General features: G+C 35.1%; 1 protein-coding gene and 2 long non-coding RNA genes across 3 annotated transcripts; 2 read left to right on the top strand and 1 right to left on the bottom strand.

The window, feature by feature from the left end:
* The first annotated feature begins 24,879 nt into the window (after window positions 1–24,879).
* On the top strand, window positions 24,880–27,650 carry LOC128194923 (uncharacterized). The gene is made up of 2 exons (XR_008246387.1): window positions 24,880–25,332; window positions 27,426–27,650. It is a non-coding gene; the product is annotated as an uncharacterized LOC128194923 (long non-coding RNA).
* A 2,479-nt stretch (window positions 27,651–30,129) lies between these two features.
* Window positions 30,130–32,441, top strand: LOC108319399 (uncharacterized). The gene is made up of 2 exons (XR_001831295.2): window positions 30,130–30,598; window positions 32,170–32,441. It is a non-coding gene; the product is annotated as an uncharacterized LOC108319399 (long non-coding RNA).
* A 13,627-nt stretch (window positions 32,442–46,068) lies between these two features.
* On the bottom strand, window positions 46,069–46,894 carry LOC108319388 (uncharacterized). Its single transcript, XM_017550502.2, has one exon. It carries the CDS (start codon window positions 46,800–46,802, stop codon window positions 46,215–46,217), a length of 588 nt encoding a protein of 195 aa, XP_017405991.1. The 5' UTR covers window positions 46,803–46,894; the 3' UTR covers window positions 46,069–46,214.
* Window positions 46,895–72,089: the final 25,195 nt, after the last annotated feature.

Raw genomic sequence — 72,089 nt, 5'->3', positions numbered from 1 at the left:
TGTTGTATTAAATTCGTGCCTTCTTTGTCTTGCTTGAACACACGCACACACACACTCACAGTGGCTGGAATGCAGAATCTGGGTTTACCCCAAGACTGCATGTCGCGCCCAGCGCCTACTAACTGAGGCAGCGCCCGACACGACTTTCCCTGCCCAGTTTTGATGTTTGTTTTGGTGTGTCCTGCAGCTTTTGTGTTTTGTTTCAATGTTATTTGTTGTGAATTTTTGACTGAACTGTGATTAAATCTGAGTTTGAGGTATTTAAAGTTTGAAAACATGTGTTGATTCATGACAATTTGTGCTTGTACCTTGACTTGTAATGATTGGTTTATTAAAGGCTGAATGTTTCAAGTGCTTAAGCTTATTTCAATGTCTGGAAACTGAGCTAGCAGCTAAGAGGCCATAATCACAATCTGCATAACCTGCTGTCACGCCCGGCGCCTACTGACTGAGGCGGCGCCCGGCGTGACTAACCCTGGCAGATTCATTATTTCTTGCTGTTTTTCTGGTTTGGCTTCAAATTTGCACTAATTAGGGCCCTTCTTTGCTCAATTTTGAATGTATAATTAGTGTGGATATCATTGCATGTAATGGGTGCATAAAGATGAAAGTTATTGCGGAGTTCATTCATGAATCTAATAACATGTCACTTCTTTGATCCTACCTTATTTTGCAGATATGGCTTCTTCATCTGGGTCCAAGAGGATTAAGACCACTGCTGGTCTAAGGGAAAACAGAAGGAAAGAGAAGATATACTCTGATATCTTCTTAACCAAGGACCATAAGAAGCACTTCTCCAATGTCCAGAACAGAAAACTTTTGATGGAGAGGAAAGTCACCCTTCTACCTCAAGATGTGCCAGACTTCTCCAATGAGATTATGGAGAGGCAATGGAGCCATTTAACCACATACCCAGAACCAGCCAACATAGCCATTGTCCAGGAATTTTATGCAAATGCCAAATCCTTCTCCCCGGACACAGAACCCTTCTGGAGTTATGTGCGTGGTCAGCGGATTCCATTCAATGCTGACACTATAAATGAGTTCCTCAACACAGAGTGGGAAGATGATGACGAGCTATGTGGCTACGCCGAGCTGATGGCGACTGAGCTTGACTATGAGGAGATTGAGCAGGCCTTATGCATTACAGGAGGCACATTTCAAAGAAATAGGCAGCAACAACCTCTTCACATAAAGAGGGTACATCTCAGTTCTCTCAGCCGTCTATGGATGCCTCTTGTGCATTCCAACATTTCACCGTGCACACATGTCTCTGATGTCACGGTTAACAGAGCTGTCATCTTATATGCCATTCTAACTGGACGCTCTGTAAACCTGGGGAAACTAATCGCTAATGAGATACGCAACTGTGCGAATTCAACAAAAGCTCCCCTTGGACATCCATCTCTGATCACACATCTCTGCAAGCAAGAAGGAGTGGACACTACTATTCCACCGTTCGAGCATCCCAGGAAACCGATTAATATGGGGTATTATACCCAATTTTGTTTAGATGCAGATGATGGAGTTGCCAGTCCACCACCCAGATCGCCGAGGATACATGCTAGACAACGCCCTATCCCCAGACGTCCTCAGACACCACCACCAGCGCCTCCGTCCGATCCCTACCAGATGATGGACATGAGACTTGCACTGATTGAATCAAAGTTGGAGGCGGGGAACAGGATCGGCCAGGCCCATGCAGAGATGATGAGGCATGTTTATGCAGCATCCCATCCAGGTTTTATGACATCGGACCAGTACAGCACCTTCGTTGCTTGGCCTGGGGACCAGTCCTTTCCTTCTGGGGGGGGTAGACCTCAGGATGGCACTGCTGCTATGAATGAGGATGATGATGACGACGAGGAGGAGGACGATGATGAGACAGATGAGGAGGAGGACTCAGACTGATTGATGACCATCACAGCAGTAGTCGACTTTCTTTATTTTTCCTTTCATTTTCAGTCTTTATTTTACGTTTTGGACCTTTGAATTTTTTAAGTTTTTATGTTTGCAACCTTTTCATAAACATCTTCTTTGCATTTGGTTTGACAGTATGAGTTAATGATGTGTGAAAATCTGGTTGTTATGCTTTCTTTATGTGATTGAATGTGTGGAAATAGTTGAGTTAATTGAGCATTGATAGTGGATGTTTTCACTGAGTTATGCTAATGCTTAGGGAATCAATTGCAGCCAATATTCATGACATTGTGTTTAGCAAAGTATGGAATCTTGATTAACAGGGTGAGAACTTGTGCCCCAGATTTGTTTTTGTGCGAATGCTATCATGCTAGATCACAATTGACTTTGCCTGAGTTTCTATGATTTGAACTATCTACTTGCTTGTTGAATTTGATCAAGGCATTCTTTTCTCACCTTACATACACATTAGCCATTCAACCATAAATGTAAAAAGATCTTTCCTCTTTGTACCTTAAGCTTATTGAAAATTCCCTGAACCTTGTACCTTGAGCTGAGTAGAACATGCATCTGCATTACAGGAAAATAGTCCAAGTTTGGGGGGAAACTATGGTGTACTGAGAAAAAGAGAAAAAGAAAAGTACTGAATGAAAAACAGTTGGGTGTAAGTTTGAAATTGGTAATGATACATGAGGAGCAAAGGAGAAGCTTATATGCATGAAGTGAATTAGGTGATCTCTCAGCTCAAGAACCTTTGATTTCCAGAAAAACCATGATTCTTTCTTAGCCCAACCACAATACAAGCCAATCAAAGTCCTTGTGACATCAACTTGCTTGTAAATTGTTTTGAATTGATTGAAACGAAAGGCAAAGTTAAATTGTGTGATAATATGATTGCAGAGTGAGCTTTTTACATCCCTATACACCAGTGCTTTAGAGTGAAACATTTTCCAGGTGAGGATTGATTCCATACATCATGTGAAACACTTTGTCATGTTTGTTGATTTCTTTTACACCCTTTGCATTGTGTTCATAATTGTTGATAGGTGAACAACATTGTTGTGCTTGATTGATGAAAGCTGTATATATCCATTATATTCTTTCCATTAGATGCAAACACATGATTTTTACTTCATGAGCTTAAAGGTTATCTCAAATTTGAAACCAATGCATGTGAATGATTGTTTTTAGGATAGTTTACCTTTTGCTTGAGGACAAGCAATGTTCTAAGTTTGGGAGAGTTGATAATGACCAATTTTACTTCATTATCCAACATCAAATTGATGGAATTTGTCAACTCTTCCTTTACTTTTAGTCTTGTTTAACTCAATTTCTTGTATTTGTAAGTGATTACATTATAAGTTGTAATTAGCCCATTTGTTGGCTAATCCCCATTCAAAGAAGCTGGGAGAAGATACTCACCAAAGAACATGGCCAAAATCCAAGAAAAGAGAGAAGAGGAGCTGAAAAGATGAAGAACCCAGGCTGCTGCAGAGAGTCACGTCGGGCGCCTACTGACCTAGGCGGCGCCGGGCGTGACAATGCTGACCGAAAACGCGCCAGGCGCCTGTCTGTCGGGTCGCCGGGCGCGACTTTTGCTGATGTGGCAGAAACGGCTTATTTAGTTCTGGAACGCGAAGGGGTTGGCATCTTTGGCATCCCAGACACGATTTCTCTCAATTGGAGCGTCCAGAGGCGATCTAGGAGCTTTGGGAACAGCCCTTCTTCATCCTTGGGTCCTCCTCCTTCTTCCATTTCCACCTTTGTTGTAAGCTCAAGCTCTCCATTCATGGAGAGCTAGTTTCATTCTTGTTGGGGATTGATGTAACCACGGATCTCTTATGTAATTACAGTTGTTTTGAATGATTATATGCCTCTTTCATTGATTGTTAGTGTTTAATTCCTCTACTTAAAGCTTGTATGAGTAATTCAACCATATCATGATTTTAGGGTTTGCTTGATATTGGGAAATATTGGGTGAATCTAGAACTGGATTAATCACCTAAAGGAAAATGTATCTAGGGATAGAACATGGACCTTTGGTTGTCTTGAATCTCAATTCTTAAAGCGGATGAACTTGTTAGATTTTCCAAGGGATTGGAGTTTAAGAAGTAAGTCTAGGCTCTTTCTACCAAGGGATTGGGTTTGAGTAAATTAGAAGATTGACATTGGCTAATTAATGAAGAGGAAGTGTTTTTCTATGCATAAGAGTGAAGTAGGTGAATTCATATCCCCAACAATATCATTCATATCATTTCTAATCTTTCCATTTCCAAGTGTTTGCATAATCAAAGATCACTTTTACCATTTAGGTGTTATCTTTAATTTAATTGCATAAAAATCCCAAAAACATGGAATCATTCTTTAGTCTAAATTAGTTAGATATTATACGATTGTCTAGGACACGAGTCTCTTGGGAAACGATATCCGGTCTTACCGGTTTTATTACTTGAACGATTTGGTACACTTGCCAAAGTTGCAACATCCATCTTGCACTTTTGGTGTAGTTCTAAGATCCTTCTAAGCTTACAACTATTATTGCAATCTTGAAACATCTTGTTCAAGTTACAAGCATCGTTTATATAAAACCTACTTTCTTCTTTCAAAGCTTTCTTATAAAATTACATTGTCTCTAGCCTCCTTTTTAATTCTCGGTTGTAAAACACCTTTTGCAGTTTCTAACTTTGAATGACAAGCTCACTTCACATATGTGATTCTTGCACCCGTATCAAGATACCACGCTGAGTTATTTGAGTTGTCTAGATGTCCCACCAAGCTATGCAAAGCTATCCAGATGCTTCATTGATCTATGCGAATTGTGTAGATGCCCAATTGAGCTAAGAGCTATCTAGATGCTTCATTGAGCAATCTGAGTTGCTTAGATGTCTTACTGAGTTATTTAGTTACATGTTCTCGATGCCCGAGATACGAATCAAGTTGAGGTCAACACCCAAGTTTTGTGTCATCATGAACAAGCTCTCTTCAACACCTTTTATGAAAAGATTGATTGTCTTTTCTCTCCTATTTTCATATCAACAATATTTTGCAATGACTGACTTGACCGCAACTATAACAACTATTTGAGTTACAATTCTTTGCATAGTTACTATATACTTGTCACATTTGAAACACTCAATATTTGAGTTGCTCGATCAACTTTCTCTCCACCAACCTCGTCCTTGTCCACACAAATTTTGTTTGCCTGATTGTTTTTTCTCTTCTTCTTATCCTCAATCTCTACTTCAATGATCACTTTTCTACCTCCTCAACCTCATCCTTTGCTTCCTAGAGTATTCTGAGCATAAAATGCCTTCTCTTGTTTGATTGTCGCTTTTGTTTAGAGTGCTTGATCAATTGACTTCACCTTCTTCTTCTTTTTCTTTCATTACTCATGCGTTATAAAAGACTCGTCAAACTCTTCAACCAACAATGTTGACAAGTCTTTTGACTTTTCAATCACACACACCATATTCTTAAAGTCATCGGTCAACAACTTCAAGATTTTATCCATAAGTCAGCTATAGGATACAACATCTCTCCATTTCTTGTAGTATTGGTTCACATCGTTTCAACACGAGTTATGTACTCCAAACCTCCTTCTATCTCCTTCATTTTCATGCTCTCCAACTCACCTATGAGTTTAACCTGCTTTACGCATTCATCGCTATACTTCTTCTTTGGGTTTTTTAAAGTTTTGCACTTACTATCTTTTCAAAGTTGGACCCATTAACATGCACAAGACTATTTTGTCCTTTCAAAGTTGGACTCATCAATATGCATAAGACTATTTTATCCTTCGTATGCGCTACTTTCAACGTATTAATCTAGGCATGGGTATTACTAAAGAGAATGGGCCAGACTTGTAAAGAGCGGGCCCAATGGCTTCAACCCAAAACGCACCCACTAATACCAAAACGCAAAACTCACTTGCGTTAGAAGATCCCTCGCAATCAGATGGTAGGTGGCTGGCAACGTGGGACGCATCTCGTGAATGGAAAGGAAGGTTCTAGGGCTTCCATGGAAACCGGTCGTCGGAGCAAGCAGTTGTCTTCACCGGAGACGATGGGAGAGAAGACCGAAAAGAAGAAGAGGAAAGGCACGGTTTAAAGGTTAGTGAAAGAGATCTCTGTTAGCTCTTTAGAAGAAAAGAATGTCTGATATTATTGCTTGAGTATTGTATGTTCTTACAGAGGTGAATGTTAAGGGGAAAACTCTATTTATAGAGTTATGAAGGGGAAGGGAAAATAACAGAAAACAGAAAGCTAACCTAACACGTAACCTAACTTGATTACTGTATTTGAAAACAGTAATCTATTTAACCAATAGTACTCAATAGCCTCCCCTCAAGCTGGATGGTGTATAGTTGCCAGTCCAAGCTTGGGAACAATAGATTTGAACCGAACACGGTGAGGAAACTTGGTAAATATGTCTGCTAGTTGTTCATCTGAGCGAATGGGGAGAAGATGTAAAAGATTAGCTTGCACCTTTTCACGAACAACATGGCAGTCAAGCTCTATATGCTTGGTTCTTTCGTGAAAACTCTGATTATGGGCTATATGTCGGGCAGATTTGTTGTCACAGTATAGGGCTGGGATCCCAGCTTCCTTGATCTGTAAGTCCTCTAAGAGATAGTGTATCCATTGTAGCTCACAAGTAGTGGCTGCCAAAGCACGATATTCAGCCTCAGTGGAGGATCTGGAAACAGTGCTCTGTTTTTTTGATTTCCAAGAGATGAGTGATGATCCGAGGAAGACGCAAAAACCTGTAGTGGACCTCCTACTGGTGGGGCAGGTTGCCCAATCTGAATCACTGAAGGCCTTTAGCTGTATGGGAGAATCAGCTGGGAATAATAGTCCTTCTGAGGGTTTAGACTTAATGTACCTAAGAACATGTTGAATAGCCCGATAATGGTAGTCAGTTGGAGATTGCATAAATTGACTCAATAAATTAATAGAGAAACACAAATCAGGTCTAGTGTTAGTGAGATAGAGCAACTTCCCTATTAATCTTCGGTATGAGGTTGGATCTTTCAAATAGCTATCAGTTTTGTATAGGGTGCTCGTGTCACTCAAAAAAGGGGTTGAACAGGGCTTGCAACTCTGCATTCCTGTCTCCTCAAGTATGTCTAAGGCATATTTTCTTTGAGACAAATGAATTCCTTTCTGGGACCTTGCCACCTCCAATCCTAGGAAATATTTGAGTTCTCCTAGATCTTTTACTTGGAACCGGTTATGCAAAAGGCTCTTTATGTGATTAATTTCTGTCATAGAATTCCCTGCTAGTATGATGTCATCAACATAAACAAGTAGGGCTGTGAAACCAGTAGGTGTCCCTTTGATGAAGAGAGAATGATCACTCTTTGACTGTATATAGCTAACAGAGGTAAGAAAAGTGGACAACTTTTCAAACCATTGTCTACTAGCTTGCTTTAGGCCATATAATGACTTAGTGAGTTTGCAGACTTGGCCTTCCTTTTGAATATTAAGACCAGGAGGTGGCTCCATGTAGACTTCCTCATTTAAGTCTCCATGAAGGAAGGCATTATTCACATCCAGTTGATGTAAAAACCAGTTTTTAGAAGCTGCCAGCGCAATTAGTAGTCTAACGGTAGTTAGCTTGGCAACGGGAGAGAAGGTGGCTAAATAATCTATCCCTTCTTGCTGGGTGTAGCCCTTAGCAACTAGACGGGCCTTGTACCTTTCTATGGTGCCATCAGCCCTGTATTTAATCTTGTATACCCATCTACACCCAATGGCAGTTTTCCCTTGAGGAAGCTGTGTGAGAAACCACGTGTTGTTATCCTGCAAGGCTTTTATTTCCTGGTGCATTGCCTCTGCCCATTCACTTACATCTTTGGCCTCATTGTAAGAGTGGGGCTCACTGTTAGCAGTGATAGCCATGGTATATCTTGAATGCTTTTCTGTCAGGGAATCACAACATAATAGATTAGAAATGGGGTAAGGGGTTGTAAACTTATTTTCCATAGACAAGGATTGATTAACCTGGTGGATGTAGTCATCTAGATATCTTGGAGGTTTTCTGATCCTGTCAGATCTCCTGTATCCGTGATCCCCTTCATCGTTATCAATCTCATTATCAATGCTATTCTCTTCGACAATGTCATGCTGTATTTCTTCTTCTGCAAACCTTTCATCATTATTAGAGGTAGAATTGCCTAAGGAATCATTAAGAAAGGCAATTCTGTCAACTTCTTCACCATCCACTCTTATGTTGTTCTGCTGATCCTTCCAAGGAAAAACATCTTCATAAAAAATAACGTTCCTACTTATAAACAGCTCTCTAGTATTGATGTCAAGGACAATATAACCCTTGACTCCACTTTTGTATCCAAGGAAAATTCCTTTCCTTGCTCTTGGGTCAAGTTTGCTCCGGCCAGCTGCAAGGGTGGAAGCAAAACAGAGGCATCCAAAAGTTCTTAAATCTAAATAAGTGGGGGGAACATCGTAGATGCGATCATGAGGGGTTTTGTTGTTAAGAATGGGAGTAGGCAATCTGTTTATTAGGTATACAACATGGCTAACAGCATAAGACCAATAGGCATTAGGTATACTGGATTGGAACATAAGGCTACGGGTGACATTTAAAATGTGTTGGTGCTTACGTTCAACAACTAAATTCTGCTCAGGGGTCTCAACACAACTAGTTTGATGACTAATACCATGTAAGTTATAGAAGTTGACACAGTTGAATTCAGGTCCGTTATCAGTTCTAACGGTCTTAATAATTTTACCAAACTGATTCTTAATCTTGATAATAAAATTCTGTAATAAGTCTCTAGTTTGGCCCTTATTGTTCATCAAAAAAATCCATGTATGTCGGCTATAATCATCAACAATAGTAAGAAAGTATTTATGTCCATGAACAGAAGAAATAGAATAAGGACCCCAGATATCACAGTGAATCATCTCAAAACATTCAGTAGATAGAGAATTACTTATAGGGAAAGACAATTTATGTTGTTTAGCATAGTGGCAAACATCACAAACTGTATCAGCATTCATTTTGACATAGGGAAAATGTTCACAAATCTGTTTGACAGCCTTGTGTCCAGGATGGCCTAGTCTATAGTGCCATAGATTTACATCAACGTGTTTAAAAGAAAAAACAGTTTTTGGAACAAGGTCCTGATCAGAATCTGGAAAAGTTTGTAAGTAGTAGAGACCCTTGTAAGAGTTAGCACACCCAATCATCTTCAATGTAGAATTCTCCCTTATCTGGCAAACCTCAGAAGAAAAAATTAGGCTACAATTCAAGTCTTTTATAAGACTTTGAACAGAGATTAAGTTGAAAGAAAAATCAGGGATATAAAGCACATTAAAAATCACAAAATCTCTAGAAAATTGAACAGTTCCTGCATGTTTGGCAGTGATGACAGAATTATTAGGCAATTTAACAGTAATGGGTTTAATCTTATAGAAGGTAACAAAATTCCTTTTCTCATGGGTCACATGATCAGTGGCCCCAGTGTCAATAATCCAAGAGAAAGTACCTGGTTTGTCCTCCTTGTCATTCCTCTGCATCTGATTGATCTTATGTGTAGGTTCATCAGCTTTCTCAATCATTTTTAGGAGTTTTTCAATCTGGTCTGGGGTGAGTTTGTCGAAAGTAGTGCTGGTATCTCCCTGATGAGTATTATCTGGTCCAGAACTGCTTTGGCAGACATTGGTAGAATTCCAGCCACTTCTCTTCTCTGGATTGTTGTCATTCTTTTTGTACCAAGGTGGAAAACCATGCTTGGAGTAGCACTCATCCACAGTGTGATTCATCTTGTTGCAGTAAGAGCACTGTTTCCCGTAATTGGGATTCTTTCCTCTGCCTCTTCCCAGACCGTGTGACCCAACACCACGACCTTGATTTTTCCAGGTCTGGTCTGGTTTCCAACTGCTGTTCTTGTTAGCAACATTGGCTATGACTCTACTGGTTTCAGTGGAGTGATTATGGCTTGCAATGCTAGATTCAGACCTTTCTTGTCTCTCTTGTTGCATAATGAGAGAGAAAACACGATTGATGTTTGGCAGAGGTTCCATCAACAAAATCTGGGTCCGGACAGTATTATAAGTGTCATTTAACCCCTTTAAAAAACATATAATGTGCTCTACTTCTCTGTATTTTAGAGAAGTTTTTGAGAGTTCACAGCTGCAAGGTATTTCACAAGTACAGTTTGGTATGGGTCTAAGATATTCCAATTCTTCCCAGAGAATTTTTAAGTCAGTAAAGAATTGATTAACAGTTCGTTCCCCTTGTTTGATTGAATGAATGTCTTGGAGAAGATCAGAGATTTTAAAATAATCACCTTTAGAGAATCTCTCCTTTAGCTCTTCCCACAATTCTTTGGCTTCTTCAACGTATATTACACTTTCTGCAATTTCTGGAGAAAGTGTTTTTATAATCCACGAGAGTACCATCATGTTGCATCTTTCCCATGTATCAAACAAAGCTTCATGTTTCTTGGGTTTCTTGATAGACCCATCTATAAATTTGATCTTGTTTTTGGATAGGAGTGCTCTTCTCATGCTTCTGCTCCAAGAGGAGTAATTATTCTCACCCAGGACTTGAGATATGAGGGTTAATCCTGAATTCTCCCCTGGGTGCAAGTAGAAAGGACTGGCAGATTGGTCTGTGGTATCCATGGTAGAAGGAAACAAGAAACTATGCAAGAAACTATGCAAGAATCATCAAAGAACAAAAACTGGGCAGCGGAAATGAGGTGGGTATGGTTTCTGCTCTTGATACCATAAAGAGAATGGGCCAGACTTGTAAAGAGCGGGCCCAATGGCTTCAACCCAAAACGCACCCACTAATACCAAAACGCAAAACTCACTTGCGTTAGAAGATCCCTCGCAATCAGATGGTAGGTGGCTGGCAACGTGGGACGCATCTCGTGAATGGAAAGGAAGGTTCTAGGGCTTCCATGGAAACCGGTCGTCGGAGCAAGCAGCTGTCTTCACCGGAGACGATGGGAGAGAAGACCGAAAAGAAGAAGAGGAAAGGCACGGTTTAAAGGTTAGTGAAAGAGATCTCTGTTAGCTCTTTAGAAGAAAAGAATGTCTGATATTATTGCTTGAGTATTGTATGTTCTTACAGAGGTGAATGTTAAGGGGAAAACTCTATTTATAGAGTTATGAAGGGGAAGGGAAAATAACAGAAAACAGAAAGCTAACCTAACACGTAACCTAACTTGATTACTGTATTTGAAAACAGTAATCTATTTAACCAATAGTACTCAATAATTACAAAAACATGACACAATAATAACGATTATTAACGAAAAAAATAACAAAATAAATTCCTGACTTTTGAACTCTAAAACTTACCAGAGTGCTAAAACATTAATTACCTTTTAAAATTGTCCATTTAAGTTTACCCAACATTACAAAAATACATGACCTTTCTAAACCAGAAAAACATACAACAGATATAACATAAGCAGTTCACTTACTCAAATATGCTGTTCTTTACATTTCACCGTATAGGACACAAAAAGTTAGGTTTATCGAGCAATTAAAGTAAGAATAAGAAAGTTCTTCCATTTTGTTTAACAGTCACAAGCATCATTTAAATTTAACTAGCCCAGCTACTTATTCAATGTTATGTTCTCGATCTTGTTCAAACTACATATTCAACCATCTACGAATTCTAATAACAACGAAACAGGAAAGTGATTGTTGCATTAAAATATCTTCTGTAAGGAATTCGATGTAGCTTTTGTTTTCAATTGATCTTATCTGTGGTATAATATGATAAATTTGGAATACGAATAATATTTATCCTTTGCGAAGCCAAGAGATATCTTTGATAATATTCATTTTGAAATTATTGTCGTTGCTTTACCCAGGAGAACATTAGCTGAGGACCAAAGAATATATAAATCAGAAAATAGTGCACTCCAATCTCAATGGAATACTTGTCTGTTTCTAAATATGCTTGAGCCTAACCTAACCCTACGAAAGGTAGTTACACGAGAGTCTGAAATCCCCGTCTATAAAACGAGGGTTGGGTTTGTAGCAAACATGAAAGCAAGTAGAGACATACACTTGTGTGATAAACTAATATCCTTAATTCCCTCGACCAAACATCAACCATGTCGGGTTTCTTGGGCAACCTCTTTGGCTTGGGTGGAAACAATGGCACTGAGAATGCCTTCAAAAACTCGGGATCAGGTGGACAAGATTTCAAGAAAGGAGAGTTCAACACAGGTGTAGAAGTTGCTAGGGGTAGATACGCACCTTGCAATCGTAACAATGGCACCAAAGATGCCTTTAACAACTCTGGTTCAGGAAAGCAGAATTTCGGAAGTGCCAAGTTCAACACTGGTGCTAGGTACCATTAAGAACCTCTTACTGTGAGGTGCTTCCCAAAAATACTTAGCGCTATATATAATAATATGGAAATAAAAAAATAAGTGCTAACTATGTGGGCCTTTCTGTAATATGTGATCATATTTGCTAATAATTGTGATGATGGAGCTTAAGCTCTTTGTCTGTAATGCTGAACTCATCCAGTTATATAATATGCTTTTATTATCTTCTTATATGAGTACTAGTTTTACAACTTCATTATAATACTAGGTCTGGTTTTAAACCTTCGCTTGCCATGGCCAGATCGTTAAAAATCACTTTGGATGACAAGAAACTAGATAAAGTAGCGTCAGCTATGGATGCAGTAACATTTATAAAATCAGTGTACATACTGTAATAAAACACATATTTAGTCTCAGTGAAAAGTGAATTCCAAAAGGTATAAATAGACTCTAATTAGTCAATGACATATCGTATCATATTGTGTCTCACATATAATACATTTCAAAATTATTAATATTAATTCATTAAGATAAACTTTTGAAAAATAACTATCAGTAATGTCCATTAATATGACACTAGATCATAAATAATTTTTAAATTAAATTTTAACTAAAGCAGTTTAATGTTAATGAAACTTATAGTAATGTGCTTTATTTTAAATTTTAGATTAAACTCTTTGTTCTGATTTATGTGAATTTTTTCCAGTTCAATGACTGTTTTATTGAATACTTCTAAAAATATAAATTTGAGTCAATTAAGTTCCTGCTGTTAAATTGGATTAACGAGATTAAATTTTTGATGACCTCTTTTAATACGTGAAATTCATAGAAGTTTATATGTAGAATTTCATATTTTAAAATTAGGGACAACATAAAATTAGGGACAACATTTTAAAATCCACATAAATAAGAACAATTTAAGGGATTTAAACTTCTTTTCCTTCGTTCTTAGAACCTTAAGATAGAGTTTTGTGTACTGTAGTTTCTTTGAAACTATATTTATGCATTTCATATCACTATGGTAATACCTTGGAAAAAATGTAATAACTATTCTATAGGTTGTTGATTTTTTGTTTCGAATATTATTATAAATTTTTTTATTTTATTAATTTATGCTACTAAAATAGAATCTTATATTATACATCTTATTTATTATTACTATATAGATATATTTAAAATTTTTAAAATATATGCACAAAAGTCTAAAGGAAATATTAAAAACATTAAAACCTTTTATTTTAATTTGTGAATAAATTATTTAAAAATTATCTCAAATAAAAGAATTGTTTAAAAAAAATTAGAATATTTAAATTTTTTAATCATAGTTTTCAAACAAATTTAAGATATAGAAGATAAACAAAATTTTAAATTATTAAAATAAATATCTTAAAATTAAGAAATATATATTATATAATTTTCTGTCTTCCAACAATTATATTTTCAAAAAATTAAAATTTTAGTAAAAATTAAATTATATTGGAGTCCCTAAAAGAAAGGGATAATGATCAGTTCAAAATCATTTACTGTAAATTCGTAAGAAGAGAGCAATCAGTTAAAAGTATAAAATCCCATTAAGTCGCTACTAACTAGCATGATTTTTGTTATGCATAATTTTTAACTCAAATAATCATATGATGATTTCTTTTGATTAATTAGCACTAAGCAAATTTGGTTTTAAATAAATTTAGTTAGTCAAGTAGAATCACATTCTATTCTACAACTTTATCACCATGATGAAACCCGTCCATATTTATAACAATTTCTTCTCGTCATTGTGCAGCACAAGTCCTTTAGTAATTTTTTTTAAAGCATATCCAAATTACGAATCCCCTTTGGTAAAGAAACATCTGGAGTTCCTGACAATAATAACTTTTTAATAATAGTAATGTCACATGTCCAACATAATAATTTAAAAACTATATATTAAATAATACATAATAGTATTTTAATTGTACAGGCGAGTATTATGAAGAGTCAATGTTTAGGCGGATGCTAACGTAGTAATGCTAATTCGAGTTTCTTTAATCTGTCTTATTTGTTAAGAACTCGTCTTCGATGCCCCTAATTTCCCCAGCATGTTATACATACGTGAAAACCAACATTCAATTAATTCTTGCAATTACAAGTGGACTGAACCATTTCTTTCACATTCTTCTATAATTTAGTGATTTAGAGGAACCATATTCCATATTAAGTTATTCACTGAATAATTCAACCCAGAAATTCAAAAGGAAAATTATTTCAGCCACCATTTTCTTCTGTACAGAATACGATAAAGCATTTGCTTTCCTTTGATCTTATCTACGGCAAAAGTTGAACGCGAATAACATTATCCCTTGGCCAGTAGTGATCGAACAAATATCTTTCATCAATTCATTTACATTTCCTTTATCCTACAGAATATTAGATGAACAGAAAAGATATATATACATAAATCAAAAAATAGTTTACTGCAATAGCAACGTAACAACGGAATAAATTTAAATATCGGTTTCCAAATAGGTCTGTTTCTGACGTGACCCTATTGATCAAAGATGGGTAGTTAAATGAGATATTCTCCTTTCAGTATCTATAAAAGGAGGGTTGGGTTCATAGCAAAGTTGAAGGGAAGAAGAGAGAGAAAGGTGAGAGAGAAAGTAATTAACAAGATCCTTAATTTCCTCGACCATGTCTGGTTTCTTTAGCACACTGTTCGGTTGGGATGCAAACAATGGCACTGAGGACGCCTTCAAGAACTCGGGGGGAGGACAAGATTTCAAGAAAGGGGAGTTCAACACTGGTGTGCAAGTTGCCAGAGGGAGAAACGCACCTTCAAGGGGTAACAATGGCACCAAAAGTGCTTTCAACAACTCAGGTTCAGGAAAACAGGACTTTGGAAGGGCCAAGTTTAACACTGGTGCTAGGTACGAGTGATTCTTTCAGCTATCACTTTCAAGAACTATAATATACTTAATTATATATGTAATATATAATATTGTGGGAATAAGAAACACAAACTGCTCATTTTGTGGGCCTCTGTGTAAGGTGTCTATGATCATATATATGCTAATAATATTATGATAGTGGTGCTGAGCCATAAGTAGTTTGTACTGTAATATATTCCTCAAGTTATCTAATATGTGCTCCACTCTGTCATCTTATAATTCATCACTACATTTACATGTTTCTAATACTCACATACGAAAGATGACGCTAATATATATAACTTTTTGGCTTTGCGTTTGAAGCTAAATAATTGCTTCTCTTATTTTTTGGGGTTTTAATTAAATTGGGTGTGTTTTCTTTTGGATATTACTAAAGTAGGCAGATTGGTACTCAGATGACACCATTTTTGTTGTTAAGAAGTCGTATTTATACACACAGTTTTAACTTTAACTTTCATCTTTATAACTGATGTTGTAATTGATAACGACGACTTTAGTATTGGTAGCAAAGTATAGTAAAGTAGTACAACCATGGCTTTAATTAATATAATCTTTCATTTAAATTTGATTGAAAGTCATTTATTCAATTCAAGGTACCAAAAATCTAACTCTATGTATAAAAAAAGTTAACTAAAACTTACACTTAAAAACCAATGTTTCGACAAAGTCTTTTCATCCAAGAATCAATGTTACTAATATTCATTTTCAAACTTATGTGCTGATATGAACATGAATTCTGCTAAAATCATTCTTAATTGATATAGTGTTTTTTTAGTGCAAATACTGGTAGGACCATGGTTGAAATCATAGCATTTTTCTATAAAATAGGTGGTCAAAGGAGTAAGATTTATAACTTGGATGGAATTATTATTGTCCGTACAACAAATAAATAGTGAGAAAGAAACTCAATTAATCCTAAAGTCATTTTAAAATAATTGAGTTGTCATTCATATTTATTAAAACAATATATAATATTACGTGTAAAATCAAATTGTAGACATGTTAATTGATTATCCAGGAATCATTAGGAGAAAATATAATTTTGCTTTCAAATATTAGAGTGGGTTAAATTGTGATACTTTTGGTATTGATTTAGCCTATTCTAATATAATTCTAATACGATATAAATTATTATATGAAATGGAAGCAAAATGGAGGATATGGAGTTGAGGATATGGAAGGGAAAGGAAGAAATGAGAATGGAGGAGTGGAGAAGTGGTAGTAGCGGTAAAGCAACAATGTGGTGGTGTTTGATAACGAAAAAAGTGCAGTATAATGGCAAATCGACAATCTTAGAGATTTAAAGCAGTGAAAGAAGATAGAATAGTGACGCCTTTGTAAAAATTTAGTTAAAAATAACTTTAGAAAATACTTTATGCTTCGGTTATAATAAAAATCGAAGCTAAATCCTCTTGTTTAAATAAAATAATTAAAAAAATGAAAATTTTGAATATATTTGAAAATTTTAAAATGCAACTAAAAATTAATTTTTAAAACAATTTTATTTCACAAAATTAATATTTTCAATTGCTAGAATTCTATTTCAATCAATATTTTAAGCACAAATATACAATTTAAAATTTAAAATCAAGGTTAGAAAAAAGACATAAATATACACTTATCATAGTGTTAATGGTTTATTGAGTATATGGAGTAAAAGCAAATTTATTTTGTTTTAAAACCAAAATTAGGATAAGAAGGTTTTGTTGTCTTCTAATGAGTAATGAGGGGATAAAAAACAACCAGTGAGTGGTAAATGTATATTTCTCATGTGAGTATAATGAAAAGAAAGTTATGTGGGAAGAAATAACTAGGTGTAGGAAGGATCACCATAATAGGGTGTGGTGTATGGTAGGAGATTTTAATATTATTAAAAATCCAAAAGAAGGGAGAGGATTGTCCCAGTTAGGTTGTAGTAAAAGAAAGATGACTTCAATATTTTCTTAGAAAATGTAGATCTTATAATGTACCTAGACAAAAATACACATGCACGAAGGAATGCATGAAGGAGTGGAGGATTGGTAAAAGCGACGAAGCGACAACATAGTGACGTTTGATGACAAAACAATAGAGGATGATGGCAAAACAATGTTCATAGAGAACTAGAATAGTGGAGGAAAATAGGAAATAGTGATGCCTTAATAGAAATTTCGTTAAAAATAACCTTAGACAACACTAAAGAGAAATCTTCTCACTCGGATAAAATAATTAAAAAAACATGAATTTTGAAAGAAATTGAAAATTTTTGCACATTGGTTGTTAGGGAACCTAAGCAAAAAAAGATGTATCTTAATCGAAGTAAAATTTCTTTCTTTATATTAAATAATTAAAATAATGGAAAAGATTTTGAAATATTTTACACACCTTTTAACCTCGGTTCTTTAAAAACTGAAACAAAACCTATGTATAGTTTTGGTTGTTCAATAACCAAAGCCAAATCCTCTCGTTCAAATGAAACAAGTAAAAAAATAACATAAATGTCAAAAAATTTTGAAAATTTCGTGCACCTTCCAACCTTAGTTGTTGGGGAACTAGAGTAATAAAGTATGTATCGCTTTAGTTTCTTTGTTATCGGAGCTTATAAGTTTATGAAATTTTCAAAATTATTATAACATCTTTATTTATTTAATTTTCTTGAAAATTGAATCATATAACAAGATTTAAAGAGACAAAATTGCATTATAACATGGTGTTCAATCAATTTACATTCTAAGGTTTCACTAATACTTAGAAAATTATCACAAAACACGTTTTTCTTTTATGTACAAGTGTTTACCTAGTGTAAGTTCTTGCTAGATGTGGAGGAGTGTTCAATGAACTAAGGATACGCAAAGACAATACTTGATGTTACATTTCATAATATCTTTTGAATTCTACTATCTTTTGGATTCTTTGAACATATTATGTTTGTTTGAGGAGTTGAATGTTGTCAACATTTGAAGTTTTTTTTTTTATTGACAATGTAGGAGGAGGTACCCATGAGGAAGTTGATTTTTGGATCTTTTCTTTTTCCTTTTCTTTTATAAGGATTGTGGCATCCTAATTGTCTCTCTTTTAATTATATTTGTTATTGGTATTCAAAAATAAAAAATAAATAAACACCATTACAACTATAGTAATAACATGTGAATGTAGAATGTAACTACTGAAACATCCCAACTAATAAAGACATGGGATAACTCTAAGAGATAGAGAAGTATTAACCCTATGATCAGTTTATTGTTCGGCAAAGCCTTATCCCAAACAATTATTAAGAAAGTTGATTAACTTTTACAGCATATAGCATGGAAAAGAAGTTCCTTTTACAGTAACAGTAACATAATTTGAATGTTTTTAACTGAAGTCACTTTCCACTTTTGGCTAAAACATATATACTTTTAATTTTTTTATCACAAATTAATACACACACTACAATTCATTGATTATTCCTTCATTAATTATAATATTTAAACTTTTTTTGTCTCTAAGGAAAATTTTCACAAATAATATGAGATAAATGAGAAGAATTTGTTATCTTTGGAGAAGTCGCTAATTTGCAGCGGATGATTAAAGAGGTTGACATATTAATTATTTAATTCTTTGACTATATGTTAATAAAGTGTAACCGAATCGTATCAAGTAATAAAACTGGTAAGACCAAGTATCGTTCTTTCAAAGGACTCACAGCCTAGACAGTTATGTGATTTGTTGATTATCTAAGACTTGGAAAACCAATTCTTTGAGATATTAAATGCAAATACTAAAAATTAAATATGAATGCATGTATTGATCAATGGAAAAGAAGAAGCAAAACACGTGATTTGAAATATATGAATGATTATGTTGTTGGGGTTTATCAATTCATCCTATGCACTCTCATGTATTCAAGAATTCATCTTTCTTCATTAATGTTAATGTCACTTTCTAATTTATCTTAAACCAGATGTCTCGGTGAAGAAAGCCTACTCATAATCACTAGTTTACAATGTCTTGTCTCCCTAACAATTATTCATGCATTATAAAGCACAGAAGTTTAAAGGCAACCAACCATCATACTCCTATGTCTAGGTTTATACTACTATTGGGAGAGATTCCCCAGATCTAGATTTCCCTGTATGTGTTCATATCGACAAAATCAATAATCATGACATCGAATGAGTTAAACAATGCATGCTTATAGCAAAGAGGAAAAAACCTAACAATTAATGAAAGAAAGCATATATCTTAAAGAACAAATTCAATACATGAGAGTTTCAAAGGATTACATTGATTCCCCAACAACAATAAAGGTTAGTTCACCATATTCATGGTGAAACTAGATGAAAAACAATGGAAGAATGAAAGATAAAACCCTAGGATTTGAAGAGTGGAGCCTGAGCATCCAAAATCCTCTTCTAAGAGGTGAAAAAGTGTATTTTGCTTCATTCCAGCCAAAGATGTCTAACCTAGGTCGACTAAAACCTTATATAGTATTCTAAAAATTACTGAAAAGTAAGTCCAAGCCCATAAAAATAACGCTCAACGGTAAATACTGCTCAGCGATAAATACCGCTCAGCGGTAAGCGCCGCACTTCAGATTTGACGCTCAGCTGTATTTTCCCCTCAGCATTGGCTACGGGTCCTCAAAACACCGCTCAGCGCTAATTTCCGCTGAGCGGCACTTGCGTCTTCTCTCTTTGTGCACTTTTCACTTCCTCTTCTGATTCTAACTTCTTCCTACTTTACTTCTTTCATCCAATTCATCTTAAAATCTGCAAAAATAAGGAAAACCAAGCATAAAACTCATCCAACTCTCTTATTTTCAAAGCATAAACAAAAACATGATTATAAGCTAGTTTCTAAGTCATAAAGATTATTTATATTTAAAATAGGGTTTGATATCTTATGTAACTTCTTAAAATGTACCAAATTTTAATTGATCAAAAAATCCTTATTTATAAAAAAAGACATACTTTAAACACAAGGATATTTTAATAATTTTTATTTTTAATTTAAAATAAAAAAATAAAAAAAATCAAAATTATTCAAATAGTCTTAACCTTAAAACTTAGAATGCATAATATATAAAGGTATTTTTGTCAACTAAAATTTAATACACTTTAAAAGGTTATCTAAGTTAACAAAAACCCATTTAAAATATATATATTTGCTTTAGACGTTTAGTTAATATTTTTAGATATTTGTGGTACCGTTAAATTAACCATTGTTAAATAAGATAAATATTAAAAATAAGTAAATTTTTAGTATTGACTTAGTAAAATTACCTTTTCAATTGCACTTATTTATTTTTAATATTTTATTTTTAAAATTTCCTTTTTCTAAACGGTTTAGGATTTACAGGATATTAGCTAAAAGAAAAAGAAATAAAATAAAATAAGGTTAAAATTGAATTATGAAATTCTAACCTCATTTATTTGTAATATTTATATATATTTATAAGTTATTGTGAACTTAGCTTATACTAAATTATATATTTTGAATTCGGATGCATTCTTCGTATTTAAATTATATATTTCTTAATATAAATGTCTATATTTAAATATGAAAAATTTCTTCACTCATAATTTACTTATCTCACTTTTTATATAAATCTTCTCACACTCATCATTTTCATTCACATTCACCAATCTTCTCACACTCATAATTTTCATTTATCTCTATTTCTTTTACCTACATTTTATTCATACTCATCCTTTTTATCTACATTCATCTTCTTCCTTTATAATCATCTTCTTAATCCATTATAATTATTTATTTATTTATATTATTTAAACATAGAGGTACTATAGGAATATTTTTTTCTTTTGAAGTTAGTGTAATTAGCATTGGCAAAGCTGATTTTTTATCTACATTCATCTTCTTCCTTTATAATCATCTTCTTAATCCATTATAATTATTTATTTATTTATATTATTTAAACATAGAGGTACTATAGGAATATTTTTTTCTTTTGAAGTTAGTGTAATTAGCATTGGCAAAGCTGATGCAAAAAGACAAAATTGACACATAACCATTGATAAATGTCAAAAAATTTGGGGAGATAATAATATAGAATGAGTGCATAATGGTGTTGATAATGGTGTGACATGCTATCAGTCACGCTATTAAATTACCACTAAGACAACTTTTATATTGTCAAGTTAATAGTTAACACATTAGAAAGGGGGTTAACCCTGAGTCGTATTTCAAGAAATATAGAATTTATTTTCAACAATTGATTCTTATAAAATCCTACATGAAAGGTTAATAAAACACGATGCAAATAATAAAAGATAAAAGTAAACATCTAACCTATTGGAATTAATAAATAAGATTGATATGAAAATAATATAAATGTGAATTTGATAACAACAAATTAAATAACAAATTAATAAAAGACTATAAAACAATTTTAGCAAACAGGCTAATTTTATTGTTTTTCCAAAATAGATTTATCATCGATTATCTACAAATTATTGTTTTTAGATTTTAAATTAATTAAAGTAAAATTTTAATCAATTTGTTGGTGATCACATTATTAACCAAACTAGATTCTTAATTAAAAGGAAGAATTTTTTAGATTATTCATAATAAATTCAACTAAACATTGGAACAAGAAAGAATTTTGGCACCTGCTATTTTAGACATTGAGTTTCGGTTATGTAATTAGAGCATATCCAAGTGAGGTAAAAACGGTGACATTTTGGTTGTTAGGGAACCTAAACAGAAAAAGAGTTAAAATTTCACCCGGATAAAATAGTTAAAAAAACGTGAATTTTGAAAAAAATTTAAAATTTTCCCACATCTTTCGGTCTTGGTTGTTAGGGAACCTAAACAGAAAAAGATGTATGATAATGGAAACCAAATCTCTTTTTTATATTAAAAAATTTAAATAATGGAGAGGATTTTGAAAAATTTTACACACCTTTTGACCTCGGTTCTTTAAAAACTGAAACAAAACATATGTATGGTTTTGGTTGTTCAATAACCGAAACCAAATCCTCTCGTTCAAATAAAACAAGTAAAAGAATAACATGAATTTCAAAAAATTTTGAAAATTTCGTGCACCTTTCGACCTTGGTTGTTGGGAAACTAGAGTAAAAAAATATGTATGACTTTAGTTTCTTTGCAATCGGGGCTTATAAGTTTATGAAATTTTCAAAATTATCATAACGTCTTTATTTGTTTCGTTTTCTTGAAAATTGAATCATATAACAAGATTTAAAACGACAAAACGGCATTAGTGAACATAATATAGTGTTGAATCAATTTACATTCTAAGGTTTCACTAATACTTAAAGGATTATCACAAAACAATACATTTTTCTTTTTCTTTTCTTCTCTTTTTTATAAGGGTTGTGGCATCCTAATTGTCTCACTTTAATTATATTTGTTATTGGTATTCAAAAATAAAAAATAAATAAACACCATTACAAAATAACATGTAAATGTAGAATCACTAGTGCAGAAAGAGCTTTAGACGTTTGTTATTTTGGGCTTTTAACGTCTAATCTTTGTCCGACGTCTATATGGGTGACGTTAATGAGACGTCGAACCCGATAGGTCAGACGTCTATATAGACATCCGATAGGTCAGATGTCTAATAGACATCCGATAGGTCAGACGTCTATATAGATGTCTGACACTATAGATCAGACGTTTAAAACGTCGCCATATTTGATTGGATTTTTTTTCACTTGAGGCCTCTCGGGTTGCTCTTAGCTCATGGTGATTCGAGTTTACAACTTTATATTTTAGGTTAAGAGAATGTATTGTACGTTTTTGTTGTATTGGATGGTTTTAAAAACGCAGTAGAGAGAATTGGAGGAGTGCAAAACACAAGAATTCACCGCCCAAGGACACGAGCAAAACTACACCAAAACCCAACGAAAACGCATTTTAATCGGTTCAAATGAAAGATAATGCATCAAAGAGTGATGTAATCAAAGTAAAATTAATTTAAAGCGGTGCAAAAGTGAGAAAACGAACCTGAAAAGTGTAACCCGTAGAGAGAAAACGTGAGGAAGATGATGAACATTAAGTGTGTGTAACTGCTGCCTCGCGCTCGCAATGTTTTAATGTAGTCATATAGAAGTCGGTTCCCCCTACATCAAACGTCTATATGGCTGTAGAAGTCGGATTGGCGGGATCTAACGTCTAAATGGAGTTAAAAAGTGACTTTTTAGATTTCAAAAATGAGTATATAGAAGTCGGTTCCCCCCACATCAGACATCTATATGGCTGTAGAAGTCGGATTGGCGAGTTCTAACGTCTAAATGAAGTTAAAAAGTGACTTTTTAGATTTCAAAAATGAGTATATAGAAGTCAGTTCCCCCCACATCAGACGTCTATATGGTTGTAGAAGTCGGATTGGCGAGATCTGACGTCTAAATGGAGTTAAAAAGTGGCTTTTTAGATTTAAAAAATGAGTATATAGAAGTCGGTTCCCCCCACATCAGACGTCTATTTGGCTGTAGAAGTTGATTTGGCCGGAATTGACGTTGAAATGGAGTTAAAAAGTGACTTTTTAGATTTTAAAAATGAGTATATAGAAGTCTTTTTCCCCCACATCAGACGTCTATATGGCTTTAGAAGTCGGATTGACCGGATCTAACATCTAAACGGAGTCAAAAAGTGACTTTTTAGATTTAAAAAATGAGTACATAGAAGTTTGTTCCCCCATCAGACGTCTATATGGCTTTAGAAGTAGGATTGGCAGGATTTGACGTCTAAATGGAGTTAAAAAGTGACTTTTTAGATTTCGAAAATGAGTACATAGAAGTCTGTTCCCCCACATCAGACGTCTATATGGCTTTAGACGTCTGTTCCCTCTAGAAAAGACGTCTATATGATTGTTTTATTTACAGAAAATGCCACCAATCATTTTTTACGTTGGATATTTGAGAGTCGAGTCTAAAAGTTAACGTTAAAGGCCTTTTCTGCACTAGTGAATGTAACTACGGAAACATCACAACTAATAAAGACATGGGATAACTCTAAGAGATAGAGAAGTATTAACCCTATGATCAGTTTATTGTTCGGCAAAGCCTTATCCCTCCCAAACTATTATTAAGAAAGTTGATTAACTTTTACAGCATATAGCATGGAAAAGAAGTTCCTTTTATAGTAACAGTATAATTTGAATGTTTTTAACTGAAGTCACTTTCCACTTTTGGCTAAAACATATATTTTTAATTTTTTTTATCACAAATTAACACACACTACAATTCATTGATTATTCCTTCATTAATTATATTATTTAAACTTTTTTGTCTCGAAGGAAAATTTCACAAATAATGAGATAAATGAGAAGAATTTGTTATCTTTGGAGAAGTCGCTAATTAGCAGCAAAGGATGATTAAAGAGGTTGACATATTAATAATTTAATTCATTGAGTATACTAAACACACCATTTATATATCTATGATGTATTTTCATGGGTGAAACCCTCTGTCATTGTTTCTATGACATTTTTTTTTCATTTTTATGAAAAATTAACTTTTACAGATCAATTTATGTTTAAACAAATCCTAATTTATGAAAGATTGCTCATTCTATTTGTTTTTAAATCTTTACAAGTTGTTACCCTTTTTGTTAACCTCGTCAAAGTCGTCTTATGATAACAATTTTAAATAATAAAGAACCCAAGCGGGGAATCATTCAAAACGCAAGAGGAAAGGAAATTATAACCTATATCCAATTACAAAAGTTGACTAGGCGTAAATTATTTTTGTTTAACCTTTTAGTCTTCTTAATTATCTTGTGTATCAGTGAGGGAAAGTGAGATTGCAAAGATCATCAACGCTGTAATCCCATAGCCATGGAAGAAACTAGAAACCCTAAGGCCAAGGGGAAAGGTCCCACTTCAAGTGCCACTCCTTCGAGAGAACCTTCCTTCAAGAACTACGGATCAGGGCAACAAAATTTCCAAGATTCACAGATTAAAAGCGACTCATGTTCATGTGTTCTAAGCAGAAATGGGTCTGGTGAAGTGGTTTACCACGTTGGAGCTGGCCAAAAGTTCGAGAATTCAAAGATAAACGGTGTTAAAGTGGAATCGGAGACCACATCATATTCTGGATCAAACACCACAAGCAGTGAGATCTATTGCACTACTTGTGGATCCTTCATCAACCATGGAACTGGATCCCAGAATTTCGAAGGTTCCGTGATTAATATCGGTTGAAAGTAACCTATGACCACAGTGAGGTAAGAAGCACTTCCTTAGTGTTTTACGACTCAATGTGTACATGATAATGAATCTTTTAACTTTTGTATTAAGTTTTCTGGGATTCATGTCTGATTTTCAATGACAAGAGAAATTATAAAAAAAAATAAAATAAAAATCCTCAAGCTTTTACTCTTTGTCTAGCCTACAAAGGATCATTGGTTCCCTTATTTTCCGTGCTTATTTGACCAACCTTTGAGATGGGGAGGAAGACTAGGTCAGCGTGAATTAGGTCTTATTAGCATTATCAATATCTGTTAAGATAGCATGAAAGACAAAAACCTAATGTTATGAAAATGAAGACAAAACAAAAAATGAGAAATATTTAAAGGAAATGTTAATATGAAATACTACGAACACATGTTATACTAAATATGAAGTTTTAGCTAAGAAAGGAAATTTTTTAATTAGGCACTATTGTAGTGTTGTCTTTTAATTGAATATTTTCATTCAAACGGGCGTCAGACATTCTTTGATAGAAAACAGTGGTTCGTTGAAAAATAAGGTCGCAATCTACTTTTACTTCATATGCTATTTTATGATTTTCAGGTATTTGTATTAAAAGAGTAAAATTAAAATAATTAGTAAAATATAATTGTTTTAAAGTGAAAGTGAGAAGACAAAAATGTGAGTGAAGTCTTCATAGTTATGTATATGTTTCTGTTATAGAGGTATTTTGTTGTGTTTATATGTAGGTGCATGCTCCGTTAAATAAGTTTCTTGCAATAGAGTTTGTGAAGGGCATCTAGCGGCATCTTTGTTGGTTTCAGTAATTTTTTAATTTACCTTTTTGTAAGTTGGATTATATTGGTACGATTAACCTATCACAAAATTCGAGGTTGATATTAAACAAACCATGCAGCACAACTTTCAGCTCTTGTAAGGAGACATTGATGTAAAAATATCTGTGTGTAAGAAAAGTATAGGTTAAATAAGTTATTTTTTTCCTTTTTAAATGAGTAGACTTTAGTTTTAGCTTTTATAAAGGTTTTTTACTTTTGTGTTTTAAAATATAAAATTAATTATTGTTTTAGCTTTATATCACATCAATTATATAATAACGAGACTGGAATTTGTTATCCGCAAATTAATGTTAGGCTTAAATATACTCTTTACTTTTTTTATTTTTTTCAATTTCTCAAATTTCCACTGACAATTTCTTTATAAACTAATTCTATATGCTGTTTAAAATTTGAAAATAAAAAGTCAACTGTTGTTTCATGTTAAATTGACAATAAAAGGGATGAAATGGCACACTGACATGAATATTTTATTTTGATCATATATGACAAAATGATTTAACGTTATTGTTTCTTAAATAATGTGTCTGTACGGGGAAAGGAGTGTTCTCAATCAAATATCACGGACTCTTTTGTAGTAAGTACCACGAGTTTTGGTATATGCTGTAAAATCCATGAGGCTCATGATTATGATATTCTTTTTTTATTAGATTATATATATGTAAAAATGTATGTATGTATGTAAATACAAATGTATTGTAATTTTAGCTTCTCATTTGTGTCACTCACAGATTCTAGTCCTACAAAAGAACTTCATGTGCTATCTATTTCCACAAAAGCTAGTTACATTAGATTTTAATACTTCTTTATCACCAGTTGATCACAGTTCTTCTAATAATAACAATTAATGACAACCTATTTCGAAACAGTAGGAGACCCCAGAGCTGTATATTGGTATGAGAGTTATCGGTGCTTTTCTCACTGACTTTCATGGATCGCTTTGCTAACACTTTACATGTGTAAGTGATGCAAACTTGAATTCCCTGGGCAGCTAGATTTTGTAGCTTCTCACAACTTTTGATGCTATGAGACCTTGTTCTATTTTTTATGATTGTTTTTAGGCACAATATTCATTGATATCTGAACTCTATATGTACGACTTAGTTTGACTCCTTACATAATTTTACTATTGTATGAGAGTTGTCTTGAAAATTGTTTTGCAACCATTCTTTGCACGTAAATGTCACCTGTTTATATCTTTCTTGTCTCTGGCTTATATTACAACAAATCTGACTCTTCCTCGTCTGTGTTTTCTGGTTTTGTTTGGTTTTAAGCTGTGTCGGGAGAGCAGGTTGGCAAGAGGGCGAATGATGTTCTGATGTCTGTGTTTTCGTACTTTGTGTTTGGTGTTTGTTTGTGTTAAATTTTTCTAATGACCTAGAGACCCAAACTTTTATGCCTTTCCTTTTTATCAACAACTCATATCTTGTAAAACTTTTATGCTCTAAATAACATATATGATGTACTTGGATTTCCTTTTATCTGATTTGTCTTTTAAATATATTGTTGTTTGTGATTAAGGTATTTCAAGCGAATGATTAAGTGAACTTTTTAGCTATACATGTTTTTAAAATGTGATGGCTTACCCACCCAAATTCGCGAATATCAAAGTAATATTTATTATTATCAAAGTAATTTGAATTGGGAGTGATCAGCTTGGTCAAATACAGTGAGCTAATGAATCTAGTCAAACTGCACGCTAAGTACAGAGTATATGTGGACATTACACAGACTATATTCGGCAGCTTCTTTCTGCATTTCCATATATTTTTCCCTGCACCTCCATGTTAACTATAATTTTTTCCTTTTCAGATTATAGAATCCCAAGGTAAAAAAATATATTTTTAAGATTATATAATCCGGAAGCAATTATTTTTTCAGCAAAATACTTCCGGATTGAAGCTATTCTTAGCTATTTTTAGTTTTTAAATTACATAATTTGAAAGCTATCTTTTATTTTTCAATAAATTGGAAATTATTTTTCATTTTTGAATTGCACAATTCAAAAAATCATTTCATTGGGAAAAAAAAGACGATCTTTAAAATATCTAAAATTTATAAATGACCTTTAAATCGTATAATTTTAAGTTTTCAAATTATATATTCTGCAGTGACTTTCTATTCTTGGATTATCCAATTAAAGAAGAATATATGGAAAGTTTCTTTAATTTGAAGGTACTGCGGGGAGATACATATGAGGAAGAAACTGCCTGCTTATTCTCTTCTCTACCTTGGGCGCTTCTTTCTGCATTTAACAAGAATATAATTAATTTTCCTATAAATTATTTTTAAAAACAAAAAAACTAAAGGGTAAAATGGGACATTAAATAAAGTTGGAGGGTGCAGGAAGAAAATAGTGAGAAGCGCCTCTATCTTGCTACTTAGTAAGCCCAAATAACCACCATTGGATCGATCCTACCTTTGCAGCCCAAACTTATAAAATGTTCTGTCATTCACATTGCTTATAGATTAAGAAAAGACACACAGAAGAAAGAGAGGGAAAAAACTTATTTCGGAAGAATTAGCTTAATATTAAGAGCTGAAATTTTCATGTTAAATAAAATTGAGAAAATTTAATACTATTTAAGGAAAACATCATATAAGTTCTTTATCTTAAAATTTTAAGTTGGAAAAGATGACTGTTATTTATACCAAATTTGTAATTATAATGAGACATGAGATAACACTAAGAGATAAAAAAGTATTAACTCTATGACCAATTTACTGTTCTACAAAGCCTTATCGCAAAAAATAATTAAGAAAGTTGATTTTAAGAGTTTATATATAGAAACCATTATATAACGTGGAAAAGAAGTTCCATTTATAGTTGCAGTCAAATAATTTAGATTTTTTTAACTATAAGTCACTTTAACGCTTTTGGCTAAAATATATATACTTAAAAAAAAATTTCTCACAAATTAATACACACTGAAATGTATGGATTATTCATACTAGATTAAAACTTTTTTGTTTTTGTTAAAAAATCTTCACAAATAAAATGAGATAAAGGAGAATAGTTTTCTTTCTTTTTTTATCTTTGCATAACTCGTTAATTTTGAGCAAAAGATGATTAAAGAGGTTGACATATTAATAACTTATATACTAAACCCATATATACTAAACCTATATATATATATATATATATATATATATATATATATATATATATATATATATATATATATAATTTCATTCTATGTAGACATACTTTGAGTTTTCATTTGTGAGTTTACCCAATTATGCACCTCAACTAATTTTCTTATCTTGCTTTACAAACTAAAAGAAAATTATATTATGTTCAAAATTTCGTTGGTAATATCATTTTCGATAAATATATCAATGTTGATCTGTTAATAATTATTGACAAAAATATTGGTAAAACATTATCGATATATTTTTACTTTAATAATTATGGACAGAAAAATTCATCGATAAATATTGCGGTATGATATTTTTTTTTCGTTCTTTTTTTTCTTATTTTTTTTAATTTTTTCTTATTTAAAAAGAGACGACAGACTAGCTGAATGGAGACAGCAGCGTGACTGAATAGAGACCACGACCAAACTGAACGGAGATGACGATCCGACTGAACAAAGATGAAGAGCTGCTATGGTGGAGTTGAGAGGAAGAAGAGAGAAGATGAAACCGCCTCAAGCACTGAATATGTACACATGTGAAGGAGTGAAAAATATATAATGTTTTTGTCTGGCAAACAGAGGAGAAAAATGGAAGGACAAATTTTCGTATATTCATGTTAGTTTTGGAAGGGGTGAAACCCTCTCTCATTGTTCCTATGACACATATTTTTACACTTTAAAGAAAAAAAGTAACTTTTACATATTAATTTAGGTTTAAACATATATTGCTGATTTTATTTGTTTTTAACTCTTTCCAAGTTGTTGTCTTTTTTCTTAAGCACGTCAAAGTCGTCTTATATTAAGATTTTCAAATTCAAATAATAATAAAGACCCCAAGCAAGGGAATCTTTCAAGATGCTGACTAGTCGTAAAGTATTTTTTTTTAATCTTTGAGTCTTTGAGTCTTTGAGTCTTTGAGCCATGGGAAACCCTAACCCCCTGCCCCAGAGGAACGCTTCCTCTTCCGGTGTGTCTCCTTCGAGAGAACTTTCCTTCAAAAACTACAACAAAGAAGGGAATCAAAATTTCAAAGATTCACAGATTAAAAGCGATTCATGTTCATGTGTTCTAAGAAGAAATAAGTCTGGTAAAGTGGTTTTCAACGGTGGAGCTGGCCAAATATTCGAAAATTCAATTATAAACGGCGTAAAAGTGAAATCGGAGACCACATCATCTTCTGAATCAAAGACCACAGGCGGTGAGATCTATTGCACAACTTGTAGATCCTTCATGAACCTTGGAACTGGATCCCAGAATTTCCAAGGTTTCGTGTTGAATAACGGTTCAAACTAAGGTAACCTAACAGTGAGGTAAGAAGCACTCCCCTTAGTGTTTTACGACTCAATATATGATAATGAATTTTTTAACTTTTCTATTATGTTTTCTGGGATTCATGTCTGATTTTCAATGACAAAAGAAAATATTAAAAAATAAAATAAAAATCCTCAAGCTTTTACTCTTGGTCTAGCCTACAAATGATGATTGGTTCCCTTATTTTCCGTGCCTATTTGACCCACCTTTGAGATGTGGAAGATTGGGTCAGCGCGAATCAGGTCTGATTAAGCATTATCAATATCTGTTAAGATAGCACGAAAGACAAAAATTTAATATTATGAAAATGAAAAACAAAATGAGAAAAATTTAAAGGAAATGTTGTACTAAATATGAAGTTTTACTAAGAAAGGAAAATTTAATTAGGCATTATTGTAGTGTTGTCCTTTAATTGAATATTTTCATTCATACGGCCGTCAGATATTCTTTGATAGAAAACGGTGGTTCGTTAAAAAAAAAAGTCGTAATCTACTTTTGCTTCATATTTTATGATTTTCAGGTATTTGTATTAAAAGGGTAAAATTAAAATAATTAGCAAATATAACTGTTTTAAAGTGAAAGTGAGAAGACAAAAATGTGAGAGAAGTTGCATAGTTATATATATCTGTTACTGTTATAGAGGTGTTTTGCTATGTTTTTATCTAAGTGCATGATCCGAGTAATAGATCTTAAATACGTTTCATGCAAGGGCACTTAGCCGCATCTTTGTTGGTTTCTGTAATCTTTTAATTTACTTTTATCAAACTTGGATTATGTTAGTATTGACGCTGATTTTAAACTAACCATCACAACTTCCACCTCTTGTAAAGGAGACATCGATGTAAGACATTAAATATGTTTTTTATTCCTTTTAAAACAGTTTTAATGAAGGTTGTTTACTTTTTGTGTGTGTAAAATATAAAATTAATTTTTGTTATAGATATATATCACATCAATTAATTATTTATATGTCTAAAGTCACTTGATCATCTTTGGTGTTTTTATAATATTATGACATTATGATTTAACTTTTTTAAAATAATGTGTCTGACAATTTTGTACTACACAAAACTAGGAGTGTTCTCAATCAGATATCGCGAACTGTCAACTATAAAAGGAAAGGAGTTCCATTAGTTTTGGTATATGCTGTATAATCCATGAGGATCATGACTATGATATATATATATATATATATATATATATATATATATATATATATATATATATATATATGTATGAATTATGAACAATAGATATTTATTGTGTCTCAACCCTTTTAGATAATAGTCAACATTACAACATGTGTAAAACAATGTATCGTTTTGCTAAGAGACCTTGTTATATTTTTTATGATTGTCTTTAGGCACAATATTCATTGATCTGTAGACTCCATATGTATGACTAACTTTGATTGAGTGCACTTAGAAAATAGTAGTGTTGTATGAGAGTGTTGTCTTTAAAGTTGTTAAATTTGTAACCATTCTTTGCATGAAAAGGTTACATCTTTATTTATTTCTTGCCTTTGGCTTACATTAGAACAAATCTGACTCTTCCTTGTCTGCGTTTTCAGGTTTTGTTTGGTTTAAACAGTGGTGGGGGAGCAGGTCGCAAGAGGGCCAGATTGGTACTGGCAAGCCAATAAGATGTGCTGTCTGTGTTTTGTGTTTGGTGTTTGTTTGTGTTAAGTTTTACAGTGGAGTTTAACGACCTAGGCCTCCCTCATGGATATTTGTGTGTCTTGTTATGCCTTTCCTTTTTATCAACAACTCATATCTCCTACAACTTTTATGCTCTAAATAACACCATGAGTGTTGGAATGTGATCTACTTCGATTTCCTTTTATCTGCTTTGTCTTTTAAATATAGTTCTGTTTGTGATTATGGTATTTCCAATGATTGAGTGAACTTTTTAGTTGTGCATGTTTTTAGTCTGTCTTTTAAATAACATGTTCTCCCATCGAGTCCTATACTCTTCCATTCTTGTTTCTTATATTTTCATACGTTTTACACTCGTCCCGTTTATATTATATAGCGTTCTTTGTGATGAAGGTATTTCGAGCCAATGATTAAGTTAGCTGTGCATGAGTGTAAAATATATGTAATGGTTTACTCACCCAAATTCGCAAATCAAAGTAATACTTTTTATTGTATTAGTTACAAACTTGTTATTCATTAATTATTTTTTGTATACGTTAAGTATATGTATCTAACATCGAGTTTAATGTTTTGTAAATATAATCAAAAAGTGAATCATAATGAACTAATTATTTTCTACGCATAAAGATGAAAATGCTAAAGAAGGATTAGAAACGAACCAATAATCTTCTGATTGTAACTAATAACTTCCAACTCAAATCTATTTTTTAAATGATTTTTTATCGTACAAAAATTATATTTAATGAAGCAAATAGGGTGTTTTCGCCCAAATTTTCTATATACGTTTTAATCACAAACATAGAATACGACATCATATGTAAGTTAATGCCCCTGCAACTCAACAACAGACATTTTGTATTGTCAAATGAACTCCATCTGAAAATCGCAGTGAGTTTGTAAATAGCACTTACAAACTATGCCATTCTTTGTCTTTCCTCTAACGCTTAAGTTTTATCTACAGCCTTCGTATTCACGAGTAAGATATGTGCTTCTTAAACTGCAGAATTACCTCAACTTTGTTCGTATCTTCCTATGATACTAAAAATAAAGTTGCTAAATAAAGGGTGATTTTGTTAAAGTTTAAAAATAAAGTGTTTTATCAAACGATTGGTAATAATTAATTTTTATAAACATAGAAATTGCCTATGTTTTATTATAGTTATAAAAAAGTTAATTTCTTTGTTAAATGTCTTTCGTATTGTTAAAAATATAAGAGCTAATTTTAGTAAGTTATTCCAGTTGTTTATTAAAATAAGTTCAAGTTATTTTTTGCTTCGGCTTTTAAAAAGATAAAAATAAGTTTATTTTCTTTTACATTTAGTTTATGCTTTATAATTGGTTCCATAGAAAAGTCTGATACAATTAGTCAAGAGTTGACTCCCCCGGCCGTTTCTGTTCGGAAAGGAATCATTCTTTTGTATAGGGATTAATGTCATTCATTTTGTTTGGTTGTGTTGATGTTTATGGATGTTATAACATTCATTTTAAGTTCAGATTTTTGAATTATGTGGTATTTGTGGAAATTAAAGAAAGAAAAACAGTTAACAGGTTGAAGAACTCACAAGTAGATGCTAATAAGTGGTTGGGGTAGATTTTTGCAAGGAAATTTCTCTATATGAGCCATTTGCAGCATACAAAGTCTTGTGAATGGGTAGAATAATATTGCGATGAACTATGATGGGATGTTATATTCATTGATTCAATGTATGTATCTTCCACATTTACATCTTGTGGTTGTTAAATTATTTTGGTTGACGTTGTCGGGGAGAAAATCAAAGGGTCTTCGCTACACAACCGTGTGGGTCAGTGTAATTATTACAATGAAAATAAGTGGTCCTGTCCTTTTAAGAAACTATTCTTCGTCTGCTTTTATCTGATAAAGATGATCGTGGTCATGAACAGTATCATATGTGATGTGATTACACTTTGGCTGTTGTTCATTTTGTTTGGTTTTTTATTGATGTGTGCAGATGGAGATGAATTTAGTTTGTTTCTAGTAACATGTGAACAAGAGATTATTCTGCGTATTATTTCCAATTCTTTAGAACTTTTTCTCATCTCTTTGAACCATCCCTTTCAAGTTTTGGCGTGAACTATGTTTTAACTTTGTCGTCGTCGTTTTCCTGTCACCCACCTTTAAAATAGTAATGATAAAATAAACACGAGGCTGAAATGACTATCAGCAATTATAGATTCAAAACAATTAACCAACAACAAGGTAAAACTTAAATGCCAATAACCCTTCGGAATGAAACAATTAGGCATAGACTTAAATTTAAGGCTATTAGATACATTATTATGAGTGACCATTTTATAGTATTGGGAGAAGAAGAGTCACGAAGATACATTATTATGATTTTTTAATTTATGGTCATTATAATGTTTGATTTGTAATAACGGGAAATATTATGATTTGTAGATGAAAGATATAATGTTAATAGTATAACTTGTAAAGCTTATGTGAAATGAAAATCATATTCAAAATATTAAAGTGAGTTCAACTGTCACTTTTTAACAAATTAGTATAAGAGTTGACATAGTCAAAGTGTTTAAATGAGAAAAAGACAGTGAGAAAGAGATAGCTAACCTAGAAAATAGTATGTTCCTACCTAAGTGACAAAGAAAGTCAACTTTTTCAACTAAAGTGTGCAGATGAGAGTCTTTCTTAGATCCCAAGACGTGTGGGATTGTTACGAATGACTACTAAGAGTCAATGAAAGATGAAGAGTAGACAATGGCTTAAGTTGAGACATTAAAAAAATCACATGCGAAGGATCAATTAGCTTTGTACATGTTGTACCAAGCTTTTGACTAATCTAGCTTTGAGAAGATAATGAATGCAAAATCTTCAAACAAAGAGTGCAAACTTTTGGGAAACTTTACAAAGGTGATAATTGTGCTTGCAAGTTAAACTTAAACTTTTAGAGACGAGTTTGAAAGTCTGAAAATGGAGGGAAGAGAACGAGTGGTCGAGTATATATCTCGGGTAGAGGCAGTATTGAATCAACTGAAAAAAATGGAGAAGAGTTTCCTACCAACTAGACTGTGGAGAAGATCTTTAGGTTATTGACTAAAGACTTCGAGAATATTTTGTATGCCATTGAGGAGTCCAAGGACTTCACCATTCTCTTGGTTGAAGAGCTTGCTAGGTCTTGGAAAGCACATGAGCAACAAAGAAGGACGATGTTTGAGCCACTCGATGAAGTACTTTAGGCCAAGCTTGACCTAAAGAGAGGTGCTTAAACACTCGAGGTCGAGGTGGTCCTAGAGGAAGAGGCCGTGTGGATGAAGAGGTTATGGCCAAGGAGATGTTGAAGACGACGAAGAGAAAACTAGTCTGCAAAACAGGCATGGTCGTGGAAAACGAAAAGACCGAGGAGGTCGATTAAATAATTTTAACATTGATTGTTATAAGTGTGGCAAGCACAACCACTATGCGAATGACTACAGATAAATCAAATGTTACTATTATGGTAAGGCTAGTCATATTGCAAAATATTGACGAGATAAGAGAAAGGAGAAGACATATCTTCTTACTGAAGAAGTAGTTGAAGAATAAAAATTTTGATGATGGAAAGAAGCCCAAACATTGAGCTTCCAAGTGTGAGCCCAACTTTCGGGTTTCTAAGCTGAAAGAGCTTGGATGCAGTGTTACAGAGCTACAAGGCCTGATCGTCGAGCTGCAAGACCGGGTTGTCGAGCTCAATTCTAGTTGTTTCAAGGATGTGCCGAGTTGTTTTCGCGTTAGTGTTGAGCTAGTTGATGTTGAGTTGATTGATGTCGAGTTGAATCTAAGCAAGAGGCCAAAAGACAGGAACAAGGAGAACTCAGCAAGCTCGTTGAATAGTAAGGAGAGAACAACAATAGAGCCGAGTAGTGTGGGGAACCCAACATTGTGGATCGAGAGCTTGGCATTGTTCGTTGGGAGATCGAGTGATAGCTTCGTCCAGGTGTAGAAACTAGCAAAACCTTCATGAAATCTGGATCAGCGAAAGTAGTTGAAAACTGGTAGCGGATAAGGTGTTGTTTGCTGGCTGTTTGGAGTGGGTGAAGTGCTTAAGTGAAGTGGCTATAGCTCAAACGACCATCCATCAAGGAAGGAAGCTATAGGGGTGAATGGGGAAGCAAGGGAATGATTCTTGGCTGCAGAGAACATGGCTGGAAATTGCATCAGCAGAGATTCTCAAATCATGCAAAAAGCACTTGACCTTCTGGAGGGGAATCTTCAAGGTCTTGTTGGAGTTTTTTTTACCATGCCTCGAGTGATGGGAGCTTGGTGTGTCATGATGCTTGGTCCCCGCGTATCATTGGGCGATGAGTAGTTGGAGAGCCTATCGAGCTAGGAAAGCATTAAGGAAGCTCAGACGAGCAATTGGAGAGCTTGACTTCATTGGTTTAACGACTACATAACTCAGAGAAGTGTAAGGCAAGTTTGGCCAGCGCATTGAGATGCCTAGAGAGTGTAGAAAGCATGATAGAGAGGTTGAATAGCTCAGATAGTCCAAAAAAGGACGTGCAAAGCTCGATTATGGACAATAATAGCTTGGTCAATAATGAGGTCACTTTGGAGGAGCTTGGCAATGTTGGCAAAGGAAGTGTAGAGCTTGGTAAAGTTGGTGGAGAATGTTAGTAACTCCGCAGAGTGCAAGGACAACACGATCATTATTGGCCTCTAGGTTTTCATCCATTACCCACCCAATAAAAAAAAGCCTTAAAGGTTCTTGAATTTTATCATGTTGACTTAATGTATAATCACCAATTGAAAGCTCAATTTCATAAATTAAGTATTTTTTTATGTTTCTATAGGTAGGCTAATAGACATGGAAATCAAATAGTATATCCTAATTTTTCTGTACAAAATCTTTTGATGTTATGACAAATATAATGATGTGGAAATTATGGGGTATGCAAAACTGTTGATAGGACTAGTCATTCAATAGTGAGAAACTATTGACGACTAGATTCCACCTTACTACACATGGGCTCTTAAAGAGCCAATCCTAATGTGTTTGTCTTAGTTGAAGAGAAGAAAAACTAGACAAATTTGTGTCAAATGTGAAAACATAGATGAATAGACTTGCAGGCCTTTAGACAAACATAAAACCTCCTGAAAATATGTTTACCCTCATTCTCTTCAACTTTCACCTTCACTATGGATCTAGGATTATGGGTTAGGAGCTCATTCACATAATCATAGATCCTTAAATATTGCTCTTTGAAAGACCCATCAACATGGTCTGAAGCAATGGCTTTTGTCCTATAAGCCATGGATCTAGATACACCTACATTCCACTTTCTATTTATGCAAACAATAATCGACTAGTTTTTCAAATATTTTATGAAAACCAGCTCTGGTGCCAATTGTTAAAAAAGAATGGCTCAATTTCTCACACCAATAGGGGGGTGAATTGGTGAAGTATAAAATTTAAAACTTTCAAAATCTTTTTCACCAAAAGTAATGCCTTTATAACTTTCTTGAAATGCAAGGAAAAAGACTTGTTTATGCAACGAAAATTAAATCGATAGAGTACAGTCAGAAGTCGACTGAATAAAAGAGTGTAGGGATAGAAAGATCAAACACTGAGTTTTTATACTGGTTCGACCAACCCTACATCTAGTGTACTTCTAACCATAGGAAGCCAATGCACTATAATGATCAAAGTTTTTACAACAAGGCTTTTATAACAACCTCACGTCAAAAATATAAAACACCTCTCTAACCCTCTAATCAAAATATAGGCAGTATACAAACACACTAGCAGCAAGAATCCCCTCTCCTGAAGTCCAAACCCTTTGAGTCACCCTCAAAGTCAAGAACGCAACACGCTCTTCTTCCTGTAATCACAACAGGGAACCTCAGTCCAATCTTCACAAGATTGTAGCCTCTGATCTCTCAGTTACACCCAATATGCAGATATGATCAGCCTTTGTACGTGTAGTTAACTTGTTCTTCAAGAATTCACAAGTAGATGATCACCACGGTCACTTCTTGTTTCTGGGAGCTCTTTCTCTCTTTCTTTAAGAATTCACTTTCTGCAAAAGATATCACAAATTGTTAGATTCACAAAAGTTCTTACAGAAATCAAATTCGCGTCAATTTATAGATAAACACAACTCTAACGCATTTTAATCGACTAAGGTACTAATGTAGTCGAATATAGCAATTCTGTTATTGCAATTAGCAGCAATCAATGTAGTTAATTGAATGTACAATTAATACAGTCGAATTTCATTTAATGTTTGGTCAACATATTTAAAAAAATAGTCGTTGTGACAGTTATATCAAGCATTAACAGTTATTCAAAACATAACAAACTCAGTCGAATACAACACGCATGTAATCGACTTTATAACAGAGTAAAACATTTTTGAAAACTTTTCTCTTTGAAAAACTCTCACAACACACTTGAAAAATTTTGTGCAAAGACACGAGTTTTAATCGACTCATCCCATAATGAAATTGACTTAAAATTGTTGTTTTGTCACACAATTTAAGTTCAACAAAAGTGCTTGTGGTTTTTCTTTTCCAAAAACATGGGTCATGCATTCATGTATAAAATCACATATATAACACAGTGAAATGCAATGAACAACATAAACAACACAATCATGTTCTCAAAAACGCATATAACATGTCAGCATAGAACACGTAACACCAAATACATGTGTTTTATTAATTATGTGTTGTCATCATCAAAAACTCAAATGTCACTGAGATTGTGGGTCTAGCTAAACCAGTGTTCCCCTATCAACAATCTCAACAGTCATGACACTTACAATATTATGGGAATAAAAGCTAAAATCTTAAGAAATCAAATCAGATTTTTTATTTTTTATCCTAATAAAATAAAAACTAAAAATGCAAATCAACATATTCTCTACCACTCTTCAATTTAAAATAAAAACAAAGAAAAATTACATAAACACCCTTTTCTTATTTTAAGTTTATTCCAACAATTTTATCTACCAAATAAAGAGTCTCATGCAGTCATGAAAGAACTAACTGAATATCACCCATAAAACTTTTAGAAAGATCTACCGTATTGTTCTTGTATTGATAATTTAACACAACCAAAGTTACACCACTCTTTTCTTGCCTCTTCTTTTTCATAACTAATTAAATATTTAAACAGAAAAAAGCATTTATCCAAATTAGAGAATTTAACTTTTAAGTTTTTATTGGTAAAGTCCATATACCGTTTTAATTATAAGGTCCATGGTATTTTTTCTAATTTACAAATTGTCTTGCACAAAATAATACGTATCGTATCATTACATGGTTTTGATTTTAATAAAATGATACACCACTGCAAAAACGACCTTTAACTTCTGTTATTTTGGACATTCAACGTCCAATAGAGCACCAATGTCTTATTGGTAGACATCAATTTGACGTTGAACGGTTTTGACACTAACCGACGTCTTATTTGATTTTTTTTAAAAAAATAAATTTATTTTTACAATAAAATCACACCTGAAATACATATAATGTTCCTAGCACATCAAAAAATTATGCGTTTCAAGTCATTATAATACTAAACAATCTAAAAAACAATCCAAAATACTAATCTTCTTGAAGGGTTGAAAATGGAAATCACCGAAAGAGAATGGGCACAAACAATGTAGAATGAACATAAGTAATGAAAAGGGAAAGTGTCGTCGTCGATATCCGAGAACTCAGGCACAATAACTGTACTAAAAGCCAATGAAAATGAATTTTAATCGATGTAAATGAAAGATAGTGGTTCCAAACGTAATATAATCCATGAAAAATGATTTTAAATGATGCAAAGTGGAAGAAAACTAGCCACCTTAATGGCGAACGAGAGAAAGTAGAGGAAGAAGATGAACACAGCGAGAGAGAAAACGCGTAACAAGTGCTTGCGTTCTGGAGTAGGTGTAAATGTAAGGTATTTGACGTCATCCCCCCTCTCAACTGACATCAAATTGCTCTAAGATGTTAGGTCCTCTTCCCAACCGACGTCTAAGTGGTAAAAGAAATTAATATTGACGCCCAAAATGAGGTAATTGTGCACCTTTTTTATGTCTAGGGAGGGGGCCGATGCATAAGTGGTAAAAAAATTAATATTAACATCTAAATGAGGTAATTTTGCACCTTTTTTACATCTTTGGGAAGGGGAAGTTGACGTTTATTTCAAATTAGACATCGAGGGACCTATAGCCTACATCCAAAGTCAATAAAACAGTGATTTTTCAGTTCTGGGTGCAAACCATTTAACGTCTTACTTTGAGAAAGTCAATGCCTTATCCATATTTGATGTCAATGATCTCTCCTAATCAACGTCTATAATGATATTTTATTTACAAAGTTGTTACCGATCATTTTTATGTTATATTTTCTTACATTAGATGTTAAACATGTGACGTTAAATGTTATTTCCGCATTAGTGATAATCAATTATTAAGTGTGTAACACCCTCCATTGTGTGTAAGAAAAAATAGTAGTATATTAACAACAAAATTTAATATTATTTAATTTAAAAGTTGAATGATGAAATAGATATAATAAAATTTTTATAGGACTAAAAATTGCATTTGTAAAGTTACAAAGACGAAAAGTAAATTCAAATTTTCATTATGAAAGTTGCGTTATCTATGCCGAAACTTTCTCCAAACCTTGGATAAATATCCTATAAAAGCAAAGGTATGTTTCAAGGAAATTTGCAAGTACAGGTCACAAAGCATCAACGACAAAACTCTGATGTCTGGTCAGTCATTCCTGACACGTTTCTCTTGAGGTCAAATATAAACGGTGCTTGGTGCATATAGTAGATCCAATAGTTATTTATAATTTTCGTAATGCACATTATCCAAGGTTCAATATCCATATTTAAAAATAAATGAAGATTATGTAAGTAAATGACGATCTTAACCTTCTTTTGGGATGTCAAAATGACTTATAGGTATCTAAAAACTTGAGAATCAAATATATAAACTATATAAAAGTAAAAAATATTTTATATATTAATTTATATTATGAAAATTGAGGAGCCAAGATTAAGAAAGCTCCGCCATGATGAACGTCAAGAGCCAAATAATTTATTAAAGCTTTAGTGGCCGACAGTGGGTACAATCATTTTGAATTTTAGCAATCCATATAATCACGTATTTCTCCCACTTTCTTTGTTTTCACATGGATCATTTTCTTGACAATTCTATTTTATCAAACCGATTCATATATATATATATAAACAAGTATATGTGAGGCGAGATATTGATACTCAAGGAAGACCAAATACCTATAAGGCTAAGGAAGGCCAAGCACCTTCGAGGCTAGAGATTAGTCGAACACTTATGAGGTCAAGGAAATCGAGCACGTAAGAGACCAAGGAAGGTTGACCACCTGTAAGGGCAAGGAAGGACAAGCACCTATGGGCTAAGGAAGGCTAAACACTTATGAGCCAAAGTTTAGCCTAGAACCTTTGAGGCCTGGGAAGGATGAGTACTTGTGAGGGCAAGGAAGGCAAGGACTTGTGAAGTCAAGGAATGTTGAGCACATGTGAAGCCAATGAAGTATGAGCACCTATGAGGCCAAGAAAGACAGAGCACATGTTTGGCTAAGGAAAGTCATGTACCTGTCATGCCAAGGAAATTGGAGTATCTCTGATGTAAAGGAAAGGCAAGCACCTATGAGGCCAAAGATTGGTTAATGCATGTCAAGTATTTATTTATCAGGCCAAAGAAAGAAATTAAGCACAACTTAAGAAAATAAATAAACAAGAATAACTAAAAAAGATAAAAATATTTAACAAAATAAATATATTAAAAAATTTGATAAAAATATCTAAAAATAAATATCATATTTAATATAATTTGATTTATTAAGTCTAAGCAACAAATTTATATTTTCTTTAAATTTTTATTAATTTGATATTGTTTCAAATATTTATATAATCTTATTTTGGATAATATTTTTTCGATATTAGAATGATTATATTAATTTTTAGAAATCGTTGATGTTATGATGTTTGTATAACTAAATTAGCTAGAATTTCTTATTCAGACATAGTAAAATCATACTTTGATGTTAGTTGGGCTTAAATAAATATTCATTGAAACTTTTTTCTTTTATTGTTATCTTATGTAATTTCTTTTTAACGGTTAATAAGGAGAAAGATATGTCTAATTAGATTTTAGACGATACTGATATGTTTTCTTAAAAGCTACAAAAAAAGTATTACTTATCTATTGATTTGAAAGTTAAAAAAAAAAGTGATTTTATGTTTTATGTGTTATTTGTGGAGTAATAATATTGAATCTTTCTCCCACTTGTTCTTTCATTAATTTATTGTTATATGGTTATGGGAATGGTTGAAGGAAGTTTTTCAAGATTTTCATTTTTTTTATTTGGTTGTTCTATTTATGAAATCTTCAAATAGCCCTTTGCTTAAAGTAACTATTATTATTGTAGTTAATCAGATGATTTGGATGAAGAGAAATTATAGTAGATTTTAGGATCCAATTGTGTTTTCTTTAACTATTTTCAAATTAAAGAGTTTGTGAGTATGATAGAAAATAAATCTAAAAAGCATGAGTAATATTATCTTTGACTTTTGGTGCTGAAATTTTTCAATATTCAAACTAGGAAAGATTGAGTAATTTTATTTATATATGGCAAGTTCCATATGCTAATTAACTTAAAGTGAATATTAATGGTGGAGTTAGGTATTGTCTTGTTTTGGCTTCATGTGTGCTAGTGTTTTCTATAAAAAAGTTGGAATAAATACGCCGATAGTTTTTCAATTTTTTTAGGAATACAAATTTTATTTATAGTAAGTTTATTAGTCCATTTATGATTTAAGCATCCTTGAAAGAATTACTTTTAAAGGATTTGATTGAAAAATGATTATTCTTTAGTCTATCGTGGTTTCTTTAATCAATAAGTGATTCCTTTGAGCTTAGAAAAGGATGACATAGTGCTTGTATTTTTGTATACAATTTAAAGTTTCTCATATTTTTTGTAAAACAAATTATTCTACCAATAAATTAACTAATTTAATTTAGAGAACCATATAAATAATTTAATATTCTACTTCTATATATTTATTAATTTTTTTTTATAATAATTATAATTTGCCTATAATATCGTGTAAATTTTATAATAAATTTAATGTAATCTTATAACAAGTTTAATGTGATTTGATACTTTGTATTATGTTATTTCATTTTTTTAATGAATTTTATGATTAACATGAGCTTATGACAAAGAATAGCACATTTAACCCTAACCTTAATTAATAACTTCTATTAAGAATCATGATCTGTAGCGGCATAGCATTGGATACCACTATGAACAAAAATCATTTAATAAAAAACCACTAGTGTTAAGAATCATGGCATTGCATTGGATACGACTATGAACAAAAATAATTTAATAAAGAATCCCTTGTATTAAGAATCATGTAGTGGCATAACATCGGATACCACTATAATACAACAATTCTTGTGAGAACATCATAACAAAACAAAATAGTTGAAAACGTTTATTTGACAAACCAAAGTTGTCAACTTTGACAAGGACACGTGATGTTTCCTTATTGGTTGGTTTGTAATATTTTATTAACAAGGTGCATTTTGTTGTGAGGGTATTTTTGGAAAGACATTTGAAATTCTCCTCTTCATTTTGCGGTTTCGTTTGAGACTTTCTTTCTTTTCATCATTTTCATTTCTGTCTTCTTTGTCTCCCTCCACCATTTTCACTTTCTGTGTAACATTGCTTTCACTCTCGCATGTCTTTTTGTCCATCGAAAGAAATTTCGTCATCGTGTATCCCTGTTTTCGGGTTGGTGCATTTTACTCTTCATCTCTCTCCACCATTTTTACTTTGTCTGGAGCATTACTTTCACTCCCAAGGGTCTTCCTCTCTATCGAAAGAAATTTTTCACTCGAGTTGGAAATATTGAGGGACAACTGAATTACTTATGCAGTCACTTTGATGAACAACCTCGTAGTTAGATTTGATAGTATAATGTTATTTACTTTGATTAGGAACATTATGATTACTATATTGCTTCATAAATATTGTAAGGTTTTTAAGACTCAATTGCTTTATGAGTTTTCAAAGTTTTCTTTATCAATGTTTAACTTAAGATTTTACCAATTTCTTATGCTTAATACATAAGTCTTCCACAACAAGTGGTGGAAATACTTAAATCAATCAAGCATATAAGAAAACGTTGAAAGGAAACTCATTTGGAAAGCTTAGAAAAACATTATTTTTGGGAAATTAACTGCATCTACTAAAGTGGTCTAAAAATTATGAGTTAGTAGTCATTTGAAATATTTTTGAGTACATTCCAACAAAACAAGAATCAACTCATTTGGAGTTCGATGAAGAAAATTATGATAAAAACAAGGTCAAAGGTGGCATGAATGTATAAAACGTTAACTTTAAGGAATTAACTGCACTCAGATGTCCAAAAATCACAAATTAGTAGTCATTGTAAAGAGTTGAGTCTATTTTCCAATAAAAAAGAATCACATCATTTGGAGGTCTATGAGAAAAGTTATGATTAAAATAGTCAGCAAAGATCAAAGTTACATGTTATCTCACTCAAATTGTCTTTGGGTAGTGACGTTCTCAAAGTTGGGTATTGCAGTACAATTCTTTGAATAAAACCAAATTTGTGTACGTATAATCATTTACAGGGCCATTGCAATCGATTACAAGGAACTGTATGACCTACACTTGTTTGAGGACTTCACCTAACTTGGTCATCACACCAACATTGAGTCTTTCCTCCAATATGGACTGCCCAAACCTCAGTTTTCAAACCCTACTCACACATAAACACTAAAAAGAAGTCTCATCCATTGAAGAAATATGAAAAAAAAAATACTTAAATTGTCTTTGGGGAGTGACATTCTCATAGCTAGGTACTGTAGTACAAATTTTTGTACAAAACCAAATTTTTATATGTGTAATTGTTTACAAGATCACTGTAATTGATTACAAGGGATTGTATGACCTAAAAGGATAATGAGAATGAAAAGATATAAAGTGGGAGGAGTATTTTCGGAAACCAATTCTCAACCGTCTTGCACGACAACTTTTTCAAAAAAAATATTATTTTAAATGATCCAATAGCATTTTGACACTTGTCCGTTGTCAAAAAATGTTTCGTTATTATAACATATCGAGATCCTTATCCAAATGTGGTGACAGAGGTACTTTATTTCATCAATTAAAATTTAATATTTATAGATTTAGTGTCTTTTATTTTTCTTATAAATTGATATTTTTAATTAAATTTTTATTAAATCTAATTATAAATATTAAATGTTTTTAATTGTTAATCATTTAAGTTGTTAACAATCAAATAAAATAACAAATAATATAAATTTTTTAATTATATATAATGCAAACTAAATTAAAAATATTTAAATTTATTATAAAATTAAAATATAATATAATTAAAATAAAATGAATATAAATTATAAATATTAAAAAAGAGATAATAAAAATAAAACCGTTCAATGTGTTGCATAAGTATCTCATAGTACCGGTATTTTAACACCACATCCTGTAGTACCATTTGAGAGTTTCTCTCATTATTATTACACACTCTTTATAAAAATTATAAAAATTAATTTTCGTTAAGACTATTTTATCTCTATAAAAACAATTAAATGGTAGTAAAATGATACAAAAGACCTTTTTCTTTCTCATAAATGTTATCATAAATGTTAGGTAAAAACCTACAATAAAATTTAAGCATAAAATCAAACAGGCTATCTCTCTTATGCGTTCCATCTCTTCTTCACCAATATGCAAATAACATAAGCATAAAATCTAAAAGTTATCCCTTTTACTGGTTCTATCTTTAACCAATATGCAAATAAAATTAGTATCGGAGTCTATCTTTTCCGACTGCTGCAATAGAAGTTTTGAATTAAAAGTCTGAAACTTTAAATGGATACATTGGAAACTCACAAGTGGTCAGTTGAGCTTGAAACCGTCGAAACACTGGGATCCCTTACCGTTATTATTGAAGGAGTGGAGAGTTCCGCCGTGGGGCACACGGTCTTGTTTCAAGGAGAAAATAGATCTACTCTGTTTGCTAGATTCCTTGGCACAACGAATCTCTGCATCTCTGAAAGTTTGGGAGCCTGATCCGAGGTTGTTGAAGGAATTTCCAGTTACAGGGCTCTTGATCTTGGCCCGGCTAAAATCTTGTGACCCATCTTCGGAGTTGTTGAAGGACTGAGCTGTTGCAGAGAATTGGGGGATGTGATTTGGAGTGGGGTGTGGATTGTTAGGGAGGGAAAAGGAGGTGGTGGTGGTAACAGAAGGGGTGGAGACACTCACGATGTGATGGTTATTACCTCTCTGGTTGTCGATTTGGGTAGAGTTATTGCTGTTCGTTGAGCCACGCTTGCCGTTGCTTCCATATGCCATGTTGCATAGAGGGAAGTGGAATTTGGGTTTTGGTTTTCCTCTCTTCCAGTCGGAGTACACAGGTATATAGGACAGAAAGGAAGACTGTGGGAAGAGAAATTCGGGGCAACTTCGTATGCTTACATTCATACAGTTCTTAGAAAGTCATTTCAGAATCTCTCTTTCCCTTTCTTTTTTCTATTGCTTTGTTTACACCGGATTGGAAAGATTGGGGGAGAGAAAGAATTAATTCAGCTTTAAAAGATGTGAGATATAAAATAAAACTGTTTAATTGATAAAAATTAAAGATTATTAAAATAATCTTAGTTATTAAAGTAATATAAAATAATAATTATTAATTTTATGTTTAATTGTAAAAATGATTATAAAAAAAAATTAAAATTAATTATTAAATATTATTTCCTAAAATATAAAAGAATTGTAATTTAGTAAAATAAAAAAATTATTTTTTAAATGTAATAACATAAACATTATAATTTATTCATTTAATAATTATATGATTCTAAAAAATCTTATAAAAAACATAGACGTGTTATTTTGTGGAAAATGAAAAATGAAGTATGATAAACCCTTTTTTTTTTCTTGGCTCTCCTATCCTCACATTAATTTCCATACCCAACTACAATAAAGTTACCCATAATTTTAGTAACTTGGATTATAGGTAGTGTCGCAACCGGAATCGCGACGGGACGACGATCCAAATAAAAGAATAAAATATTGAAAAAGAGATTTTGGAGTCGCCACCATAGTTTATTCTGGAAAACTACGGAAAAACCATAAAATGATAAGGCATGGTCAAATTAAACCAGATTCTTGGTTCGGGAGTCGGTTACGTGTAGGGAAGGTATTAGCACCCTACAACGCCTGCCCTAAGGCAGTACCTTTAACTAAATGTGCGAATGTGGATGTGGTTTTCAAAGTATTTAACTTCCCCTTAAAATAAAACTCTAAAGAAACAAACAATATTTTTTAGTTTTTTTTGGGCCCGACAAGGATTGACCTTGCTCCTACGTATTCTCATGTGAGAAATCAGGGTTACGTAGTTCTTTTGAAAACTGTTTGAGAAACTTGTTCGAAAATTTGTTTGGAAAATTGTTTGGAAAATGATTTGGATTTTTGGGAGAGTGAGCTTGACAAGGACTGGCCTTGCTCCTACGTATCTCCACTTTTGATGGAGAATCAAGGATCACGTAGTTCTGCTAGGCGATATTGTTTGTTGTTTGAAAAGTAGATGTTTTTAGGTTTTGAAGATTTTTATATTTTTTGGTATTTTTTATTTAGGAGAATGAAGAGGTTTTTAGCACAAGGACGATGCGTGCGATCACACATGTGCCTAAACCTTTAAAACATATTTTTTTGGATTTTTAATTTTAGAAAAGAGAAAAGGTTTTTAGCACAAGGACGATGCGTGCGATCACACATGTGCCTAAACCTTTGAAACATATTTTTTGCGTAATGAGTACTAGGCTGATGCGTACGATCGCACGAGCACTCACACGGCTTTTTTTTTCCTTTTATTGTTTTGCGTAATGAGTACTAGGCTGATGCGTACGATCGCACGAGCACTCACACGGCTTTTTATTTCTTTTGTTTTGCGTAATGAGTACTAGGCTGATGCGTACGATCGCACGAGCACTCACACGGCTTTTTATTTATTTTATATTTGGGCAATAAGTACTAGGCTGATGCGTACGATCGCACGAGTACTCATACCGAGATTTATTACATTAAATGTTTTTTTAATGTTTTATATATTTTTTATTATTTATCATTTTTTTTCCTTTTTTGAAATAAAACGAAATGAACAAATTCACTAAAACAAAGGGGTGTGGGGTATCTTACAAGGGGTTACATCAGTAAAAAAAAAACTTAATAACCAAACAAATAATAAAAATAAAGATACAAAAGCCTAAAAATAAAACAAGAGAAACAAGACAGGGATGTAGAGATAAAACCAGGAGTGACGTGTGAAATTGATGCTCCTTTGTTTGGGTCAATGCTGCCAGGGTTGTTTTTATTTTGTTTGCACATAATGGGCTTTAAGTCCAAACGAAAACGGGGTGTGAAACATGAAACCGTGGGTGTAGATAAAGTTCCTTCTCTTTTATTATTATTTTTTTTTAGGGTTTGGAGGGGTCTCAAAATCTTCCCGTTCTTCTCCGCGCCAGATCTAAGAGAGATCCAGGGCCTCTTTCTTCTCCCAGCAGCTCGCCGGCCGCCGCTCCAACCAGCGTTTTCGCCACTTCCGATGCCCCTTGACGAGACCACCGCCGGCCGCCGCTCCAAGCTCCCTTTCTTTTCTTCTCGCGCGGGAGATTTGCACTGGACTGATACTGGCTGCCGCCGCCTCCGAGACTGTCACGGGTCACTGTTAGATCTGGCCACTGCTGCCACTGCCGAGCCCCGATCCAGTCGCCACGACGAAACGACCCTTACGGGGAGTCTTCTATCCGGTCCACGACTCCGCCGACAACGGCACTCAGGCCGCAAGCCACAGTCGTCGTCTCAGCACGTGCAGACTGCCGCCTCCAAACCAGACCAGCCACCGCGACAAAAACTGGCCACCGTTGTCCTTGCCGGACTTTGTTTCCTGATTGGTGCCGCCAGCATCACTCTCCCTCTTTTCACTTTTTTTTATCCTTTATTGATTGATTCAGTAGTGATTCACTTGTTTCACATTTTGTCTATTGGATTGGAAACAATAAGCCTGTGTTGTTGTGTGTAATGAGTTGATTCGATTACGAGAAAATGATGAGTAAAGGTGAAAAATGGATTGTTTGGAGGTGATGAAAATGGAGGAAGAAAGGTGTTGGCCGTGGGGGGTGTTGGTGTTGATGGTGATGGTGATGATATGGGCTGTGTGTAAGGATGAAGGTGATCAGAGAGGGTTGAACAGAGAGGTCAAGATCGGATGATGAGAATGAGGAATTGCTTATGGTGGCTGTGACAGTGGGGAATATGGATGGTAGGTTGGGAGCCGTGAGGTAAGGTGAAGATGGAAGGGATGTCTTCATCACAGGTGTCTCCCCCCCCTTTTCCCTCTGCTGCTTGCCTTCTTTCATAGCCAAATCTCAGAACCCGTGAGCCTCCCAATCTACTCAGAAATCTTCCCGTGACCCTCTTTTCTTTTGCATGCTGAGCTACAGTTTTTTGGCCGTGAGAAAACAGGGTGAGGGCCCCTCAATCTTGTCTTCTTCTTCATACGGTGGACACCCTGTGCGTGTGGTTGCTTCCTCTTCTGTGCATGCTGGATGGTGAACCGAAATTGGTGTAGATGAGTTGATTGAAACTGGAGCTGCTGTCCGTGTGTGCTGGACGGTTGTTGGACGCTACTTCTGGAGTTGGACGTGAAGCGTTGGCTGGTGATGGTAGCTGCCGTGGTTGGAGGAGAGGAAGAAAATGTGTGTCGTGGTGGTAGGGAGGTTGAACGTAGAAGGAGATGATGAGGACGGTGAGATTGGGTTGAATGGTGGTGATGTGGTGGTTCACGGGTTTGGTTGTTTGCAGGTCCGGTGCTGGAGGTGGTGAGGTCAGAGGTAGACAATGATAATGAAGTGGGTTGGTCTGAGATTGTGAAATGGTGAGTGGAGCACTCATCGTAATGGGAGGTTGATGGTGCCCTAGAGCCACGGGAGATCAGGACGAGCGGCCGCGGAAGACTAAGGACGATTTGGACGAATGGCAGAAGGATTAGGACGAGCGCCAGGATAGCGAGGACGAGTGGTAGAATAGCGTTCAAAACCGAACGCAAGAAATACGAACGCTGGAGACCGAACGTTCAAAAGAGAAATCGAGCGTTCAAGTGATGACCGAACGCTCATTAAACAAACAAAAACCGAACGCTCGAAAAACAATAAAACTGAACGCTCACTAACACAAAACGCATCAAAACCGAACGTTAACAAACATGACCGAACGCTTGATGATGAGGACAAACGGTTGAACAGCTTGGACGAACGGTTGAACAATGGTGAAGGACGAACGATTGAACAGTGAGGAAGGACGAACGGTTGAACAGTGGGGAAGGACGAACGGTTGAACAATGGTGAAGGACGAACGGTTGAACAGTGAGGAAGGACGAACGGTTGAACAGTTTGGACGAACGGTTGAACAATGGTGAAGGACGAACGGTTGAACAGTGGGGAAGGACGAACGGTTGAACAGTTTGGACGAACGGTTGAACAATTTGGAAGGACGAACGGTTGAACAATTTGGACGAACGGTTGAACAATGGTGAAGGACGAACGGTTGAACAGTGGGGAAGGACGAACGGTTGAACAGTTTGGACGAACGGTTGAACAATTTGGACGAACGGCCTCAGCAACAGTGGGGAAGGACGAACGCTTGAACAGTTTGGACGAACGGTTGAACAATTTGGACGAACGGCCTCAGCAACAGTGGGGAAGGACGAACGCTTTCAGCAACAGTGAGGAAGGACGTACGCTCACTATTTGGACGAACGTTTGATACCCCCCTTTTTTATTATTTATTTTTTTTGCTATTTTATTTTATTTTTTTAATTTTTGTTATTATATACCCTTTTTTTGTATTTTTGATATTTATTTCCTTTGTTGGTGAAAATAAATTTTATTTAATCAACCCGGACGAAATTGAGTGTTGACAGCTGCCCCTCTTTACTTAGATTTTACTAGATCATATGATAAACAAAGTTTTCATATTATCAGAGTAAAAGATAAGTAAAGATAGAAATACCAATTTCGTCTGGATTTCAAGATGAACAAGAAACAAACATAGAATAAAACAAACAAACAAAGCTGAGAGAAATGAAGTGCGACAACCTCGTGGAAGGTCCACCAATGCTACAGATGCAGTGAACGAGGAAATATTTTTTTTTTTTTATAAAAGTAAATTTATTAATCAACCCGGACGAAATTGAGTGTTGCCCCTCTTTACTTAGATTTTACTAGATCATATGATAAACAAAGTTTTCATATTATCAGAGTAAAAGATAAGTAAAGATAGAAATATTAATTTCGTTCGGATTTCAAAATACACAAGGAAAAACAGAGAATTTTCAATGACAAAGAAACAGGAACAAACAGGAAAATTTTTTTGAATTAATTAAAAAAAAAATTTGTTTGTTGTTTTTTTTTTTGTTTTTTTTTCAAATAAAATGAACAAGATTAAATGAATGAGAAATTTGAATTTGATTGGGTTCGACCATTGTCATGCAGAGGGTCGTTTGAAAAAAAATTAAACTCTGTACCTGACCATTGCCATGCAGAGGGTCGAGACAAAATAAAACTGAAAACTGCTTTCGACCATTATCTTGCAGATGGCCGGGATAAAATGGAACTGAAAAAGTGCGCTCGACCATTATCTTGCAGATGGCCGAGATAAAACAAAACTCAAAAGATGCTTTCGACCATTATCTAGCAGATGGCCGAGATAAAACAAAACTGAAAAGTGCGCTCGACCATTATCTTGCAGATGGCCGAGATAAAACAAAACTCAAAAGGTGCTTTCGACCATTATCTAGCAGATGGCCGAGATAAAATGGAATTGAACAAAGTGCGATCGACCATTATCTAGCAGATGGCCGAGGTAAAACAAAACTGAAAAGTGCGCTCGACCATTATCTTGCAGATGGCCGAGATAAAACAAAACTCAAAAGGTGCTTTCGACCATTATCTTGCAGATGGTCGAGATAAAATGGAATTGAACAAAGTGCGATCGACCATTATCTAGCAGATGGCCGAGGTAAAACAAAAGAAAAGTGCGCTCGACCATTATCTTGCAGATGGCCGAGATAAAACAAAACTCAAAAGGTGCTTTCGACCATTATCTTGCAGATGGTCGAGATAAAACAAAAATGAAAAGGTGTTTTCGACCATTATCTTGCAGATGGCCGAGATAAACAAAATTGAAACGTGCGCTCGACCATTATCTAGCAGATGGCCGAGATAAAAAACAGAACAAAAGGTGCTTTCGACCATTATCTTGCAGATGGTCGAGATAAAACAAAATTGAAAAGGTGCTTTCGACCATTATCTTGCAGATGGCCGAGATAAAACAAAATTGAAAAGTGCGCTCGACCATTATCTAGCAGATGGCCGAGATAAAAAAACAGAACAAAAGGTTTCGACCATTATCTTGCAGATGGCCGAGATAAAATGGCAGAGAGAAAAATGTTTGATTGCTTTGAAATTGACAATTGGAATTGGTTGAAATTTTGAGATGTTGAAAATTTTTTTGATTTTGATTGATTTTTTTTTTTTGGAAAATTTTGAAATTAAGAAACAAGGTGTTGCATTTTTGTACAAGTATGGAATCTTGATATGCAAGAGAAACTTGGTTGATGAAAATTTTGAAATTTAGAGAAGAAAACTTTGATGAATGTTGATTTTTTTTGTCTTTTTGAAGGAAGAAAAAATGATGTAATATACATGGAAGGGAAAACTTTGATGCATTTTTTTCTTTTTGAAGGAAGAAAAATTTGGTGAAATTTTTGAAATTAGAGAGGAAAACTTTGATGCATTTTTTTGTCTTTTTGAAGAAGAAAATTTGATGAATACATGGAGGCAAATTCAAAGTTGATGAAAATACGTACATGATGTATTGGAAGATTATGAAACTATGACATTTTTTTTTTTTGAGTCAATTTGCTTTCTTTGAAATCATCAAATTTATGACGATCTAGACTTCCAATTTCCTTCAATGGATGTCCAATCCTAAAGTCAACTGTGCAAAATGAAGCTTGTGTGCTACGCATTTCTTGACGAGATACTAGTGTGTACATGCTTGATATCAGGGGTTGGAAAAATATGTGGAGGATGATTGGAAGGATTTGGAGAGTACCGGGTGGGCCACTCGAGCCTCTTACTCCTTAAAACGGCTACAAAGGCCATTGTGAAGTAGTAGATACCCAGAAGCTGCTCCAGTTTGGAGCATGCTAAAAGTATTTGCATGGACAAATGTATCTGTGAATTGTGAGGGAATAAGTCATGAACCCGGGGAGTGAGAATATCATGGGGGTTTTGCAAATTGCCCCAATTTTGGTGGTGATGGATTTCTGAAGTTCGGGGCGAACCAAGATCATGCAAGGCTCAACAAGGGATGCCTCAGTCTTTGTATGAGCTTTGAATGTTCAGATGAAAAAAATTTTGAGATTTAACAAAATTGCTCAATATTCTGAATGGGCTGAAGCATATGAAAGTCACGCCTTGGTTTTGGGTATGAGTCAATTAAGCGAGGTTCCACAAGAAGTTGCCCCCCACTTTGGGTTTACGAATGATAAGATGGACTCAAAATCATACAAAGGATGCCCCAAAGCGTCTGCCCCTGTTTTGAGGGTGGATTTATGAATTTCAGTACGGACAAATCTGAGAGGCCCAACAAGGGATGCCCCGGTCCTGGTACGAAGTTTGAGTATACAGATGAAACAAATGTGAGACAAACAAAGTTGCACCATATTCTGAATGGGCTGAAGCATATGAAAGTCACGCCTTGGTTTTGGGCATGAGTCAATTAAGCGAGGTTCCAAAAGAAGTTGCCCCCCACTTTGGGTTTACGAATGATAAGATGGACTCAAAATCATACAAAGGATGCCCCAAAGCGTCTGCCCCTGTTTTGAGGGTGGATTTATGAATTTCAGTACGGACCAATCTGAGAGGCCCAACAAGGGATGCCCCGGTCTTGGTACGAACTTTGAATATACAGATGAAACAAATGTGAGATTGACAAAGTCGACCAGTATTCTGAATGGGCCGGGCCGAAACATATGAAACTCACATAGTTGCCCCAGTTTGGAAGAACAGGCGAAAAGGTTATGAAGAGCTTACAAAGTTGCCCCAAGTTTGGGACTCGGGGGAAGAGTTTGGATGGGATTTGAATGTGTTCAAGAATTTGTGATGGATATGGAAAGGATTGGCTTGAACAGATTGCCCCAAATGGTTCGATTTTCCTTTGTATAATTTTGATCAATAGGGAGTTCCCTTCATCCGAGGACATTTTTTTTCATCATTTTTTTTATTTTTTTTTTGATTGCATTGTTGGTCATTTTTGTCTTGTCTCAAAATTAAGCTTTATGAAAATTTAAGCAACCAGTATTCAATCTGTGTGGACTTTTATTGGGCTTGTAATGTGGCCTGGGCTAAAGGGTATTGAAAGAAAAGATATAAAGGTTCAAATAAATTTTTGTGGGTATTTTTTTGAAAAACAAGAGTTACCATCTATACTTTGTATCAATTATTCGTCAAAACTGTTTTGACTATTTTGCCCTTTCTCAAATTTCATTCTTTGCTCGCCATCACTTTGTGATTCTTTGCATTTTTGCTTCACTTTTGAGGAATTTTCTTCATTTGATCACTGAGTGTGTTCCTCTTGCAATTTGAGTAGACTTCTACCGTGATGGTAACCCTTGTTTGGGTAAAATTCTGAAAAGAAATTTCCTATTGGCTCAAATTGGGTATCTAAGGATATATTTTTGTTTTTTTTTTTTTTTTGGATGAAGAAAAAAAATGGCCACACGTCATTTCAAATATTGGTTGTTTCATTTTCAAAAGATTAGTTAGGAGACAAGATTAAATGATCTCAACAAGAGTCATTCATCATTTTTTCATTTTCATTTTTTTCTTGCCCTAACGGATTCAGGAATCTCCCAAATGAACGCTAGTGGAGGTAAAGGAAAATCTGCCCCAGTGTAAAACTTGGTGTTTATCAATTGGGCTCAAGAACATGATTGGGCCAATCTATTGGTATAGCGAAGGCTAAAGGATGATGCTTTCAAGCAATGCACATACAAATATCCCTTAAGAATATGTGATTTGATCATTTGACTCCAGGAGATTATGACATCCATTATATTTTTTTGAAATCTCATAAAATGGATGATTTGCATCGAAAACAAATGACTCAACTTTTGCGTATTTTTTTGATTTTATGCATGAAGAAAAGTAAAATGAAATGAAAATGATGATACTAGTTGAAAAACAGATTTTTTTTTTTTTTAAGAGAAAATTACGTATGGTGGCCAGTATGAACACTGGGCTTGGGGGCCAGTGTGAGAACTGGGCTTACGGGCCAGTGTGAGCTGGGCTTAGAGGGCTAGTGTGAGCTGGGCTTAGAGGGCCAGTGTGAAAACTGGGCTTTTGGGGCCAGTGTGAAAACTGGGCTTTTGGGGCCAGGGTAGGAACTGGGCTTTTATGGGCCAGTGTAGGAACTGGGCTTTTATGGGCCAGTGTAGGAACTGGGCTTTTGTGGGTCAGTAGGGAAACTGAGCTTGGTGGGCCATTATGGGAAATAGGATTTGTGAGCTATTGGGGAAAATGGGATTTCTTGGCCAGTGGAAAATGGGATTTTTTTTTTTGGCCAATGGAAACTGGATCCTGTGGGTCAGCATGGGAACTGAGCTTTGCAGACCAGTATAGGAAACGGGCTTGCTGGGCTAATGTGGACATTGAGAGATTTTTTTTTTGTGGCATCTGAGATTTTTTTTCGGCCAATGTGGAAACTGGGCCTTGCGGGTCAGTATGGAAACTGAGCTTTGCAGACCAGTATGGGAAATAAGATTTGAGAGCTAAAATGGAAACAAAGGCTTGGGAACCAGTGCAGAAACTAGGCTTGGTGAGCAATGCAGGAAATGATATGAGAAAATTTTGATTTAGAGAAAAAAACGTTTGAAAAATAAAAAAGTTTTTTTTTTGGTTACTTTATGACATGGGAAAATCCAGATCGGATCGGCCCCGAGGAGAAGTAACATAGAAGGAGGTTGGACTTACCAGGCACATTGACCCAATGGATCAGATGACCTGAGCCGTGTGAACTTAACACCAGAAGATGACAAAGAAAACATTTTTCATTTTTCATAGTTTACGGAACAAGCTAAAAGAAATTCATCATTTTTTGTTATGAGAGGAAATCACAAGATTGAACTAAAGAAAATTTTGCAACACAACTAGACTCAACGGGCCCAACACTGTTCTTCTTGCAATCGTGACAAAAATCTTCAGACAAGGGTCTGAATTCCTTTATTTTTATTTTTTTGCACAAATACTTGTTCATACAAATAAAAAGGGAAATTATGAATCGAAAACACAAAATCCACACAAACATGTATTTTTTTCAAAAATTCAGATGCATCAGTTCAAGAGAAACCACATATGACAAAGGGCCTAATGGGCTCAAAAACTGTTCATCTTTCATTCTCAAATTTTTTGTTACAAATGCAAAGAAAATTACACAAGCTAATTTGAAAAAAAGTACAAAACATCATTCAAAATCAAAAATGTGAAAACAAAATATTTTTGACATATTTTCAAAAGAAGTAGGCTCGAGAGAAAACCACGAAGGCCATTGGGCTTAATGGGCTCGAGCACTATTCCCTTCTCAATATTTTTGATTTATTCAAAAATGCAGAAGAAGAAGGAATAAAATCAAACAAAATGGTGTGATGTGAAATTACAAACATGCCAAAATAATTCTTCACTCAAATTTATATTTCAGAAAGAATTGGGTTCAAAGAAGGCTTACATGGCAATGAGGCCCAATGAACCTGAAAAATGTCCTTTATCATGCAAATGAAAACAATTTTGAACACTTCAAATTTTACATCACTCCATTTATTATTTTTTTCTTGAAAAATTTCTATTTATCATTTTTGATTTTTTGTTTTATTATTTTTTTGGTGAAATCGGATCATCCAAGAAGTCTGGTATTGGGCCGGATCGACCCAACAAAACCCTACCCGTTTTCAGATTTTCAAATTTTTTTTTTTTTTATAAAAAAAAACTCAGAAAGAAATCAGACCGACACCAAACGGTTGCAGTGACCGGAACTGTAGCAACAGGGGGAAATTTCAGGCTATAAATGATTATCCCTTCGGGGTCGAGCGACATTTTCCCGATCTCGCTCTCTCTCTATCCTTCTCTCTTCTTTCTCTGAGCGTCTGAGTTCTGCGAGGCTCCTCCGTCCCCGCCTTCCACGGCGTCCGTATCTTCCAAGGAGCTTCCGTGTGCCTTGCACTTCCAGGTAAGTCCTCTAAGCTCTTAATCCTCTTTCTTTCCTTTAAGTTTTTCCTTTTCTTGCTCTTCCTTTCCTCTTTCAGTTTTTCTTTTCTGCTTTCTCTTTCCATTATGTTATTCGGTTTTCCCGTCCTTCTTTTCGTTCTGCCCTTTTTTATTTCCTGCTTTCCTTCCCCTCTTCCCTTTCTGTTTTCCTTTTATTTCCTTTCTGCTCTTCTTTTCTTTGTTTTCTTTTATGCTTTCCTTTTCGCTTTTCTTTCATGCTTGCACATTTATTTATTTATTTATTTTTCTGCTTTTTGCTTTGTCTGCTTTTATTTCTTTCTCGCCTTTCTCTGCCTTTCTTTCTGAGTCTTCTTTCTCTTTTCTCTTTTTTTTTTAATTTAAAAAACAAAACTCAAAACACTTAAAAACACAACTGTCTTAAACTTAAGGGGTATATAGGCTGGAAACCAGACGTTAATCTCCCTTCGATTGAAGGTATGGCAGAGACAATCGGGTAGAACAACGCCACGTACCCCATAAAATCAGAAAACTTAAAAAGATAATTTTAATAGTATGAATCGAACATGGACAAATGGACAAGGACAAAAGGACAAGGACAAAAAGGACATAGATCCGTTTAGGACCCTCTTGCAAGGACCGTGAAACATATCCGAGACCGGACACTGAAATAACAAAGACCGACCAAACAAAATAAACATAAAAGGAAACAAAAACGAGTAAAGAAAACACTGAAAAAACTTTTTTTTTTTTGCTTTTGTTTTGTTTTTGTTCTTTTTATTTTTATATATTTTTTTTGTTTCAGAAAACTTAGAGAAGAAAGATGAGCGAGATGGAGATGGATAGGTACACCGGTCAGCGGTGGAGACCTACTGACGATCAGGTCAGAATGATGACCAATATTTACAATTACGGGGTCACCCATCCCAGCAGAGCGCAAGTCGTCGAGATTGCGTCTCGACTAAGGGTTTTCGCAGATGTCACCGAATACAATGTGCACTGCTGGTTTAACAACCACGGCAATCGGGTCAGGCGCTGCAAGCGGAGATAGACCCTACTGGCACTCAGTTTTCACAACTGCCGCTATACATGTATGGTAAGCACCCTGATCACTTCCATCTCCTTTCTTTCTTTTTTTTTTTGAAAATTTCTCCTCATCTTATTATTGACAAATTTTTTTACTTTGTTTTTTTTTTTTTTTTTTTTTTTGGAAAGAATACGACTGGGTGATCATGCGGGCGCCGAGGCTGCTGAACTTGTTCCCCGTTCCGATCATCATTGACGACGACAGGGACGGACGACAAATCGCTCCACCCATGCTTCTCACCTTCCGGACCAGAGCTCCCTCGACGGAGCTCTCCCTCAGACCACCGCAACCAGCTCGGGAATTTTTTCGCTGAATTTCCCTTTTATATTATTTTGATATTTTCATGGTCTGTAACTTAACGATCACCAGTGATCGAACCCCGAACATTGTTTATTTGCCTTTGTTTATTTTCTTTGCTTTTTTTTGCTTTTCTTTTTTTTTTTTTGCTGCTTTTTTTTTAATTGTGACTTTGCACCTTTTCTGTTATATCTGCTTTTTTCTCTTTTTTATGCATTTTTATTTTATGTATCATGATGCCAAGATCGTATAAGTGTATCCGACCTTTACTGTAATTTCCTGCTCCGATGATGAAATGAAATTAGATTTTTGTGCTTTTTCTTCTTATTTGGTCCAAAGAAAAAAAATTCTAATCGAATAAACAAAGAAGAAGAGGACTTTTGAAAAAAAATTACAATGAAGGAAAGTAAGGAAAATTAACTTCGAAAAAATGAGAACGAGAGTAAAACTCAAAATTATTTGCATGAAACAACGAAGAAATGGGCTCAAGATAAGCCTTTGATGGAAAACATGATGAAATACACGCTGACACCACTGTAAAGATGGAAAACATGCCTCGCAACAAATTCGGGAAAATCTGTCACTCTAACCTTGTTTTTTATTTTCAAATTTGCTATTTTTGAAAAACAGGAGTTTGGCAATTTGCAATAAAGACAAGCGACTCATGATTTTCATCTGTTTCCTTATTTTTTTTGTTTTTTTTTTTATTTTTGTTTTTTTTTTTCACGACACCCTATTAGGACATGATTCCCAGTAAACCTTGGGGATACCAAGTAATGAAAGTTCACATTAACAGTCATGGATGAAAGTGTGATATCAATGAGCATAAACCTCATAGCAAAACGATTTAAAGCACGAACAAAACCTCTTCATTTGTCTGTGGCATTTGTAGAGGTATTCTCAAGCCTTGCCACGACGCTCAATTGACTTTCTTCAAACTTTAAAAATCCTAAATGTAAGACCACTGAATCGATCAAAGATTGCACTTTATGTTTTACAGCCTTGAGTGCCTCTGTTGAGTGTCCACGCACTCCTCCATGATAATCGCACCTTGCATTTATGACCTAGTTCTTTGGGTATGGGGGTCGTGTAGGCCTATTTAGACAAATCCTCGATGAGGTTACTGCGGAGAAGATATAACAATAGCTCGGTATGGGTCATGGGGAGCGGAGTGAAGTTGTCGACCTTCTCATCATGATTTGCAATTTCTTCGGTCAATGCCCAATTGGACCCGTAGGGACGCAACATGGCCATGCAAGAAGATGAAGGACCCAAGCAGTCCTCCAAGCTCTCCTTTCAGTGAAATTTCGCCTCCAACGAACCAAAGACGTTTTTTCCCTCCGCCTCTTAAGGTTAAATAGACATATCGGTAAAAGTCGCGCCTGGCACCCTCTCATTCGCGCCTGGGCATGAAGCTCTCTGGAAAAAATCGCGCCCGAGCGTTCACTGAAATCTTGACGAACCGATATCTTGACGAGCGTCCACTTATGTCGAGCGTTTTTCAGGACGAGCGTCCACTTAGACGAGCGTCAACTTATGTTGCCGGACGAGCGTCCAACTCTTGGTGCTGGACGAGCGTCCTCCTGATAATGTAGGTCGAGCGGCCGATTCTCTTGGACGAGCGTCAAGAGTGTCAACCTGGACGAGCGTTCAACTCAATTTGGTGGGCGAACGTCCTCATCTGCAAGCATCCACGAGCGTCTACTTCACGAACGAACGTCCAACTCTTCTGGTGGACGAGCGTCCACTTCTCTTGGACGAGCGTTGAACTCTCTCGTTGGACGAACATCCCATGTTGTTGTTTTGACGAGCGTCCCACGCTGCTCTTAGTGAGGTACTCTCTGTCGTCCATAGGGTGATTGTCCGTGTGCTTGCGTCGAGCGTTTCTGCACTTTGGTTCGGCTCCACACCTTGTCAGAGACTCTTCCACCTTCAATCTCTCATTGCTTATTAATTGTTCATGGTGGTTGTAAAGTACTTAAAAATACAGTAGTGACCTTTTTGTTGCTCAGAAGCGGTTTTACTTGAGCAGAAATTTCTCTCCATCTTTGGGCATATTCTCTGAATGATTCAGATTCTTTCTTCACCATGTTCTGCAATTGTGCTCTGTCAGGTGTCAAATCTTTATCATATCCATACTGCCTTAGGAATGTCTCAACCAGATGTTTCCATGAGTAGATGTGAGTAGTATCTAAGCGCATGTGCCAAGTTAGAGCCTCGTCAGTTAAACTTTCTTGGAAGAAGTGAATCAAAAGTTTTTTCATTGCGGGCATAAGCTGCCATTTTCATGCAGTACATGCTTATAGGGCCCCTCGGGCAAGTATTTCCCCGATACTTCTCGAACTCTGGCAGCCTGAACTTTGGAGGTATCACCACATCAGGAACTAAACGTAGTTTTTTAGCGTCTCCAAATTCAAAACTTCCTTCACCCTCTATGGCTCTCAACCTCTTCTCAAGGACTTCTAATCTGCTCTTATCATCCTTAAAATTTACTGGTGTAATGACACAAGATGGAGACTTCGTCTCAGGTTGTTTTTTCATCATCACGCCCCAGGCTCGTGCATTACCTTCGGCCTTTTGAGTGTCAAGATGTCTCGAGTCCACTCCCGAGGGTGGAGTATAATTCGGGGGGAAGACCATAGGAAGGGAAAGTTCGTGCTTCTGGAACTCCTTGTTGTGATCGTTGTGTGCATAAACATCCAGGACTTTGTAAGGCATCCAGGGTCCTTAAGACTTGTCTCATTTGTTCCTTCAGCTGTTGGATATCGGCTTCTATTCCTTCTTGAACTTCTACTTGGTTCTCCATGATTTTGCCACTGGTTCGTGTCCTTTAGGGTATCTTAGATGTTTAGCTGTATTTTAGTTTTTTTTTTTTTTTTTTTTTTTTTTTTTTTTTTGAATGAAAAGAACACACAACGCAGTTTAAAATCTTTAGTCAAAAATTATAAAGCTGTGAAAATAATTGCCCCGGTATAATTTGGAAATTAACACGAAACTGAGTCAATAAGGTGATTCATCATTCAGAAGTTCCCAAAATGCGAGACATAGGAATTCTTGGTCAACCATCGCAGGCTTTAGTCATCACATTCTTCATTTGTCTGATCAGCTTCTTGCAGTAATTGAGGAATGTTTCAATCCCCTTAGGCGGGTTGATGATTGATATTACAGACTCAGCATCAACTAAGAACTTAAGGACGTTTTCAATGGCTCCATTGGCAAGGGAAGCCAGCTGTGAGAGACTTCTCTTCCAATTCCTTTAACTTGTCCTTGTTCAATGACATATTCTTTCTTCATCTGACTAATCAATCTTTTATGTTCCCTCTTAGCTAAATGGAAACATTCCTTCTCTAGTTTTGTCATTGCTGCTTCTATCCACTGCTCATCATTTTGAAATTTCTTTTCGCAATTTGGGTAAGGGAAATTAATTACAACTTGATTGTCTTAACCCTTTCTGTGATTCATTGGCTAAGGGAAACTTTCATTAATAGTTCATGATCTTGGGCCTTTCATTGAAGCGAACAACATTGCCCCCAATTGTCTTTAACTTGATGGAACATTTCAGCGAAGATTCATTCCTCATATGATCTGCAATGTGGCGAGAGACGCAGGTGTTAGCGATCCTCTCAGGATACTCAAATTATTTTTTGCGCTAACACAGGATTGCAATTAATACAACACCTAATACCCATTAGGGGTACATTAGGATACCTCCCGCAATGATATGTGATCTGCGATCTATACTCCCAAGGGACACACCATTTAACTTGCTCTTCATTTAAACTTGCACAAAGTTGCGCCCATTCATTTACTCTTTTCACATGTGGTTCACAAGGAACAACCTAAGACAAGCGCAAAAGTGCCTAAAAGTCACTTCTTTTTCCAATGGTGACCCATGTTCACCTGACTGAGTACCTGTGATGGACTTTTTGTACAAAATCCAATTTTCTCTCGGGTAATCGTTTACAATGTCCTTGTAATCGATTACATACTACAATAATTCGTCCATGGGGTACAGGGAATTTAAGGCGTCTCCAGTCTCACGGGAAATGAACCACAAATAACCCACTGGTAGACAACATAACATCTTTCCCTCTTTAAGTTCGTAACAACGATTAAGGGTCCCATAAAACTTCAGCCAGGACGGGACATGGGTATATTGCCTGATTTAGTTGTATAGAGCTTTGGCCTCAAGACTTGCATTTAATATTTTCCCAAATTCTTCCCCTCTGACAAACTCACCAAATTCTTATACCCCTTGACTCAAATTCCATGTTAATTTCCATTTTTTAGCTTAAGGGCCTTAATCACAACTTTATAATTTTTGACTAGAATCCACAAAATGTGACAAGACTATGAAGAAAAACAATGAGCGAAGAAAAAGGAAAAAGCAAAAGAAAGAAAGAAAAAAAGATAAAAAGATATGATGATATGTACAAGGTGCGTGATTTTTATTAAGCGAACATGAGGGTTATAGGAAAACACATTTCTCCCTTTTGTGCCTTATCAAAGGTTGGATGACTGAAGTTCTAAGGCCAAATATATGCACTCACAAGGATAGCTTCCTAATGCTTAAGTCAGGCCACCAGAGCTATGGCTCTTTTCACTGTTTCTCCACAACAGTCAGAGTAATCAACTAGATGTGGAGACACAAATGAAAAGAACAGACTCTGGCTGGGGTTCTCACGATAGCCAAACAGGAAGTACATCCCAGAGTGACACCGCTACACAACCCCTCTATTTCTAAGTTGCGCTCAGACCCGGGTATAGGGCCTCACTCATGATATGCATATGATGTGTGTGTGTGAAGGGAGAATGCAATTATACACCCCAAACCCTCACCTGCAAAACAACCAGAAAATTCCCAGGCAGATATAACATGTTTTCTACCCTAGGGTTCAATATAATCAAAACAAACACACATACAATTATGACAAATATCCAACAAAGATAAAGAAAAAGAAAGGGAAGAAAAACACAAAGAAAAACCACATTGAATTCGCACATCTAATTAAATGGCCTGACTCTCTGGCTTCCCCAGTGGAGTCGCCATCTGTCGCAACCGGAATCGCGACGGGACGACGATCCAAATAAAAGAATAAAATATTGAAAAAGAGATTTTGGAGTCGCCACCATAGTTTATTCTGGAAAACTACGGAAAAACCATAAAATGATAAGGCATGGTCAAATTAAACCAGATTCTTGGTTCGGGAGTCGGTTACGTGTAGGGAAGGTATTAGCACCCTACAACGCCTGCCCTAAGGCAGTACCTTTAACTAAATGTGCGAATGTGGATGTGGTTTTCAAAGTATTTAACTTCCCCTTAAAATAAAACTCTAAAGAAACAAACAATATTTTTTAGTTTTTTTTGGGCCCGACAAGGATTGACCTTGCTCCTACGTATTCTCATGTGAGAAATCAGGGTTACGTAGTTCTTTTGAAAACTGTTTGAGAAACTTGTTCGAAAATTTGTTTGGAAAATTGTTTGGAAAATGATTTGGATTTTTGGGAGAGTGAGCTTGACAAGGACTGGCCTTGCTCCTACGTATCTCCACTTTTGATGGAGAATCAAGGATCACGTAGTTCTGCTAGGCGATATTGTTTGTTGTTTGAAAAGTAGATGTTTTTAGGTTTTGAAGATTTTTATATTTTTTGGTATTTTTTATTTAGGAGAATGAAGAGGTTTTTAGCACAAGGACGATGCGTGCGATCACACATGTGCCTAAACCTTTAAAACATATTTTTTTGGATTTTTAATTTTAGAAAAGAGAAAAGGTTTTTAGCACAAGGACGATGCGTGCGATCACACATGTGCCTAAACCTTTGAAACATATTTTTTGCGTAATGAGTACTAGGCTGATGCGTACGATCGCACGAGCACTCACACGGCTTTTTTTTTCCTTTTATTGTTTTGCGTAATGAGTACTAGGCTGATGCGTACGATCGCACGAGCACTCACACGGCTTTTTATTTCTTTTGTTTTGCGTAATGAGTACTAGGCTGATGCGTACGATCGCACGAGCACTCACACGGCTTTTTATTTATTTTATATTTGGGCAATAAGTACTAGGCTGATGCGTACGATCGCACGAGTACTCATACCGAGATTTATTACATTAAATGTTTTTTTAATGTTTTATATATTTTTTATTATTTATCATTTTTTTTCCTTTTTTGAAATAAAACGAAATGAACAAATTCACTAAAACAAAGGGGTGTGGGGTATCTTACAAGGGGTTACATCAGTAAAAAAAAAACTTAATAACCAAACAAATAATAAAAATAAAGATACAAAAGCCTAAAAATAAAACAAGAGAAACAAGACAGGGATGTAGAGATAAAACCAGGAGTGACGTGTGAAATTGATGCTCCTTTGTTTGGGTCAATGCTGCCAGGGTTGTTTTTATTTTGTTTGCACATAATGGGCTTTAAGTCCAAACGAAAACGGGGTGTGAAACATGAAACCGTGGGTGTAGATAAAGTTCCTTCTCTTTTATTATTATTTTTTTTTAGGGTTTGGAGGGGTCTCAAAATCTTCCCGTTCTTCTCCGCGCCAGATCTAAGAGAGATCCAGGGCCTCTTTCTTCTCCCAGCAGCTCGCCGGCCGCCGCTCCAACCAGCGTTTTCGCCACTTCCGATGCCCCTTGACGAGACCACCGCCGGCCGCCGCTCCAAGCTCCCTTTCTTTTCTTCTCGCGCGGGAGATTTGCACTGGACTGATACTGGCTGCCGCCGCCTCCGAGACTGTCACGGGTCACTGTTAGATCTGGCCACTGCTGCCACTGCCGAGCCCCGATCCAGTCGCCACGACGAAACGACCCTTACGGGGAGTCTTCTATCCGGTCCACGACTCCGCCGACAACGGCACTCAGGCCGCAAGCCACAGTCGTCGTCTCAGCACGTGCAGACTGCCGCCTCCAAACCAGACCAGCCACCGCGACAAAAACTGGCCACCGTTGTCCTTGCCGGACTTTGTTTCCTGATTGGTGCCGCCAGCATCACTCTCCCTCTTTTCACTTTTTTTTATCCTTTATTGATTGATTCAGTAGTGATTCACTTGTTTCACATTTTGTCTATTGGATTGGAAACAATAAGCCTGTGTTGTTGTGTGTAATGAGTTGATTCGATTACGAGAAAATGATGAGTAAAGGTGAAAAATGGATTGTTTGGAGGTGATGAAAATGGAGGAAGAAAGGTGTTGGCCGTGGGGGGTGTTGGTGTTGATGGTGATGGTGATGATATGGGCTGTGTGTAAGGATGAAGGTGATCAGAGAGGGTTGAACAGAGAGGTCAAGATCGGATGATGAGAATGAGGAATTGCTTATGGTGGCTGTGACAGTGGGGAATATGGATGGTAGGTTGGGAGCCGTGAGGTAAGGTGAAGATGGAAGGGATGTCTTCATCACAGGTGTCTCCCCCCCCTTTTCCCTCTGCTGCTTGCCTTCTTTCATAGCCAAATCTTAGAACCCGTGAGCCTCCCAATCTACTCAGAAATCTTCCCGTGACCCTCTTTTCTTTTGCATGCTGAGCTACAGTTTTTTGGCCGTGAGAAAACAGGGTGAGGGCCCCTCAATCTTGTCTTCTTCTTCATACGGTGGACACCCTGTGCGTGTGGTTGCTTCCTCTTCTGTGCATGTTGGATGGTGAACCGAAATTGGTGTAGATGAGTTGATTGAAACTGGAGCTGCTGTCCGTGTGTGCTGGACGGTTGTTGGACGCTACTTCTGGAGTTGGACGTGAAGCGTTGGCTGGTGATGGTAGCTGCCGTGGTTGGAGGAGAGGAAGAAAATGTGTGTCGTGGTGGCAGGGAGGTTGAACGTAGAAGGAGATGATGAGGACGGTGAAATTGGGTTGAATGGTGGTGATGTGGTGGTTCACGGGTTTGGTTGTTTGCAGGTCCGGTGCTGGAGGTGGTGAGGTCAGAGGTAGACAATGATAATGAAGTGGGTTGGTCTGAGATTGTGAAATGGTGAGTGGAGCACTCATCGTAATGGGAGGTTGATGGTGCCCTAGAGCCACGGGAGATCAGGACGAGCGGCCGCGGAAGACTAAGGACGATTTGGACGAATGGCAGAAGGATTAGGACGAGCGCCAGGATAGCGAGGACGAGTGGTAGAATAGCGTTCAAAACCGAACGCAAGAAATACGAACGCTGGAGACCGAACGTTCAAAAGAGAAATCGAGCGTTCAAGTGATGACCGAACGCTCATTAAACAAACAAAAACCGAACGCTCGAAAAACAATAAAACTGAACGCTCACTAACACAAAACGCATCAAAACCGAACGTTAACAAACATGACCGAACGCTTGATGATGAGGACGAACGGTTGAACAGCTTGGACGAACGGTTGAACAATGGTGAAGGACGAACGATTGAACAGTGAGGAAGGACGAACGGTTGAACAGTGGGGAAGGATGAACGGTTGAACAGTTTGGACGAACGGTTGAACAATTTGGAAGGACGAACGGTTGAATAGTGGGGAAGGACGAACGGTTGAACAGTTTGGACGAACGGTTGAACAATTTGGACGAACGGCCTCAGCAACAGTGGGGAAGGACGAACGCTTGAACAGTTTGGACGAACGGTTGAACAATTTGGACGAACGGCCTCAACAACAGTGGGGAAGGACGAACGCTTTCAGCAACAGTGAGGAAGGACGTACGCTCACTATTTGGACGAACGTTTGATACCCCCCCTTTTTTATTATTTATTTTTTTTGCTATTTTATTTTATTTTTTTAATTTTTGTTATTATATACCCTTTTTTTGTATTTTTGATATTTATTTCCTTTGTTGGTGAAAATAAATTTTATTTAATCAACCCGGACGAAATTGAGTGTTGACAGGTAGGTTAGTAGCATAGTAATTCATTAGTGTTATCAGTTGTGGTTCATCATAGCTATTGTTGCAAAATTTACATTGTAGTAAATTTCATAATACATATGTTAAATATCAACAAACAAAAGTCGCAAGAAATCATTCAATACCTCGACACAATGTGCTTCGCTACCCTACACAAATGTTATCTGCATCCTCCAACTTCATCTATTGCTTCAACAATCATGGGATGCTCGTTGCATCCTCCACCATCACGAACAACTTCGTGGATTGCTTCAACGACCATGGGATGCTCGTTGCATCCTCCATCATCACGGATCATGGTGCTTCCACCACCAATCTTGGAACCAAACGCTAGCTTGCATCTTCCACCTTTATCACATATAATGGAGCGTCCACCACCAACCTTGCAACCTCCACCTTCGTCAAACATGATGGCACCAACCACAAAGCTTGCAACACAATTTCCTCAAAGGGAACCGACTACACCCACTCTAGAACTGAATAAAGCATCGAACGTGGAGACCATAGCCTTGGGAATCGAATAAAGCACTTGGGAATCAGATACACCTCTTCTAAACAACTAGGGGGAACTGAATACAAAGAAATGGGAACCAAATACAGGTTCCTTTATTCGCCTTCATACGGTTGGAACCGAATACGGGTTCCTTGGAACCGAATATGGGTTCCTTGGAACCGAATATGGTTTCATGTTCTTCAACTTCAAACACTCGTGTTCTTCATCAATCACTTTCTTCTTCATCTTCATATGGCCATCAACCTTATCTTTTTCATCTACCACCAACCATGCAACATAAAAAACAACCAATACTTGCCTAAACAACACTACTTTCATATTAACCTCACCTCAACTTTCTCTTCGTCCGCACCCAACACATATATTAACATCATAATTACAAGTGGAATTATGTCTAGACAGAGGGGCAATTCAGACTTTTAAAATTCGATCCCTCCAAATCTCACCACATTCATGAGTGATTGAAAAGTGATTCATCCCACAAATCCCTTCAAATCGTTCTCTATATTTCTTTTCATTTCTTTTCAAATGAATACAAAATTCACTTCATTTCTTTGCTCACAAAAATACATAAACAATACATTCTCTTCATGTGAACACGACAATAAAGATATAGATTAGATCATCTCCACGTTTACGTAATAATAGTTTATGGACGCATCACCTTTAGGCCAACTCTAATCTATTTTTTAAACGATTCTCTTTTAAGAGATCCTCTTAAATGAAATTAAAAAAAAACTCCAATATTTAAAAGCTCTCTCTCAAAAAGTTAGAAATATAATTAAAATATGATTCTACTAAAAGTTTAATTAATTTTTAAAAACAATATCATTTATATATACAAAATTATATATTTTATTAGATAACTTAATATATTATAATTTTTAATATTTTTATATCATATTTATTGTTATGTTATTAAATAAAATTTATAACATATAATTTAATATTGATTATAATTTATTATTAATTTGCAATGACATCTGTTATAAATTATATATATATATATATATTTAATTTTTTTTTTCTAAAAATAGAGTTCAAAAGTTATTAATCACTTATATTTTTTTATTCTTCTTTAATTTTTTAAGATAAACATGTTAAAAGAAAGAACAAATATGTAATGTTCACCAGCAAAAAACACCTTTTTAACGCGCCATATACTCTTCGGTTTCTACGAAACCGAAATATAGAAAAACGCGGTGACATTTTCGTAAATATGACGAAGTTAGATGTCTTAGTTTACTAAAAACCGAATTATAAAAGCTCTACTGAAAGGAATAGGTATCAGTTGTAAACTTAACCGATATGGTAGGGTGTTATTGCCTTGGTTATATACTTAATCAAGGTAATATCGTTTATTTACTTTCACAAACGCATATAGGGTTTCATTTACGTGAAAACAATTTTCTTCTTCCTCACGAATCCACTATTCCACTTCTCCCTCTCGCGGATGAGCGTCCTCTCCTCTCACCTTCATTGTCTCCAGCGTCGTCATCTAGCGTCGTTGTCGTCTCCGTTGTTCGTCGACGTCGCCGCCACCTGCTATTCTCGCCGTCACCGTCTCCCTCTTCACCAATCATAAACGAAAGCCCTAATCCCCAATTATCTTTCACTCTTTTTCTCTCTCAGCGATTCATCTCTCTTAAATCCAATCCATGGCACGGATGGGTCCTTGCTTTTGATTCCACCGCACCGACGAAGAGCTGGTGGTATTCTACCTGAACCTGAAGCGCAAGATCACCGAAAACTTGTCCCGGTACGACCACATCACAGTGGTTGATATCTACAAGCTCGAGCCATGGGACCTTCTCCGTTAGCATTTTACCCTTTTTTGTGGTATCGAATTGTTAGCAATAGGGTTTGGTTCCAAGGATTCAAAGTGTTTCTTAACTTATTTTTTGTTTTTCAGCTCTGTCAAAGTTGAAGACCAAGGACTTGGAATGGTACTTCTTCAGCATGATGGACCGTAAGTATGGAAATGGTTCTAGGACCAACCGCGCCATCGAGAAGGGCTATTGGAAGACCACTGGAAAGGACCGCCCTGTGGCCCATGACGACCGCACCATGGGGATGAAGAAGACCCTCTTGTACCATGCCCATGTTCTCACTATCACCGATTCCCACCTCTGCTCCTTAATATTCGTTTTTCTCAGCTTATTGGAATTAATAAGCCCTAGCATAACAGAAAACCACGCCCCTGTTCTTGCTGCTTGAGCAGTGTCCAAGGTTGTGAGACACATCATATGCTTAGGTTGTTGCAAAAAATAATGTGAAGAGAAGATCCTGCCATGTTGGTTTAGACTTTAGAATCATTGTGCACTAAACACAACTCGTCTTCCCCACTAGCAAATGGCGAGGTCACAAGAAGCTCAACACCCTTATTTTCTTGGTCGAGGTCAGTCAGTTCTGAAACAACTAAGTGGCATTGCTACCAGCTAGAGGAATGCAAGGTAGGTGAGTCTTCTTCAAATAGAATCCAGTTCTTATTTTTGGGTTGAACTAAGACAGGGTACAAGATGAACCCCAGGAGAATTACAACTCCACTCGCAAAGAAAGTTCTCGAAGAAGCCAAACACATCACAAGAATAAGCAATAAAGTAGGAGGCAAACACAACATGGCCGCCCAAAATGTTGGCAACAAAACTTTGTAAGGTTTGTAAAGTATTGGCTTGTTCAACCTCAAAGTAATAAAAGCTGCAAACTCAAGAAGCACAGCTGTAGTAGCTCCTCCTTTGGTAGCAATTGATGGTGACTTTTGCAAGATACTGCCTCAGTTCAAAAGGAACCGAGGCGAAAAGTCATTTGAAAAAGAAAAATAAAAAAAGCAAAAACATAATGCTTCGGTTACCTTTGAATCGAGACAAAATCCTACCCCTTTTTGTCTCGTCTGTATATGTCTCGGTTCAGGAATCGCTGTCTATGGACGAAAATAACCGCTGTCATTTTCCTTAACTGCACTAGTGGTTAGTTTGATATTATTATAGAAAAAATGAAATGAAAAGGAAACAAACTAACATTACCTTTTAGTTGAATATATGGTTTTACTAATAAGTGTGTTAAGAATAATTTTCTTATTTTAATAAATGTTGTTATAGAATATAATTTTTTTATCCTATATTGTGATCACACTTATTTGATGAACAATTAATTACAAAAGTATTTTATCTGTTATTTCTACAAGAGAAAAAAACGGTAAAAAAATGATATGAGTCTCTATATTTGAGATTTATAATCTTATCTTAATATAGACTTTATAATCTCTACTTGCTAATTGTATTTATTTTCAATATTTAATTAATGTTTAAACTACTACTAACTATTTATTTTTAATATTTATTAAATTTATATAAATTATTTATTTTTAATATTTATTTTGATTAATGTTTTATATTGATGAATATTTATTTTAATTAACTTGTTATGTATCCAACGTCTAAGTTTAGGAATTATAAACATTTAAGCCTTATAATTATTATAATTTGAGTTAAACATATGATACTTGAAAATATATTTATTTAGAAATAATAAGATACTGTACTTAATATATAGATATTGAAATCTATGTAATAGTTTATAAAAAAAATTTAATGATTGTTTGTGTGAATCAGAATTAAAATTATATATATATTAACATTATCAACATGAAAAATTATAAATTATTTTCATCATC

The sequence above is a fragment of the Vigna angularis genome, chromosome 1 (assembly GCF_016808095.1).
Source record: "Vigna angularis cultivar LongXiaoDou No.4 chromosome 1, ASM1680809v1, whole genome shotgun sequence".
In the NCBI taxonomy this organism is placed as follows: Eukaryota; Viridiplantae; Streptophyta; class Magnoliopsida; order Fabales; family Fabaceae; genus Vigna; species Vigna angularis.
The sequence above is the reverse complement of the archived record's forward strand: the minus strand, read 5'-3'. Positions and strand labels throughout refer to the sequence as shown.

Coding starts and splice junctions, on each gene's coding strand:
- LOC108319388 (XM_017550502.2), bottom strand. CDS start 46,802: ATGAATGTAAGCATACGAAGTTGCCCCGAATTTCTCTTCCCACAGTCT.